The sequence below is a fragment of the Danio rerio genome, chromosome 18 (genome assembly GCF_052040795.2).
Source record: "Danio rerio strain M-AB ecotype USA chromosome 18, GRCz13ab, whole genome shotgun sequence".
Classification (NCBI taxonomy): domain Eukaryota; kingdom Metazoa; phylum Chordata; class Actinopteri; order Cypriniformes; family Danionidae; genus Danio; species Danio rerio.
Window position 1 is genome coordinate 1,841,899 of NC_141038.1, and position 72,089 is coordinate 1,913,987.

General features: G+C 35.4%; 4 protein-coding genes and 3 long non-coding RNA genes across 10 annotated transcripts in view; 1 reads left to right on the plus strand and 6 right to left on the minus strand.

The window, feature by feature from the left end:
* Nucleotides 1–7,945, minus strand: part of nptnb (neuroplastin b) — a 78,209-nt gene extending 70,264 nt beyond the window's left edge. The window contains 1 exon segment of the mRNA NM_205705.1: nucleotides 7,582–7,945. Within this exon segment, the coding sequence (NP_991268.1) occupies nucleotides 7,582–7,663 (82 nt within the window). The 5' untranslated portion in view covers nucleotides 7,664–7,945.
* Nucleotides 7,946–14,475: 6,530 nt separating this feature from the next.
* On the plus strand, nucleotides 14,476–20,167 carry LOC110438076 (uncharacterized). The gene is made up of 2 exons (XM_087292957.1): nucleotides 14,476–14,998; nucleotides 19,659–20,167. Exons 1-2 carry the CDS (start codon nucleotides 14,534–14,536, stop codon nucleotides 19,788–19,790), a joined length of 597 nt encoding a protein of 198 aa, XP_087149083.1. The 5' UTR covers nucleotides 14,476–14,533; the 3' UTR covers nucleotides 19,791–20,167.
* A 5,898-nt stretch (nucleotides 20,168–26,065) lies between these two features.
* On the minus strand, nucleotides 26,066–36,126 carry ugt5f1 (UDP glucuronosyltransferase 5 family, polypeptide F1). 4 transcript variants are annotated; one of them, XM_087291415.1, is made up of 3 exons: nucleotides 36,066–36,126; nucleotides 27,584–29,206; nucleotides 26,066–26,852 (listed from the first exon to the last, which is right to left on the minus strand). In XM_087291415.1, exon 2 carries the CDS (start codon nucleotides 29,191–29,193, stop codon nucleotides 27,616–27,618), a length of 1,578 nt encoding a protein of 525 aa, XP_087147541.1. In that variant the 5' UTR covers nucleotides 29,194–29,206; nucleotides 36,066–36,126; the 3' UTR covers nucleotides 26,066–26,852; nucleotides 27,584–27,615.
* Nucleotides 36,127–36,815: 689 nt separating this feature from the next.
* LOC147832705 (uncharacterized) lies at nucleotides 36,816–38,484 on the minus strand. Its single transcript, XR_015514650.1, has 2 exons — nucleotides 37,927–38,484; nucleotides 36,816–37,291 (listed from the first exon to the last, which is right to left on the minus strand). It is a non-coding gene; the product is annotated as an uncharacterized LOC147832705 (long non-coding RNA).
* An 8,087-nt stretch (nucleotides 38,485–46,571) lies between these two features.
* LOC147832706 (uncharacterized) lies at nucleotides 46,572–54,971 on the minus strand. Its single transcript, XR_015514643.1, has 3 exons — nucleotides 54,911–54,971; nucleotides 47,634–48,356; nucleotides 46,572–47,001 (listed from the first exon to the last, which is right to left on the minus strand). It is a non-coding gene; the product is annotated as an uncharacterized LOC147832706 (long non-coding RNA).
* Nucleotides 54,972–55,689: 718 nt separating this feature from the next.
* On the minus strand, nucleotides 55,690–57,314 carry LOC147839620 (uncharacterized). The gene is made up of 2 exons (XM_087292959.1): nucleotides 56,748–57,314; nucleotides 55,690–56,115 (listed from the first exon to the last, which is right to left on the minus strand). The coding sequence occupies exons 1-2, from the start codon at nucleotides 57,237–57,239 to the stop codon at nucleotides 56,074–56,076; spliced, it is 534 nt and encodes a 177-aa protein (XP_087149085.1). The 5' UTR covers nucleotides 57,240–57,314; the 3' UTR covers nucleotides 55,690–56,073.
* Nucleotides 57,315–64,789: 7,475 nt separating this feature from the next.
* Nucleotides 64,790–66,219, minus strand: LOC147832707 (uncharacterized). The gene is made up of 2 exons (XR_015514641.1): nucleotides 65,652–66,219; nucleotides 64,790–65,229 (listed from the first exon to the last, which is right to left on the minus strand). It is a non-coding gene; the product is annotated as an uncharacterized LOC147832707 (long non-coding RNA).
* Between the last annotated feature and the right edge of the window lie 5,870 nt (nucleotides 66,220–72,089).

Here is a 72,089-nt window from a genome sequence, read left to right on the forward strand (position 1 = left end):
TTTACTTTAAAAAAAAAAAAAAATATATATATATATATATATTAAATTAAAAATTAAATATTTTGTCTCATATAATGCATAAAAACTAACATTTGAATTTAAGTCATGCTGCATATCATATAAATTTACATTCATGCATTTTCATCCAATGTGTCTCGCATTATGTCAGAGCAGTGTGATCAGTTCATGCATTTCCTTGAGAGCTTAAAGACGTGACCTTGAGGATATTACAGCGCTGCTTACAGTGCAGTGCTCAACTGTTCAACAAATGCTGAGATATCGGTACTAAAAACAGGACAAACACAGAGAAGAAGAAAACCCCGTTGTGCAATGCAATTATTTTAAAAACAGATGCTCACCACCCAAACCTGGTGCTTACAAGAGTGCAACAAATATAGGATGATTTCTTCAATCAGAAACTCAACCAACCCTTCAGTCTAATCAGTTCTGCACTGCAAAATATGCATAATATATCATGTAAATGTGCATTTTTTGTCATGTTTCTAGCCCAGATATCTAAAACCTGCAAAAATCACCAGACAAGAAAAAAAAAATACTGTTTTGTTTCCCCTTCAAAACAAAAAAAATAATCTTGTTTGTGGCTTAAATAAGATTATTTTACTATTATTAAATTATTTAAGTAGCTATTTTTATACTAGTATTATTTAAGTATCTTGACAATACCATAGATCATGATAAAAGCTTCAGCAATTAAACGCAACAAGAAAAAACCCCTGTCTTATAGACTGAAACTGATTTGTCTCCCTTCGTTGAGACTGTTTATATATTAAATAAAGTGCAAAAGGGATACCATCAACAGTATTAACCACAAAACATGCCCACTAAACAGCTCTGCGTCTAATAAAGTGCTTGTTCCTCTAGGGTTCTGAATGATTGCTTTTAGAGCGTCTCGGGGAACGCTGATTTAATTCGGTCTATATTTTAGTAATCAGGTTTGAATATGAAGTGTTGAGTGGGCCGCAATTCCACAGTTCAATGCTGAGAGGTCTGGAATCTGTACGCTCAGGCTTTACCAAACAATAGCTGGATTACTGAGGAGAGCCACTGACCTTATGTCTGGACGAATCAAAGGAGACCCACACACACATACACACGCACACACCCACACTCCATACTGTACATCAAAAACCTCCCCAAATGTCCTCTCTGCAACCACTGGCTAGACTAGACTGGGGTAAATGTGCAAGCATAGCTTTTAATAGGTTGTAATAATGCACACATTTACTACTGAACTATTGAACAGATTAGGCCTGTCACAATAATCAATATATGATGAGTTTAGATGCAAAAACCTCTATCATTTAAAGTTTTCCTCTAAAATGAGCATTTTTATCAGGCGCCTGTTTGTAAGTTTAGTAATATCACTTTTTTATGGCAAAGAATAAGTCCTTTTTCTGGTCTTTAAATTGAAATATCTCAAGATAAACAAAGGAGTTTGAGAAAAATGTTCATTTTCTATAGTAATTTGAGACAGCACTTCAGGTTTTTGCATCTGAACTCTTCATATAGACATGAGCTCTATCATTTTTGGTAATGCAATATACAGTTAAAGTCAGAATTATTAGCCCCCCCGAATTATTTGCCCCCCTGTTTATTTTCTTCCTTGTTTTCTGTTTAACAGAGAGCAGATTTTTTAACACATTTCTAATCATAATAGTGTTAATAACTCATCTCTAATAACTGATTTATTTTATCTTTGCCATGAAGACAGTAAATAATATTAGAATAGATATTCTTCAAGACACTTCTATACAGCTTAAAGTGACAATTAAAGGCTTCACTAGGTTCATTAGATTAACTAGACAAGTTAGGGTAATTAGGCAAGTTATTGTATACCGCTGGTTTGTAGACTATCGAATTAAAAATTAGCCCAAAGGGGCTAATAATTTTGTCCTTAAAATGGTGATTAAAAAATTAAAAACTGCTTTAATTCTAGCCGAAATAAAACAAACAAGACTTTTTCCAGAAGAAAAAATATTATCAGACACACTGTGAAAATATCTTTGCTCTGCTAAACATAATTTGGGAAATATTTAAAAAAGAAAAAGAAATTCAAAGGGAGGCTAATAATTCTGACTTCAACTGTATATATCGCTCATACATAAACACCAATTCAAGTCAACAATTTAGCCTGTGCAACATCTCTATCTCTATTAGAGGTGTCAGCGTGGTTAAAAACACTCTAGTATTGACTATAAATTACTATAGTATATTCTCATGTGGGTGTCTGACGACTGAAAATCGATCTGGCAGCAGATATCACAGCCTCTGTTACTTTTAACCTTGCACTTTTGTGTTAACATTTATTATCATTTACTTAGGATATGCATTTCACATTCTGAATCCAATTCTATATTAATAAAACTATAATTAAATGAAATATTAAGAATAAAATATGATGTGTTCGCTGGAAGAGTGTACTCGCATTGTGATGATATTATATTGTCATTCTGGCATTATGTAATGAGTGGCATGAAATGGTCTTAAAATGACAATAATATTGTTTCTCGTGATATATTTTGGTGCATTATATCATAAAAAAATATAGATATGGTGACAGGCCTAGAATAGATTGATAGATAGATTTACTTAAAAATATTACAGTAAGAAAATAATAATAATAATAACAATAATAATTATAATAATAAAAATAATAACAATAATAAATAAGTAAATAAAAAATAATATTAATAATAAATAAGTAAAAATAAAAAAGAGATAATATTGAGTATATTTATTTACATACAATATCAAAAGTAATTTACTGTTTAACCTTTATGTTTTATTTAAATTATATTGTGCTGTTTGGTCCACTTGGTTGCAAAAGTGTAGAAAGGGATGGAGATAATATTTTTAAAACACATTCCTTAACATATTAACTATTTTTTAAAAATCTTTGCCATGATGACAGCACGTAATATTAGACTAGATATTCTTCAAGATACTAGTATTCAGCTGAAAGTGACATTTAAAGGCTTCACTAGATTAATTAGGTTAGGATAGGCATGCTATTGAACAACAGTGTTTGTTTTGGAGCCAATAGAAAAAATTAATTCTTAAAAGGACTAATAATAGCAGTTTTTACTAAGGATTTTTATTTTATTTTTTAATAATTGTATTTTTTCAGTCATAATAAAAGAAACTGCAGGGGAAATAAATCTTTGAACTGTTTAACCTCAATTAAGATATATGCGAAAAAAGCATACGAATTTGACAGGAGCTGATAATGATTGTCTTCAACTGTACATAAACTATTTAAATAATCTAATATATGTGGCATTCATTCCTTTTAAGAATTGGAATTATATATTTTGCTTACATTTGTAAAAACAATCATCTATACATTTTGTTATATTGTATATAAACTGTATATAATGTCATAAAGCTCAATCATCTCAGACTGGTTTCTTGAACATGACGATGAGTTCACTGTGCTTAAATGGCCTCCACAGTCACCAGAGCCCAATCCAATAGAGCACCTTTGGGATGTGGTGGAACGGGAGATTGGCATCATGGATGTGCAGCTGACAAATCTGCAGCAACTGTGTGATGCTATCATGTCAATATGGAGCAAAATCTCTGAGGAATATTTCCAGTAGCAGAAACTCTGCCATGAATGATTAAGGCAGCTCTGAAGGCAAAAGGGGGTCCAACCAGGTACTAATAAGGTGTACCTAATAAAGTGGCCAGCGAGTGTATACAGTATTTACATGCATTTGTGATTATTAAAGGTAATTCTTCTACATTCACTATTAAAAAAAAGGTAGTGCCAGAACTAAACATTTATAATGGCATTATCAAACAGGTTTCCCAAAATCTCATCATGTTTATAAACTGTTTACATGCATTTGTGGTCATTACCTCTATTTATGGTCATAATCATAAGCTGATTCTTCTACATTCACTATTAAATGTTGTGGCAAGTTTATTTCTAGATGACGGTTTCTTTTTTCACTCTGACATCTGTGCTGTCAGAATCTGCTTCATATTTGCATTCAGCAGATGCTTTTCTGTGACGCGCTGCACAAAACCAGGCTCTCGGACACCAAACTGACGTATGCTTTCTCTGTGTGTGTGTGTGTGTTTGCTTTTTTTGCAGTCTGAGGAGGGAATACCCTGGCCTTGTTTGTCTGCAGGTGATGTATGTGCCCTCTCCTGGTCACAGCTGTGACTCTCCACAATGTAAAGTCAGAGACGAGCCTTCAGGGACACACACTCATTACTTACTGCTCACAAACACACCGCTTTCCACTTCAGCTCAACCTGCTTCTGCACTAGTTACTACACCAACTAACAGATCCAACATAGTCATTTTTTTATTCTTATGTTTATTTATATTCTAAATATTAATTATCAGCAAAGATATTAATTAATATTAATTAAGTCAGCAAATGTGCGATTAGGCAACATATCTGAAATAAAGGTACATGAGCTGTCACTGGGCTGGCACCTTTTCAAAAGGCACAAATTTGTACCAAAAAGGTCCATATTAATACCTCAAGGGTATATATTGGTACCTAATATGTACAAAAGTGTTCCTCTTGAAAATTGTTAGGTGTAAGCTTACATACACTATAAAAAAAATAAACATTTAAAAAAAAATTCTGCTGGTAAATTGTACTAAACATTTACTCCTTTAGGTTTACCTAAATTATTTACATTTGCTAAATGCCAAAATAACGAGAGAATTTTTTTTTTTTTGAGAATTTTTTATTCATTTCTAGACAGGCAAAAGTTTTCATCTATTTCCTTTGTATTTTTTAGCTTTGCTTTTAAACTGAATAACTTTGGTCAAATGTTTTGAGTCTGAAACATATTATTAGTAGTTTAGGTAATCAGACGGAATCTGACATTACTTGCTATTTCTGTGCAGAATTTTGTTAAAAATCTGCAGATTTATGCGGAATGATTTTGGACTAAAACCTTAATATATTAAATAAAAAATAATAAATAAAAAAATCCAATTAGATCCACTTTATTTGGTAAACAAAGCAAGTCTCTCATTTAATATTACTTTACAAAGTATATTGTAAACAAATCATATGAATATTTTCATATTAGATGATAATATTACTGAAATTAATTTAAAAACTGAATAAATATAAATTTAGACACATTTACAGAAGTAAATAAACAGAATCAATGATGGGCTGAAAATCTGCAGGATTCTGCATGCGCAAATTTCGTGTGGGCCTAGTAATAACCAATATATCAGAGTAAACCAAGTGAAATTGGCTACCAAACAGACTCAAATATCAGATTCAATGACATAAGTATAGTCACAAGACACATACACACAGATTTTAGTCAAAACATACAATATTTGGTCAATATTCATTTTCTTTTTGGCTGAGTCCCTTTATTATCAAGGGTCGCCACAGTGGAATGAACCGCCAACTTATCCAGCATATGTTTTACGCAGCGGATGCCCTTCCAGCCGCAACCCAACTCTGGGAAACACCCATTCATTCATTTTCTTTTCGGCTTTGTCCCTTTATTATCTGGGGTCGCCACAGTGGAATGAACCGCCAACTTATCCAGCATATGTTTTAAGCAGTGGATGCCCTTCAAGCCGCAACCCAACACTGGGAAACACCCACTCATTCATTTCCTTTTCGGCTTAGTCCCTTTATTATCAGGGGTTGCCACAGTGGAATGAACTGTCAACTTATCCAGCATATGTTTTACGCAGCGGATGCCCTCCCAGCTGCAACCCAACACTGGGAAACACCCATATTTTCATTCATTTTCTTTTTGGATTAGTCCCTTTATTATCAGGGGTCGCCACAGTGGAATAAACCGCTAACTTATCCAGCATATTCAATTCAATTCAGCTTTATTTGTATAGCGCTTTTACAATGTAGATTGTGTCAAAGCAGCTTCACATAAATGGTCATAGAAACTGGAACAGTGTGGTTCAGTAACTTATGTAGCATATGTAGCACTTATGTAACTTATGTTCAGTAGCATATGTTTTACGCAGTGGATGCCCTTCAAGCCGCAACCCAACACTGGGAAACACCCACTCATTAATTTCCTTTTCGGCTTAGTCTCTTTATTATCAGGGGTCGCCACAGTGGAATGAACCGCCAACTTATCCAGCATATGTTTTACGCAGCGGATGCCCTTCAATCTGCAACCCAGTACAGGGAAACACCCATACACACTGATTCACTCATAAACTACGGACAATTTAGCTTACCCAATTCCCCTATATCACATGTCTTTGGACTTGTCTTGGCACCCGCAGGAAACCCACACGAACACAGGGAGAACATGCAAACTCCACACAGAAATGCCAACTGGCCCAGCTGAGACTCGAACCAGCGACTTTCTTGCTTTTTACGCCACATTGGTTATACACAAGATGAATGTTTATATACCATGTTTAGCACTAATCAAGTGATGGGATCCAGTGGCAGATCTGAGATGGATTGGCCGACTTAAAGCTGCTCTCGGTCGGGGTAGGTGAGCGCGAAGCTCCCGCTGACTGCCTGGAGCATTGATGCACAATGCAAATTTCGAAAGACACGCTATCTTCACGCTAAATGAACTGCAGATTTAAGATTAAGATGACTACATTCTAGCATGAAATCTCTTCAAATTGAATTTTGTAAAAATAGTGAGGGTCACGGTGGCACAGGGGGTAGCACGATCGCCTCACAGCAGGAAGGTCGCTGGTTCGAGTCCTGGCTAGGTCAGTTGGCATTTCTGTGTGGAGTTTGCACGTTCTCCCCACGTTGGTGTGGGTTTCACCCGGGTGCTCCGGTTTCCCCAACAGTCCAAACACATGCGCTATAGGGGAATTGATTAAGCTAAACTGGCTGTAGAGTATGAGTGTGAATGAAAGAGTGGCTGGAAGGGCATCAGCTACATAAAACATGTGCTGGATAAGTTGGTGGTTCATTCCGCTGTGGCAACCCCTGATTAATAAAGGGACTAAGCCAAAAAAGAAAATGAATGAATAAGGATTTCTCCACCCCATGGGGATGGGTTACTTCATACATTATATGGATTAAATAGTCCAAACTTGGACCCGTGTACACACTTAAATGAATACCCTAAGGTGCTATAATCAATTGAATGCACAAACACTATTTGTACCAACAGAAGTGTTCACAAACGGACTCATAAAAAAGTATTTTTGTCTGTCAGTGTGTTCACTACATCCACATCAGGCCATTATGTAATGCTCGGGGTTTCTGCTCAAACGCGGGAGGTGTAAGGATGTGAATGTCAGAAGGATGAGTGTAAACAACACGGATTACTCTGGAGACTCTGAGCTGAAGGAAAACACTCCTCGCAAACAGCACTCATGAAGGTGCAATATTCAAACATGCGCTGATTTATACAGCAGAGAAACACGATCAAATAATCCCCCAATTCCTGTCGCGATCACGCGCAAAATCCGCGCTCCACGCATCCGACGGGACTGGAATGCAGCGGGGTGTCTGTCATCATAAAGATGGCATCGACCTCTAAAGCAGATTACACACACACACACACACACGTACACACACACACACATACACACACAGAGATCCCGTCCCGTCATCTTACCGTTCTGAGAGGAGACGTACGGGAGCATCACGTTCCCGTGGACCAGAAACAGCGCGAGTATCCCGCTGTAGGACAGCATCATCACCCCGCGGGAGGAGAGCCGGTGCTCTGCGGGCGGAGGGTGGACGCGGAGCGGCTTCAGCGGCGGAGGATGGCGGAGGAGGAGCGCTGGCGCACGGCGAGAAACGCGATAGGAGATGCGCGGTTCTGCTGCATGGAGGACGGATGAGGAGAGGATGCTGCTGCCGCCGGCGCTCAGGGATGCTGATGCTGCTGCTGCTGATGATGATGCTGATGCTGCTGGGCCATCCGAGTGTCCGTCATCGCGGAAAACCTTCAGCTGTCAGTGCGCGAAACCCGCGGCTCTTACGCGCGCATCATCAGCTGTCGGTGCCTGCGGCGCATCGGCTCTGCGCAGCGCCTGCGCACTGGAGCTGAGCGCCATTCAGCCTGCATGTGAAATAAAAAAGGTCACATTAAACACGCAACATTCAAGGGCTTTTGATATAGCTGGCGATCTCATTTTTTAACATGAGTTTTCTCTGTAGAGGAATGAATGCAGACTTCTGGAAAAGGAACACTGAAAAAAATGCAAACAGTTTGAATGGTTTGAAATAAAATAAACAAATTAAATTCAGTAATTAATTTATTTTAGTTTCAGCTTAGTCCCTTTATTAATCAGGGGTCGCCACAGTGGAATGAACCGCCAACTTATGCAGCTTATGTTTTTACGCAGCAGATGCCCTTCCAGCTGCAACCCATTAATGGGAAACACCCACCCACACACACACTCATACACTACGGCCAATTTTCTTTATCAATCCCCCTATAGCGCATGTGTTTGGACTGTGGGGGAAACCGGAGCACCCGGAGGAAACCCACGCCAACACGGGGAGAACATGCGAACTCCACACAGAAACGCCAACTGACCCAGCCTAAATAAATTGTTTGCTATTGTTTACTAAAAAATGAGCAAATCCAATGAAAATCCTATTTTTAGTGCACTTAAAAATGGTACATTGGATTTACTCTCTTTCTTTCTTTCTTTCTTTCTTTCTGTCCTTCTTCCTTCCTTCCTTTCTTTGTTCTTTTCTTTCTTTTATTCTTTCTTTCTTCCTTTCTTCTTTTCTTTCTCTCTTCCTTCCTTTCTTCTTTTCATCCTTTTTTCCTTCCTTCCTTCTTTCTTTCTTTTTCTTCCTTTCTTTCTGTCCTTCTTACTTCCTTCCTTTCTTCCTTCCTTTCTTTCTCTTTCTTCCTTTCTTTGTTCTTTTCTTTCTTTTATTCTTCCTTTCTTCTTTCTTTCTCTCTTCCTTCCTTTCATCATTTTTCCTTTCTTTCTTTCTCTTTCTTCCTTCTTTTCTTTCTTTTATTCTTTCTTCCTTCCTTCTTTTCTTTCTCTTTCTTTCTTCCTGCCTTCCTTTCTTCCTTCCTCTTTTATTCTTTCTTTCATCCTTCCATTCTTCCTTCTTTTCTTTCTCTCTTCCTGATTTTCTTTCTTTCTGTCTTCTTTTCTTTCTGTCCTTCTTACTTTCTTCCTTTCTTTCTCTCTTCCTGCCTTCCTGCCTTCCTTTCTTTATTTTATTCTTTATTTCTTCCTTCCATCCTTCCTTTCTTCTTTTTTCTCTCTTCCTGATTTTCTTTCTTTCTTTCTTTCTTCCTACCTGCCTTCTTTTCTTTCTTTTATTCTTTCTTCCTTCCATCCTTCCTTTCTTTCCTTTCTCTCTTCCTGATTTTCTTTCTTTCTTTCTTTCTTTCTTTCTTTCTTTCTTTCTTTCTTTCTTTCTTTCTTTCTTTCTTTCTTTCTTTCTTTCTTTCTTTCTTTCTTTCTTCCTACCTGCCTTCTTTTCTTTCTTTTATTCTTTCTTCCTTCCATCCATCCTTCCTTTCTTCTTTTCTTTCTCTTTTCCTGATTTTCTTTCTTTCTTTCTTTGATTTCCAAATAGAGTAGTGACTGCAGGTTGAAGGAAAGTAGTGGAGTAAAAGTACAGATACGGCTCTAAAAGTGTACTCAAGGGGAAGCCAAAGTACTCATTTTTTATAATCCCTGAGAAAAAAACTACTCAACTACAGTAATTTGAGTATTGTAATGTGTTACTTTACATCCCTGTTGCTAACTCTACACCCTTGCGCAGAATAATGGAAACATATATTAATCTGAGATATAATATATAAAACTTTTCCCATTCAAATTTGTCATTAAACGTACCAATACACTTGCAGACAGTGCAGATACTGTTCATCAAATCCTTCATGCACCTCGGACAATAGGTTACGATAAGTACTGTCATTTAAAATAAACATTAAAAAAGACAACTGATGTTCGTAATGAGTCTTGAATTGTTCATAAAAGAAATTCAACATGAACTCATAAGAAAGCTGATGAGGAGAATGAGTCCAGTGCTGGAGAATAATAACTGCATTCAGATCACTTGTATACATTAGTGTACAGCACAATGCTCAACGACTGTAGCTATATTCACATAGCAATGCATGCTGCTAGTAGTTTTTATATACAATATGTAATTTTTAATGTTTGTGTTTTTATAACAGTGAATCAAAAACAAAATGTGACAACATGCATGTATTCTTACCACAGTTTTATAACATATGATTAACCTGAGCAGTTATGTAAAATAGCCAATAAAAACACTGTGTGATGAGTGTGCTAACATGCCCAAGCTTTGACATTTACAAAGAACATTTCTGTCCGGAAACAGTTCAAGTCTACTACTGTTATATAACCACTCATGCCCAAATGTCAGTGTGGCTGTAGTGCATTTCGTCAAAGATATTACAAAACAAATAAGAATAACACATAAAAAATAAATAATAATAACAATAATAAACATTTTATATATATATTTATCTATATATATATATATATATATATATATATATATAGAGAGAGAGAGAGAGAGAGAGATATTTATATATATATATATATATATATATATATATATATATATATATATATATATATATATATATATATATATATATTAGTGGTGGGCCGTCATCGACGTTAACGCAAAATTATTATCACACGAAAAAATAAATATCGCTGTTAATCTATTCTCAAAGTTGAGTTGGGAGCTGGGTCTATTCTACGCAAGCTATGGTGACTTTAGCAAGGATGTACATCATCGCAACATCATCACCGGTGAGCCGTCTGACAAAAAGTGCCCTTCTGAATCAAATTAGCATGATGCCCTTCTGGATCTTTTACTTACTTCGAAGACATGACTGACTACACTAACATGGACATCTGTAATTTAGTTATTTCCTTAATAGACAATAATATAATGAAGGTGTTTACGTGAAGTGCTTTCATGTAAGATTTTCCTGTAACTTTGGCTGACTTTAACTGCAGTTCGGCAGTTTCACATTCACTCATGAACATTTAATGCATGCCCCCTTGACAAACTGGGGTATTAGACGCAAATAAGGAGTAAGGACTGGTGAAAGTTTAATGGAATTTAATAACGCACACCAAATGGAAAGAAAAAAACCTTCTGCATTTCACAATGTGTGTGTGTGTGTGTGTGTGTGTGCGCGGTCCTTTACTGACAGCTACGTGTGTAGATCTTGTCGGAAAATATGACGGTAATAGTTTGATTGTGGTGTTTACTTCAATAATGCCACTAATATCTGCATACTCAAAGCAAACTCACGGCGATTCATAACTTTTTGATTTAGTGGCTCATTCCGATGAATACGTACGATCTAATTCACACAATTTACTACGATTTGCTCATCACCCAATGACGGTTGGGGTTAGGGGTGGGGTTGGGTGCCACGCCTCCTTTTTAAAATTGTAAATTTTCACACGACTGAACTTCTACAAATTTGTATGAATCAGCCACTAAACTGACAAAGAGTAAAATACTTACGTTTCCTCATGAGCTTGGGCTGGCATTCTCCACATGTCTTAATTCCATTTCTGTTCAGTGATGACTTTAGTCAGATTAAGGTGATCAAAAATGGTTGTTTGTAGCTTATGTAGGAATACAATTCAACATTCATGTTTACCTGAATAAACAGTGAGTAAACACTACAAGTACATCTTATTGAACATCACCAATTATCACAGTAGAACAGTTTCTCCAGCAGTTTGTGATGCATTTTGAAAACAGGAGATGAGCCCCTGGTCTAATGCGCCACCTGGCTTGAGAAACCCATTCTCAAAGACTTATATATATATATATATATATAGTCATTATTTGGGTAGCACACATACTCTGAATGCCTTCGACAGAATTCAAATGAGCCATTTTAATCTAGATTAATTCCAAGATTACAGTGAGATTAATGTAGATTAAAAAATGTATCTATGCCCACCTATGCACACACACACACACACACACACACACACACACACACACACACACACACACACACACACACACACACACGCACACACACACACACACACACACACACACACATATATATATATATATATATATATATATATATATATATATATATATATATATATGATATTTGAATACTAAAACAATACAGTAATATAATAAAACTAAATATATATCATTATATATCATACAATAAAATAGCCCTCGCTTTTATTTTAGGCAATAAACTGATTTATTTATTGTTTTAAAACAAACAAAAGAACTCATTTAAAAAGCTTTATGCTTCAATGTTCTATTTTTATTATAAGTATAACAATGCCTTTCTGTTAACTATCCCTGATCTCACTCTATTATTATTATTATTACCATATACATGATCAACTAGACTCCATAGCAGAGTATGCAGAAGAACAAAACCTTAGGAGGTTAAAAAACAAGGACAACTTTAAATAAAAACGTGTCTGTATGTGGTGTGAAGTTATGGAACAGTCTGGAACAGATTCTCAATGTCAGGATATTAATTAATTTAAATAGTTGCATAAATGTCTATCATTAAACGAATATAATGATGAATAGCGGTGACTGAAAAAGGAGAACGAGTGTGTGTATTTTTTTTGGATCTATGTTATAAAATGTAAATGTACAAATGGAATCAAACATATAATATGACAAAGATCCCAAAAGGATGTCTCATGTAAAACGAAGAGATGAGTAAAAGAATAAGTTCAAGTAATAGACGAATGATGCGTGTGGTGCTTCATCAGGCTTTCGGCCATGTTGAAATGTATTTTTGTTAAAATATATTTTATGTATGACATTTCTGTTTGAAATAAATCAAATCAAGAGTATTAACACTTATTTTCACTGTGGTAGGCATAGAAATGTGGTACATTTTTGTTAGTATCTTCCAGCATAACACAGGATATTTCAGTGCGTGTTATCGTCATTCACATGCAGTCAGTCAGGATTAAGAGAAGACAGTATGAGATGAACACAATCATATCATGACCTCTGTCTGCACTCTACTACATTCACACAGCGCCACCTGCTGGACAAACTAATAGACTGCAGATTTCAGCTCCAACCCTGATCAAACACACCTGAACTAATTAAATAGCACCTGAACGGTACTTGATAATTACAGGCAGGTGTGTTTGATCAGGGTTGGAGCTGAATTTGCAGGAAGGTAGATCTCCAGGAACAGGGTTGAGCACCCCTGGCTTAAGCAATATTTGTTTTGGATTGTCTATAGCAGGGGGTTCCCAACCATTTCAGCTCAAAATAACAATGCCAGTGACTTGCGACCCCCAATTTTATTTGAGGTGCTCATAAATAAATAAACCTTGCACACAACGGCACACACATACCAAAAGGCCCAGGTCTATTCATCGTTTAAATTTGGAGAATGTCAATCCTCCATGTTCATTCGTGGCTTGTATTTATTTTTATTGTACATGAGGTGTCAGAAAGTTTATTCTGGTGCCATTAAAATCAAAGTGTTTGCATCTGACGCTATTGCTGTGTCTTTAATATAACGTAATCACTCCAGAAGGTGCACATAAACCAAAAGGCTGATGGCTTTTCCTTTGCATAGTGGTTTTGTAATTGTTATTATTAACATGTTAGCAATGTTACTATTAACTACTATTTTGTTCTTCAGTAGGTTATGGATAAAATATGGTCATTCTAGTAGTTTAATAAAATAAATTCGATTTTTTGGAAATCCGCCCCTTGTTGTCCCAAGACCACCATTTTTGGGAACCACAGGTCTACAGAACAAACCACTGTTATACAATAACTTGCCTAATTACCCTAACTTTACCCTAATTAACCTAGTTAAGCCTTTAAATGTCACTTTAAGCTGAATACTAGTGTCTTGAAGAATATCTAGTCTAATATTATGTGCTGTCATCATGACAAAGAGAAAATAAACCAGTTATTAGAATTGAGTTATGTGTTGAAAAAAATCTTCATTCCTACTAACAGAAATTGGCTAATAATTCTTCAACTGTATATAAGTTTGTATATTAATAATAAGTATACTACCAGTAACAACTTAAAATATACTAGCAATTTGATTGCACGCACAATTATATTAGGTCAGACTGAAATGCTTCAGGCGTTTTCAAGCAAAAGGTTTCAGGGGTCATAAGGAACACAAGGGCGGTCTGTTGTGTCTAAAGCTTGGAGCGGCAGTGTTTACATACCTAATGATTCTTTTAGAAAAGCTCCCAGGAGTAAAGGCCACCCTAAACAATGCCCGTGAGTTTAGAATGATTCTGATGACACAGCACGTTGAGATCTGCAGTCAACGCCGATTTTCCCTCCACTTTACTCAAGCATGTCTATGAGAGAAACATTTAAATGGAAGCCACACCTGCAGGCCTCCAGGAGCCAATCAGACGCTGGAGAGGGCTGACGGATGACACACCCACCTCCGTTTTGAGCCAATAGGAATGCGAAGGTCAGGACGGGGGGCAAAAAAAAAAAAACTTGCCCTGGGATCAATTCGTCTCGCATCAGTGACCTCCTGGGAGGAATTTTACCAGCTCTCTTCTGACTTTTCAGGTGTTGTTAGCATGGGAAGTCGACAACAATGGCTGACGAGACTGAAGAATGAGCTGAGCAACAGTCCTCTGGTGTCCAATGTGGCCTTCGGCTTCATCCTGATGGGTCTGGAGAAGCTGGTGGAGCTGGAGTTTGAGTGTCCCTGTAATCCGGCCTGGAACGGGCTGTTTTCCTCTGCGTTCTTCATCATTCCCGGAGTCATGGCCTTCGCTCTGATGATGATCGTTCAGGGATGCAGGTGCGGCGTGTGGTGCAGGAGGACTGTGTCTCTGTCCAGTTTCGTTCCTGCTGTGGTCTGGCTGATCCTGCTCTTCCTGGACGGTCAGTATTTCGCCTGTGCCATGACAGACTGGCACGGCCGCTTCGTGATTGTGGACAAAGCCGCTCCGCAGAAGTGGTGCGAGCCCACTCAAGAGGAGAGCGTCACCCCTCAGGAACTCATGCTGCGCTCTCAGCGGCTCTTTGTGGAGTCTCAGGTGAGATCCGGAGCTCTGCTAGGACACTTCCTGAGGGTTTATGCACCAGAAGGTCTTGTGATAACTCTGTGTGGCTTTCTAGATCTCTCAGATGCATTTTTAGAACTCCACAGATAAAGGGATACATTTGTGGAGCTCTACTAAAACCTTTAAAACTCTCAGATAAACTGATACATTTATAGAACTCTCTGAAAACTGATACTTTATAGAACTCTACAGATAAAGTGATACATTTATGGAACTTCAAAGCCATTGATACATTTTTAGAAGTTTGCAGATGCACCGATACATTTTTAGAACGCTACATGTAAAGTGATACATTTATGGAAATCTGCAGATATTGATACATTTGTAGAGCTCTAGGAAAACTGAGATACTTTTTTCAGAACCTTCAGATAAAGTGATGTGATTGCAGAGCTCTGCAGGTTTACTGATACATTGTTAGAACTCTCAGATAAATTGATACATTTTTAGAGGTATGAAGATAAAGGGACACATTTGTGTAATTTCAGAGCCGCTGATACATTTGTAGAACTCATACATGTATACATGTCAATACATGTCAAGTGAAACATTTGTGGACATTTACAGATATTGATACAATTTAGTTTTTCTCAGACGCTTTGGTGCGTTTCTCACAACACTATTTACATTTGCACAACAGTTAATGCAAACTGCAAAACTTAGCTGATAACCTGCAAAAGCGCGTCACTTGCTCAAAATAGATAGCTCATTCCTCAAAAGCAAGTATTGACGTCAATCAAAGTGTCAGTATCATTAAAATGAAAAGTCCTGACAGCATTGTTTATGAACAAGATAGTCAAATGGCTTAGTCATGTTTTCATAATGGCACTTTACTCTAAACATTTTTTCAATGCAAAAAAAGTCAGAGTTTGGTGACACTTGCTGAAAATGTTTAGGACAGCACTATATACTATTTGCACAGCCATTTGAACACAACAGTAAAGTTAGACATCACTGCGTTTAGTGAGGTATCTGAGTACAAGACACTGAATATGTATGTTTCTCATGTTTACTGCATTTGCTCTTTACAATTCTAATTTATTCACAGCACTGTACAAAAGAATAAACACAGCCTTATTTACAACAAACATAAACTCCCTTTTGGTTGAACTGTGCACAACTGAAGGCAATATTGCAGTACATATCGGAACTGAACCTACAACACACACAGGTCTGTAAATCCTTCATCAAATTGTTCAATTTTTAAGACATTTTCAGGAAAATAAAGATTTACATTTTTTTTTATAAAATTGCTGACAGATTTTGACAACTAGTTCAACATTTTGGTATGTAATGACTCAAGTAATAAAACAAGGACTATTAGTTTTATTTGCAATGACTATTCAGCATTTACAGGTTTAGTTCATTTTGACTGACATGACATAAGCAAATGATGATGTTCTAAATAGCAGAGAGTTGTATGAAAGCAATTGATGCATGTCCAAAAGCAATTGCAATGTGTTTGAAGGAATGACAAACTGCTATAGGATGTGCACAAATGACTAATTGTTTTGAGAAAGGCATTAACTGTTGTGCAAATGTAAATAGTGTTGTGAGAAATGCACCAAAGAGACTGAGAAAAACTGTAAGAGCTCTAAGAATACTGGGATACGTTTTTTAAACCCCTCAGATAAAGTGATACGATTTACTTTGCATTTGCGGAACTTTGCATTTGCATTTTTAGAACTCTATTAAAACTGTGCTACATCTTTAGAATTCTCAGATAAATGGATACATTTGTAGAACATGTAAGTGAAACATTTGTGGGAATATACAAATATTGATACATTATTAGAGCTCTACGAATAGGGAGATACATTTATAGAACCTTCAGATAAAGGGCCCTATCATACACCCGGCGCAATGCGGCGCAAGGCGCGATGCAATTGTTGTTTGCTAGTTTCAGCTTGGAGCAAGAATCGTTTTGACGTCTTGCAGCACGCTGTTTAAATAGCAAATGCATTTGCGCTCATATGTGCGCCCATAGGCGTTCTGGTCTAAAAAAGGAGGCGTGTTGAGGCGCATTGCTGGCGCGCTGCTATTTTGAGAAACTATAATTGACTGTTCAATAGACCAGATCAAAGCAGGTCTATTGTCCAGCGCAGAGCGCGTCAGTTGTGCGCCTCGCTTACACACTGCTTAATACACACAGGATGTACAACAATACAGAAATATCTTTACATATGAAAAAGAATTAAAGGATTAAAATATTAAAAAAAAAAAAATTTCTAGCCAACATCAACATAAAAACCATACTTTCATTCCTTCTTCATCACAGGAGGCTTTTGCAGTTCATTCATAACAATTTGCTTTTGTATAATGTTATTATTATTAGCAGTATTTATTATATCCATATTTATATTTGTTTTATAAAAACAAGCCTGTCAGGTTTTAGACCATATGGGGCACAGCATGTGTGTTTGAATATAACTCATTTTTATTGCTCATTTATTAGTTTCCTGGAAATTAGAACTGAATTTAGAAATACTTTTGACGCAAATCTTTGCGCTTAACAAACAAAATTAATTATGTATAGGCTAATTGATGTCTGTGCGTACAACACGTTTCCCTATGAAAGTGAAAGTAAAGAATGAGGAGGCTCATCTCTCATTCTCGCGCTGCAGATGCTCTGTTTAATTGTTTTCTCACTAGTGAATCGTTCCGTTTTTACACTTACAAAGTCCAACATGTAAACAGCAAATGCGCTTATGGTGCGACGCAACTGACTCTTAAAGGGAATGGGAGATGAGACTCTGATTATTTTTGGAACTCTACGATACGTTTGTGGAAATCTTAAGTGATCTCAAGTGATACAATTAAAGAGCTCTGCAGGTATAATGATACATTAGCCCCTTTCATACAGTGATACCGGTAAATATCCAGAAAATTTCCCGAACGTCTTTTCCTGTGTGAACATTGCTTTAAAAAAAAAAAAAAAAAGCGGTAAAGTTGTTCCGGATATGTTTTTAGAATGCTACAGACAAAATGATACATTTGTGGAAATCTACAGATATTGATACATTTCTAGAGTTCTACGTATACTGAGATTCTTTTTCATAGGAACAATATTTAGAACTCTATGACAACTGTTATACTTCTTTACAAGACTCTGATAAATTGATAAGATTTTTGGAACTTTACTAAAACTGATACATTTTTTTTAGAACTCTCCAATAAATTTGATACATTTGGAGAAATCTACAGATACTGATAAATTTGTAGAGTTCTACCAATAGAGATCCTTTTTAGGACCCTCAGATAAAGTGATACAACTGTAAAGCTCTGCAGGTATAATGATACATTTTTTGAATTCCACGAAAACTGTAATACATTTTAAAAACTCTCAGATAAATTGATACATTTTTAAAACTCTAAATGTAGTGATACATTTATGGGAATCTACAGATATTGATACAATTTTAGAGCTCTAGGAAATCTGAAAGATGTATTTTAGAACCCTCAGATAAAGTGATACAAGTGTAGAGCTCTGCAGGTATACTGATACATTTGTAGAACTCTACATGTAAAGTGATACATTTGTAAAAAAAAGATCTACAGATAAATACTTTTGTAGAGCTCTACAAATGCTGGGATACATTTTTAGAATGCTCAGATAAAGTGATACAACTAGAGCTCTACAGCTATACTGATACATTTTTAGAAATCTGCAGATAAAGTGAAACATTTGTGGACATATACAGATATTGATACATACAGTAGAGTTATACGAGTAGTGTTATACAGTTTTAGAATGCTCAGATGAAGAGCTCTAATGTTACATTTTTAGAACTCTCAGAATGATTGAAACATTTTTAGAATTCTACAAAAACTGTAATACATTTTAGAACTCTCAGATAAAGTGATACATTTTTAGAACTCTACACAAAGTGATACATCTGTGGAACTTCACAGACATCGATTCATTTTTAGAGCTCTAAAAATAATGAGATATATGTTTGGAACCCTTTAATAAATACTGAAGTAGTACAATTGTAGAATTTCAAAAGGCAGAGCATTTGCAGAACTTTGATACAAACTGTAAAACAGTAATAGCTTTGTTACAGGCTTGACTAGTCTCATTAACAAATTGTTTATATATTGAATTGACATCTTCTTCATTTTAGTTGATGTCCATATTTTTATTTATTTATCTGTTTATTTATTTATTTGTCTATTTATTTATTTATATTATATATATATATATATATATATATATATATATATATATATATATATATATATATATATATATATATATATTTTTTTTTTTTTTTTTTTTTAAATCATATCTATGATAATGTTATGAGTGAATCACACAAAAAATATATCCAGGTTCAATTTAATCTCAAAATAAAATTATTATATTGTATTATTTTAGAACAAAAGATTCAATTTTATAAAAATGTTTAGTTTATTTTTATCATTTAAGTCTTTTATTATTATTATTATTATTTATTATGTATTGTTTAGTTGTAAAAAAAACCCCACAAATAAACTTTTTATTTATATGGAAAGAAATGAAATCTGGACATGTTCAAGATGTATTTTGTATGATTTACTCCTGTCACAAATACAATGCACTGCAATTGCGTATTACCTGTCCCAGACATCCACACTGTTGATCTCTCTTTCCCAGGTGATCGGCATCGTGCTGCTGATATTTATCTGTTTTGGACTGGTGGTGTATGTGATCAGAGAAAGCTGTCAGCAGGATCTGGAGACTCCAGATGCCAATGTTGCAGAGATGACCCTCTACAGCTCCAGCTGATACACACCACTGCTCACCTGACCACACAAACACATCATCATACACACAACAAAAGCATGTCCTTACAGGAATAGTACATTTAAAACAGACGATGAATCATTTACTCACCCTCATGTTGACTTGCGTACTATTAGTCCTTCAGATTTTCAGTGAGATTGAATGAACGAGGACTGAAACTGCCTCAGAAAGTGATCTAAAGAGTCTGATCAGGAGAAGAAAATGATCAGTGATGGTAAAACTTTCAATATAGCATGTCCTTGATTGTTTTATGACACATTAATAGTGCTTTCACTGTATCTGTGCATGATTTTTCCATTTGAAGTAGTTGGAAATGAGCAAGCACACTTTCTCTTAAGAATAAATAGTCAAACATTTAAGTCAGCAAGTGGGTGGTTTAATGATGACAGAATGCTTATTTTATGCTGGGAAATGACACTAAAAATGAACATTCTAGGGTCAACACATGTTAAGCTCTATTGCAGCATCTGTCAATGATAAACACAGATGTTATTTTGATCCTGAATGCCTGCATTTACACTGTAGGGTGATAAAAAAAACGTTAAGTAGTTTATGTAAAGTAAGATTCAATGTTATAATCCCTGTCCTGAGCATGTTAAGACAATAAACACTGCAATATTTACATAATAAATACAATGGCACCAGAAACAGGCTTTTTACGACAACTAAAAAATAGCAGAATTAATGCTAAACTTATATTTTTTTTGCATTAAGACTTTCAGTATTCATATATTGTGTTACTTAATTTTACAAATGTATAAAAACAAAAGTTTTTTTTCTTATTAGACATGTATTTAAATCTAAATGTTGTTTTATATTATAGTAATAAGAAGTAAAAGTATTCATTACTGTCACAAAGTAATAACTAAAGCCAATAAACACTAATATTTATGTGATACATATAGAAACAAAACAAAATGGATATTTTACATGATTAACACTAATACATGCTGGTTCCACACAATTGATTTTAGCTGAATTAAGTGAACTTATTAGTGCTTACAAATTTAGGTGGATTGGACATAAAACAATTAAGTTGTCCCAAAAAAAAAAACTCAAGAATTGTTTCAACTCATTATAAATAAGTAGCTTGAACAAACAGCAAACATCATTTCTTAGAGTGAACACAGGTCAAAAGACACATTTTTATGACTATAAGTGTTTACAATGATGTCTTTAAGCCCTCATAGAAAGAAAAAAATCATATATTCCCAAAGGAAGTGCATTAACTTTACATGACTTTGAAATACAGGTCATTTTCAGTGTTAATCAACAACACATTACAGATATCACTTCACTTACTGTGAATTATGCAAGTGTGATTTCATTATATTTACTTTCATTATATTTACAGTTATGGAAATGAGCAAATATGCACTCTGATATTGGTGCACACCAAAGAAACCCATTCATTTATTTTCTTTCAGCTTAGTCCATTATTTATCAAAGCTCGCCACAGCGGAATGAACTAACAACTATTCCAGCATATGTTTTACACAGCGGATACCCTTCCAGCGGCAACCCAGTACTAGAAAACACCTATACACAGTCATTCTCACACACACTCAAGCCCTACGACCAATTTACTTCATCAATTCCCCTATAGCGCAGGTCTTTGGACTGTGGGGGAAACCGGAGCACCCGGAGGAAACCCACACCAACTCGGGGAGAACATGCAAACTCCACACAGAAATGCCAACTGACTCAGCCGTGACTCAAACTAGCGACCTTCTAGCTGTGAGGCAACAGTGCTGACCACTGAGCCACTTTACTGCTCTAATGAGAATACAATTGTTTCATATTTTGTCTGAGATCATCTGTGTAATAAGATAAAAGTCATTTAAAGTGTTTTCCGTCAAAAAAGTTTTATGTAAATAAAGTAATTTACACTAGTCAGGACGGAGGAGTATCGCAGTGATTAATAGACATTTTGCCTAAACTTTGTCAATGAAAAGACATTATATATATATATATATATATATATATATATATATATATATATATATATATATATATATATATATATATAATTTTTTTTTATTTTTACTTAATAAACTTCAGTTTGTAAAAACGATTAAGTTTACTTAATCCATTTGTGTTGGGAAAACATGAAGGAATTAAGCTTAAACGTAATTTTTAAAAAATAATAAATAAATAAATAAATAAACAAATAAATAAAAACAACTTAAGTGGTTTGAACATAAAACAATTAAGCTGCCCCAAAACAAAAAAAAATTAAGATTTGAGTTGCTTCGACTCATTTTAAACAAGTAGCTTGAGCAAACAACAAACGGGATTCTTAGTGTAATTGTGTGATTATTACAAAAACAGTTTATATTACATAATTTAATTTAAATTTGACCAAACTTTCTTTACGATTGAATATTAACGCTCTGCACCGTCTAATTGACATTCAGATTAAACAGAAAAAAGGGTTTTATTCTATAAACACAAACACAACTGACATGATTATTGTAGTTTACATTGCAGTACATCATTAAAAAATGACTTTTGCTGCTTGTTCTAACTACTGATTTAAAATGAGTTGAAACAACATAGTTCTAAAGTTTTTTTGGGACAACTTAATTGTTTTATGTTCAATCTACTTTAAGTCGTAAAAACGATTAAGGTTACTTGATCTATTTGTGTCAACATGAATGAATTAAGTTAACTTATTAGCGTTTACAAATTTAAGTTGAGTGAACATAAAATAATTCAGTTGTCCCCAAAACAAAAAAACTCACAAATTGTGTTGCTTCAACTCATTTTAAATAAGTAGTTTGAGAAAACAAAAAAATTACATATTTTACATAAACCGTTTGAAAAAACTTAATATAAATTTGCCCAAAATGACTCCAAGCAAGGATGTTAATGCCCTGCAATCACTGTCTAATTGACATTCAGATACAACAGCATACAGGGAAACACAAGCACAACTGACATGATTATTGTAGTTTACATTGCAATACATCATTAAAAAAAGACTTTTGCTGTTTGTTCAGTGTACTTATTTAAAATGAGCTGAAACAACAATTCTTGATTTGTTTTGTTGAAAACTTAATTGTTTATGTTCAATCCACTTAAATTTGTAAAAACAATTAGGTTAGCTTAACCTATCGGTGTTGGGTCAACATGAAGGAATTAAGTTAACTTATTAGTTTTTACAAATTTAAGTGGATTGAACGTAACATTGTTCAAACTACTTATTTAAAATGAGCTGTTTTTTTGGAACAACTTAATTTTTTTTGTTCAATCCACTTAAATTTGTAAAAACGATTAAGTTAACTTAAGTTTGTAATGGGACATCATGAAGGAATTGTGTAGAACCCAGCATTAATAATAATTGCAAGTGTTTTATATCAACAATGATGAGACAGCAGTGTTCAAACAGTTTGGAGATTCCGGAATCTAAATGTTCGTTACTGAACAAATCATTTCACCTGCATTTGTAACTTTACTGTCAGCAGAGAAACCACAAGTGTTTTATTTTACACTGTAAAAACTGTGATCAATTAGTCCTGACAGCACATAATTAGGTCATTGTAACTTATTAAACTAAGTTAATCAGATTCATACTAACTTTATAAGCTACGCAAGCTGTTTTAAGCCAGAATAACATAATATAAGTACAATGGACTCTTAAAATGTATTTGATTCAGCTTAAAAATGTAAGGCAAGCAGGATTTTTTTACAGTACACTGAAAAAAATGCTGTCAGCAAAGTTGTTGCAAACAATTTATTTGTGTTGAATTTAAAAAAACAAATTTAATTAAGTAATGTTCAACTTAATTTGTTTGTTTAAAATCAGCCCAAATCAATTGTTTACAACCCCTTAACTTAATTTTTTAGTAAATCTAAGAAATCCTTAAATATTCAGTGTATGCAAGTGCTTTTAATTTGTGTGTGTGTGTGTGCATGTTTTATTTTTATACTGCATATCTATGTGACTTCTGCATTTGAATATTACACTATTGTATAAATGTGTAGCCATTTTATCAGATCTTTTGTATCGGGAGTGTTCTGCAATAATAAAAATAAATAAATAAAAATTTTATATATATACACACAGCTTAAATCTAAATTATTTGCCCTCCTGTGAATTTATTTTTCAAATATTTCCCAAATGATGTTGAACAGAATCAGGAAATTTTCACAGTATGTCTGATAATATTTTTTCTTCTGGAGAAAGTCTTATTTGTTTTATTTCAGCTAGAATAAAAGCAGTTTTGAAATTTTTAAAAGCCATTTTAAGGTAAATATTATTAGCCCTCTTCAGGCATATTAGTTTTGGATTGTTTCTAGCCAAAATAAATAAATAAAACTTTCTCCAGAAGAAATAATATTACCTAGTTAAGGTACCTAGTTAAGCCTTTAAATGTCACTGTAAGCTGAATATTTAGAGAAATATCTAGTATCAAATATTATGTGCTGTCATCATGACAAAGAGAAATCAATTATTAAAACGATTATCATCATAAATGCATTGAAGAACATCTCTCTGGAAAAAATATACAGGGGCTGCTTATAATTCTGACTTCAACTGTATATATAAAAATATACAGTTAAATTGAGTGTTGTATTGCATTAAGGTTTGCGTTACGGCTGTGAGGGTGTGTAATTGCTGTGCTGACGTGCAGCAGTGATTAAACACTGTTGGATTAGAGCGTTTTCAGTCATTACAGGCTGTAAGAGCAGCAGAAGAGGGTTTGAGTGTCACCTCTATTAGACTGCAGTCCCGCAGGTCACTGTAATACATCACTGTAATTACACACACTCACACACACACGCCACAAAACCACTTCACTGATGCGCTAATGCTTTCTGGAGGGGATAATAGCAGAAGAGATCACTTCAACCTTAAAGTCTGTAGGAAATCTAATTGACTATTTACTTACTTAATTAGGGCTTCAGATTCATGTGATTCATTATTTTTTTATTAATGCAATCACTGTGATATTGATATACTTGAGCCTTTTGCATATTTTATACACGCCATATTTTGAATGCTGCTCATTTGTAATAGAGAAATAGGTTGTTTTAATGTAGTTGTGTGATCAATACATAAACATTTCATAATAAAAATTTTATATATTTTTTTCAACCGATAAATAAACATCTTTCATGGAAATTTCATCTTGATTTTATCTCTCCATGTTAAATTAAACATAAAAGCTTTTTAAATCCAGTTGTTCTTTCTTTGTCTGCATTTAATTTAATGAATTATTTTTTATATCATTCCCCAAAATACTTCATAATTTAAATCGTAAATCATTATAGTTCACATCACTAGGTTTTAATACATTTTTTTAGCAAATTATTCATCAATTCAAACAGTATGATTTTTAGTATGGTCAATTATTTTCTGATATGTTTTAATAAGCATCAAGAATGATGGCTCATCACTTTCAATTAAATATGTACATAAATAACACTGAATTCAATCATTTTTAATTCAGAAACATTATCAAACTGAAAAATAGATAAATAATATACACACGCACACACACACACACACACACACACACACACACAGTTGAAGTCAGAATTATTAGCCCCTTTTTGAATTTTTTTTCTTTTTTAAATATTTTCCAAATGATGTTTAACAGATTCAGGAAATGTTCACAGTATGTCTGATAATATTTTCTCTTCTAGAGAAAGTCTGATTTGTTTTATTTCGGCTACAATAGAAGCACTTTTTAATTTTTCAAACACCATTTTAAGGTCAATATTATTAGCCCCTTTAAGCTATATATTTCTGATAGTCTACAGAACAAACCATCATTATACAATAACTTGCCTAATTACCCTAACCTGCCTAGTTAACCCTAATTACCCTAGTGAAGCCTTTAAATGCCACTTAAATTTGTATAGAAGTGTCTTGAAGAATATCTAGTCTAATATTATTTACTGTCATCATGACAAAGATAAAATGAATCAGTTATTAGAGATGAGTTATTAACACTATTATGATTAGAAATGTGCTGAAGAAATCTGCTCTCTGTTAAACAGAAATTGGGGGAAAAATAAACAGAGGGGGCGAATAATTCTGACTTAATGTATGTATACACACACGCACGCACACACAATGTCATGATAACAAATGTTTTGGTTACATTATGAAACTATTTTAATCTGTTGATCAGGGTAATTATTTATTGTAATTACACAAAGTTTATCTTAATTTTAGCAAGTTGGATGCATGCTACCATGACATTATTTGTAGTTTGATACAACAAAAATGCTTAAGGCAACAACAATTTTTAAACAGTGCAAATTTTTATTTTTATGCAATTCAATATTTAATGTTTTATCTGATCTTTGACCTATATACAGTACACACACACATACAGTTTTACATATCAGTATGCAGCATAAAGCAACTCAACACTGCCACACTGCGTCCACAACCATCATTACATTCAACTCAACTCAAGTCTTTCTTTCTTTCTTTTTCGAGAGTTGAGCTCAATTTCTTTTTGCCTGCAACATAAATATCTAACAAAGCTTAAATACAATTTGTACAAACAATTAAAGTTACATTGTGCAACTTTAACTGTTTTAATCAGCTGATCAGGTTTCAACTTAATTTTTAAATTCTTGATTAAATATTTTTAGCAAGTTTGATGTAAGTTGAGAGGACTAGAAAAAGCTTATTTCACTCAACTACAGCATTTAAGGCAGCAAGATTTTTTTTTAGAGTTTATTTTCTCAACCGTATACAAATTAAATAATCTAATTTTTACACACATGCACGCACAGTAATTATTGTTACATATATAAAACACAAAAAAGACAACAAATGTTCTTATTTCAAGTTTTCAAACTTAATTTTTCAAGTTATAAAAATTTTACCTTAACATTTTAGCAAGTTTAACTGATTCAAGTTGAGATGACGAGTTAATTTTATTCAACTTAATTTAAGGCAGCACAATTTTTTACAGTGCACTTTTAATGTTTGTACAAATAAAACTTCAGTAAACTGAATGTTTCATCTAATTTTAACCTTCGGAGGAAACCCACGCCAACACAGGGAGAACATGCCAACTCCACACAGAAACGGCAACTGACAATAATAACAAATAATAACAATAGCGGTGGCGCAGTGGGTAGCGCTGTCACCTCACAGCAAGAAGGTCACTGGTTCGAGCCTCGGCTGGGCCAGTTGGTGTTTCTGTGTGGAGTTTGCATGTTCTCCCTGTGTTGTTGTGGGTTTCCTCCGGGGAACTACTGAACTAAATTAGTGTGTGTGTGTGTGTGTGAATGACTGTGTATGGATGCTTCCCAGTACTGGGTTGCAGCTGGAAGGGCATCCACTGCGTAAAACATATGCTGGATAAATTGGCAGTTCATTTCTGATAAATAAAGGGACAAAGTTGAAAAAAAAACAAACAACTGAATAATAATAATAAAACTAGAAAAACAACAACAAAAAAATCTACATTACATGTTTTGGTTTATGTTTTACAACTTTATTTTAAATCAATTAATCAGGTTTAAACAATTTTTTTTTCAAGTTATACATATAGTTTAACTTTTTAAATTTTTTTTAGCAAATCAGATGTATGCAAGTTGAGATGACTAGAAAAAAAAATGATGTCCTTACACAAAAATGTACGGCAGCAAGACTTTTTTTACAGTACACATTTGTAATTTCTGTACAAACAAAACGTCTGTACATGTAATGTTTCATCTCATTTTTAACCCCCCCCCCTCCCCACACACACACCCACACACACTTTTACAAGTCAGTATGCAGCATTGGCACTAAAGGCAACTCTCCTTCACTTTTCCACAACAATATTTACACCTAATCCTGTTTTGCTCGATTTCTTTGTGCACAAAACCTGCAACACAAACATCGAACAATTTTAAACAAAACAAAAACTATAAAACACAAAACTGACACCAGGAACACTCCAACATCAACACTGTGATACGAATACCAGGGCATTTTATAAGAGTCCGTGCGCAGGTGAGCAGCGCCTTGGTGTCTCATGACAAACTCTGTCCAGAAGAGGGCGCTGTCTAACGGCTTTAGCGGAGTGTCCTTATGCAGACTGGACAGTTTCTGCATGTTACTCCTGTAGGATGGATCAATAAGCACTTCCTGTAATGCATCTTTGAATATATTCCGGTTTATGGTTGCGATGTCTAAAACTTTAGCCACGCCTTTATGCTTCATTTTTAATAGGTTGTAATCCTGATCAAACACAAGCGGTAGGCCGACTATAGGAACGCCATGATAGATGGCTTCAAAAACGCCATTGGTTCCTCCGTGAGACACGAACACTCTAGTTTTGGGATGTCCCAGGAGATCATTCTGCGGGAGCCAGTTAACCAGTAGTGTATTGTTGCCCACATTGGCAGGTCTGTCTCCAGTGTATCTCCAGATTACTTTCTGGGGAAGTTCAGCAAAAGCAGCGACTATTTCATCAGCGATATCCATTGGAAGTTGAGCAACTAACGTTCCTAAGGACATAACGATGACGCCGTGCTCTTCAGAACTTTGTAGGAAATCCTCCAGATCCTTTGGAAGTGCTTTAGCAGGGCTGCAATGAAATCCGCCAATGTAGATGACGTTAGGCATAGTCGGCCGAGGAAAGTCAAAAACAAAATCGGCTCTCATAAGCCAAATATCGGCAGCCTGAAATAGCTCAAAGTAGTCCAAACCAGGACCGAATAATCGGTTGCACAAAGCACTATAATGAGGACCAACTGTTCGCCTGTAAAGGAAAAGCCGAACGGCGGAAAACAGCACGTTATATATTCTCTGCGGGAAACTCATGCTATCGGTTAGCTGCGAAAGCGGGAAGGGAACGTAAGACGGAGGAGATGGCGCTATCGCGAAATGCGCTTCTCCATGCACAGTCCACTGGACGTTAAAAACCAAAGGTAGATGTAAATAATGTGCGAGGACCACACCTCCTCCGTTCGCCGGATCCGTCAGCATTATATCGAAGTTCGCCTCTTTGATCTGTTTCATGATCGCGGGCTCCTTCTCAACAATATGGATCACCATCTCACAAATCTTTCTGTGCATTTCTGAAAACTTCTCCTTGAGCTCCATGTCCAGCTTGAAGCGGGTCCAGCGCTGCTCTCGCCTGATCTGCAGCTGTCTAAATATGAAGCTGTGGTAAAACTGGTCATCTCCACCTAGTAAAAACGGTACATTTATTGAGTCATAATGAGGTGATGTTTCTGGGATGTACCAGCTGTCGAGGGCCCGGATCACGGAGATCTGATGACCCCTATGGTGAAGCTCCCCGATCAAAGTGTTCAGGTTCAGCCAGTGACTGCCTTCATGAGGAAACACCAGGATTTTCCCACAATGCACCGGGAGGGTCAGGCTTAGAACGACGATTTGGACCACAAAGATAATATCCATCACAAACACATTTCTGAAAGACATAAACAAACAAATCGTTAATGTTCGTTTATCAGAGAAGCACGTCTCTAATGCAAGTCTGTGGAGTCCAGTGTGTTTTAAGGAAACTGCCCACTGATATGGTAACTTATTACCAGGTCAAACTACAGTTTCCTAATAATTAACATTTTGACAAGTGTGTTTTTGTGCTGGTTATGGCCTGTAGCAAATAAATCAATGACAACAAAACCAACAGCATTTGGGCAGGTCCTCGTATTGCAGAGAGCAGGACTGCACAATATGGTTTCAGCATTGATATCGCAATGTGTGCATCCACAATAGGCACATTGCAGGATATGAACTACATTGCAGGATATGAACTACATTGCAGGATATGCAATGTAGTTCAAAACGGAATAAAAGTAGGATTCTGTAGCGATTTACCCTGCTGTTTCTCCCTTCCTCTGCATGTATCTTTCCTCTAATGTTACCATCGCTAAACTCTAATGTTGTTTTTTTTTTTTTTTTTGCTTTTTTTAGGCGCTTAGGGTGCTTTCACACCGGTGAATTGATTCAGTTGTTCCGAAACAGAGATTACAATTGTTACATTGTTGCTCTTTGCTCTTGGAGCGGTTCGCTTTCACACTGCAAAGTTTCTAAAAGGACCAAAAGAGCTAAAACAAGTCACGTGCGAGTAAACTCTCCTCACATTGGTCAGAGTGTCAGGGTTTACTTTGCAGTGTCTCGCTCAGCTGTCAGGAGAGGTGGTGGTTTGGTGGTGATTGACAGGGTGCACACGCGACGTGTCTGAGGAGAGATGCGGTGGGGAGGGGTGAGAAGGGTGCGTGACGATGCCTATTTGAGGACCGGGAGGGAGACGTGAGATTACCGGGAGATCATCACTCGTTTGCGGGCATCCGGAGACTCGCGAAACTTCCTGCCCTACTCATAATTCTATTACATAATTCTATAATAAATCCTATTACATATCCATAAAACACTGTGATATAACCGCACTCGGATCGGATCGCTTTCTCACTGCAATCCAACTGCTCCAGGGTTCGTTTCAATCTAGCCGAGACCACCTCATTCAAGCGATCTCGGAGCGATTACTTTGGCGCAGAACAGAGCGCGATTGCCCTGTTCACATATGCCAAACGAACCGCGCTAACTGGGCAAACGAGACACGTTCCGAAACAAGTGTAGGTGTAAAAGCACCCTAAAACTCTGCTGGCATCAGTGCTTGAGAGAGGCAGAGTGCATTCACAAGTTCCACAAGATTTGAATTGCGATATTTGACAGTTTCTAGGGAGCCTCTCAGTGTTCAAGTACGGAAATGGAACAACCACAATGCAAATACATGCTTTTCTTGCTTTGCTTTATCTCATTTATAGTCCAAATATCAACAAATTAATTGTACTTGATTTAAGATTGATCAAAATTAAGAGTTTTTCCTTAAAACAAATCAAATTATCTGCCAATGTGGTAAGTAAAATAATGGTTTTCACTTTGAAACATAGATATTTGGACAAGGGACAAGACAAAAATGGAGAAAAAACTTTTCCCCCCCCATAAATTGTATATAAATTTCATATAATACAGCAGTTAAATACAATTCTCTAGCTCCAGGTAAACTATAATTCAGGCTTATTGCATATCCTGGAATGTGACTATTGCTAATGCAAATATTGCAATATTGATGCCAATATGGTGCAGCCTACCTGCTAATGTACTTTCAACCAGATCTAAGAACAAATGCATTAACCTTGTCTTGACAATTAAACTTTAACATGTTATAAAATAAATCAGTTACACATAAAATACGTCAGAGCTAGAGCCACTTCTGTTAAACTTCATCTAGACTGCAGTCAAAACACACAGGCTTAGGTCTAGAAAACCACAACCTCATTTCACAATTACTTTTGCAATCTGACTTCCAGAAAAGAAAAAAACACCCTGTCCCTTCCTGATAAACACATTTTAGCCCACAATCTCCAGCCTGCATGAAAATCTGCTCATAAAAAACACACTACTAATGGATTGTGGAAAGCAGAGAGAGAATTAAGCAGGAAGTCAAAGCTCTGCACCCTGAATTATCCTGTTTCAGATGTGTGTTTGGTCCTGAAGTACTTGATTAACTCTCCCATGAAGGATTGCAAAACAGAACAAGATGTTCCTGACAGTGAATCTCTGTCAGACTAAATGTCTTCTTTAAAATGGCCTTTCATAGGTCACAATGAACTTGACAATAAACTCTTTTTAAGGTCATTGCAAACCCAGGATTGTGTCAGACTTGAAAGCATGCATACTTTAATTACTATGCTAAGTATGCAATATATGGCAGTAAAACAGTCATTACTTGATATAAGAGGCCTACTCTACCACAATGGAATTCATGTAATAAAAGAAAAACTAAAATGAAATCAATTTATATAAATAAAATATGATTTAATACAAACGTTTAATAAAATATCATATTTTATTCTTACATAAAGATTATTAAATGAAATTAAACTAAAAAATTGGCAAAAATAGAAGTTTAAAAAAACAATAATAAAAGAATAAATAATAACAAAAACCTATAAATAATGAAATGCATAGTCATTTAATATAATTCATTAATTATAATAAAGATAATATTACACTAGACCACTTATCAGGGCTGCCAATATTGAGAGGACAAATTACTGTAAATTGCAATGTTATTATGCCGGCAACTAGTTTCTGCAACTCTCACATAGACTTTATACTGCTCAGTGAGCACCGTCATTCAGAAGAGATATCCCAGGATGTCCTTCGAAAATGAGTAGGGGTTTAACCCCGGCATCCTGGCCAAATTTGGCCAATGGCCAATCCTGCCCTGCTAACCATACCCATATCATAACTGGTCTCATCATTATGTCTCTCGACCACTCAGCTGTTGCAATATGCCGTCGTGTCATCCAGGTAGATGCTGCACACTGGTGGTGGATGAGGATATCCCCCCCATTGTGTAAAAGTGCTTTGAGTGTCTAGAAAAGTGCTATAGAAATGTAAGGAATTATTATTATTTTTATTATTATTATTATATTGCAATAGGCGACGCAGTGGCGCAGTAGGTAGTGCTGTCGCCTCACAGCAAGAAGGTCACTGGATCGAGCCTCGGCTCAGTTGGCGTTTCAGTGTGGAGTTTGCATGTTCTCCCTGCATTCGCGTGGGTTTCCTCCGGGTGCTCCGGTTTCCCCCACAGTCCAAACACATGCGGTACAGGTGAATTGGGTAGGCTAAATTGCCCGTAGAGTATGAGTGTGTGTGTGTGTAAAAACGTGCCGGATAAGTTGGCGGTTCATTCCGCTGTGGTGACCCCGGATTAATAAGGGGACTAAGCTGACAAGAAAATGAATGAATGAATGATATTGCAATATGAAATCCATGTCACCAGATGGCTTGAATAACCTGAATATATGCAAAGAATTATGCAATGTTTTAGAAAAATTGCTGTGATTTTGTAGGGGAGAGCATCTGTGAAAAACATAATTGACCAGACAAACACAAAAAAAGATACAACAATTTAATGAAATGTGCACATTTTAATCGGTTTTTAATCATTTTTAGTATTATTACCTTCTGGTCGATGCTACAGAGCACTGTGCACCAAAACAGCCTGAAACAGAAACTTCCCTCAGGGAATCCATCTCATGAACACTTGATGATAGTATTTGTGAAACTATGTGCACCTTTTTGACTGTGTATTAGTCCATCTGTGCCTTCATGTGTGTAATGTGTATTTCCTTGCGTATTTAATGCCTTTCACATATTTATTGTCTTTTTTATATTTGTCTTCAACACTGCTTTCACGTTTTCACTTTTCACGTTTTCACATCAACAGTGTTGTTTTGTTTCATTGTATTTTGCACTGTCTGGAGCCAGCAGCTAAGATTTTTACTCATCATAGTACACATGCTGCTGCTGATGCAAGAATAAAAGTGATTTGAACAAACATCACTACTTTTTATACACATATACACTTATTTAACAGGATACTTCATATGCCAATTTGCACATGACAGATGCATACATACCGTTGCATTAATATACCTGCACATACACTAGTCAGTTTGTATATTTGCATTCAGTATTTACTTCTGTTTTTAAAATGTATTTATTATCTGTTTTCTGTCCCATCTCTGCACTGTAGAAGCTGTCACCAAAACACATTCTTTGCATATGTGAACATATCTGGCAATAAAGCTCTTTCTGATTTCTTATACTTGTTTCTTTTATTTTTGTTTATGTGCAGCACTTTGAATAACCATCGTTTACGAAATGTGCAACAGAAATAAACTTGCCTTGCCTTTCTATATCTCTGGGAAGTCATAATGGTAGTCAGACACGACAAGGATAATTGAATAATCAAATAAATTAAAATTAATACTCCACAGTAAATTAACACTTTACGGTTTTAACCATAAAAAATCAATTGCAATCTTATATACTTTCTTGTGCACATTTTTTCTTACAAAAAAGCTTTATAATTTTACCGGCCACTTTATTAGGTACACCTGTTTAACTGTTTATTAACGCAAATTTCTAATCAGCCAATCACATGGCAGCAGCTCAATGCATTTAGGCATGTAGAATGAGCATCAGAATGGGAAAGAAAGGGGATTTAAGTGACTTTGATCGTGGCATGGTTGTTGCTGCCAGACGGGCTGCTCTGAGTATTTCAGAAACTGCTGATCTACTGGGATTTTCACTCACAACCATCTCTAGGGTTTATAGAGAATGCTCCGACAAAGGAAATATCCAGTGAGTGGCAGTTCTGTGGGCGCAAATGAGGTCAGAGGAGAATGGCCAGACTGGTTCCAGCTGATATAAAAGGCAAGAGTAACTCAAATAAGCACTCGCTACAACCGAGGTCTGCAGAAGAGCATCTCTGAACACACAACACGTCCAACCTTGAGGCGGATGGGCTACAGCAGCAGAAGACCACACCGGGTGCCGCTCCTGTCAGCTAAGAACTTTCTGCTGACACATTCGGATGCTCGGCTCAGAATTTGGCATCAACAACATGAAAGCATGGATCCATCCTGCCTTGTATCAGTGGTTCAGGCTGGTGGTGGTGGTGTAATAGTGTGGGGGAGATTCTTGGCACAGTTTGGGTTCATTCAAACCAATGGAACACTGTGTCAATGACACAGCCTACCTGAGTACTGATGCTGACCTTGTCCATCCCTATATGAGCACAGTATCTCCATCTTCTGATGGCTACTTCCAGCAGGATAACACCATGTCATAAAGCTCAATCATCTCAGACTGGTTTCTTGAACATGACGATGAGTTCACTGTACTCAAATGGCCTCCACAGTCACCAGAGCTCAATCCAATAGAGCAGCTCTGGGATGTGGTGGAACGGGAGGTTGGCATCATGGATGTGCAGCTGACAAATCTGCAGCAACTGTGTGATGCTATCATGTCAATATGGAGCAAAATCTCTGAGGAATATTTGCAGTACCATGTTAAATCTATGCCATGAAGGATTAAGGCAGTTCTGGTGGCAAAAGGGGGTCCAACCCGGTACAAGTAAGGTGTACCTAATAAAGTGGCCAGTGAGCGTATATTTCTAGTAAGCCTTAATGGCAGGACAGATATTGAACAATCAAATTGAAAAGCAACCTTTGACAAACCTAAGCTATATATGTATATATATATATATGAGCAATTCCAGCGTTATGGATGTGACATTTGCAGTGAAAACTCAAAACATGAATTCATATAGAAAGTATACGTTAACATTATATCGAAAAATCTGTTTATATTTTTCAAAACAACTCGCCACAGAGTTATGGGATCAGAAAAATATCAATCTGTAAACCCTTTTTATATTTTAAATGAGAAAAATGTACATGCGTTATGGATGTGACAAAAAAAGTCTGCGAGTTTACTGTCTACAACAGACTTTGTAGAAATTCTTTCAGTTAAACTGCACAACACAAAAGAAACAATGCTAATCAACATATATAAGTCGCCTCACTATATAATTAAAATTATTGATTTTATTTTATTTGACATTTTTGCAGGTATGTGGAAAAAGTGTCGTTATGGATGTGACACTTTTCTGTTATGGATGTGACAGCTGTGAAATTGCCACTTGTGTGATTTTGGCAAATTAAATATAATAGTTTGAAACACTGACAGATACATTTATGAGTATTTTTAGAGTGCTGTAAAACACTTGCTTACACAAAAAATGTAGAAATGGTTACTCTATTTTGGTGAAAACTTAATAATTTTTCATGGCAAAGTTGACATTTGCATGGAATTGCTCATATATATATATATATATATATATATATATATATATATATATATATATATATATATATATATATATATATATACACACACACACACACACACACATACACACTGTTTTATGTACCTTTAAACTCATAAAAACCATGCGATTTTCAAACGTTAGCGCAACAGTGGTTAACATTTGAAATGCTGAATCGACATATTGTATAGCCATAACACTTATTTGTCTAGGGTTTGCATGGTGTTTTTGCTCGAGGTAAACAACTATACACGAGGGTGACAGTTCAGTTCTGTTCAGAGAAAAGTGTAATGTACTTCCGGAAGCGAAGAAATACTCATCTCACTTTCAGTGAAACAAAAGTCTTTCTTCCTGGAGGAAAAACACGGAACAGAGTGTTCAACTGTACACAGCTAATAAATATACACTGACATTAACAGTCCACACAAACAAACAAACGACTGGTTAGCTAACAAAGCGGAGCTCATTTCTGACGACACGATAAACGTTTGACGAATTTTAACTGCATGTGCATGTCCACAATTGAATGTGTGTCATAGCTGTTGTGATTTCTAATAAATGAAATAAAAAGACTTACATGTATTCGAGCAAGGGGACGGTGTAGCAGCGAGCTCGTGAAACGCGCTTCTTGTTTGGGTGGGAGGGGGCGTCGCTCATGAATATTAATTACTGTAAATTCAAGATGATTGGACACTTTCTTGAAGCGTCAACGCCAGCGTCGTTACTATTCATAGGGGTTTATTATTATTATTATTTTTGAACAAATAAGTACTTTTTTTTCAGTAGCCTAACTTAAGCCACTGTCCAAAATATCTAGTTACTATCATCATCATCATTATTATTAATTAGAACAATTACAGTCATGTTGAGATACAAAAGTCTGCCATGTCAGCTTTAAAACGTGAATATGTTTGTTTATACATTAGTTTCAACTGATTTAACTTTTTATGATGAGTTCTAATCCGCATGATTTGACCAGGAACACACTAGCCATATCCTACTACTAGACCATTTTTGCAGTAAGCGCAGTGGGATGAATTTTTTTATTTTTTTCACAAAAACAATACAAATGTATACATATTTGTATTAAACAACATCAAAATTTTTCTGAAAAAAATTTCAAACAAGATCAACTTATATATGTGTATAAACATGGTGTATATGTACTAAGAGAGCAAGAGATGATTCTCTTACACAGTTAGATTAAACTGTTTTGCTTCACTGTTGCTTCATAATCGTGTCAGAAAACATACATTTATTGTTTAAAATAGAGTAATAAAAAGTGTGACAGCTGTGTGTGTGTAGAGAGAGAGAGACAGAGGGAGAATTGAATTTTCAACACGCCTTTAATACAATTTTAAAAAATATCATACAATCAAATGTTACACATAAAAATCAACTTGTACTTTTCTAGTGTCATAAATTGCTTATGGATTTTTTGCTTAACCCAAAGGTTTAATCTGAAAATTTAATCACTGACAAAAAAAACACAAATTAAAGTTCCCAAACAGAGAGAGAGAGACAGAGAGAGAGAGAGAGAGAGAGAGAGAGAGAGAGAGAGAGAGAGAGAGAGAGAGAGAGAGAGAGAGAGAGAGAGAGAGATGTTATATTATAATGTTAACATTCAATGAATCAGCTTGATTTTGTACATTCATGGCTGTTTAGTTAACTGTTCTTTATTAATTCTCAACAATAAGAGGACTGATGATTAAACTTAATGCAGTATAATTCCCGACAGTTTCACAGAATCACTAGGATGGATCACTCGGAATCATCAGGAGGTCTTTGTAGGTTTTCATCTCTCTGTGCAAAAAGGCAAAAATAAAGATGTGATGTTACTGTATAGTCATTGCACATGTGTTTTCATTTTAGAAAAACAATAAATCAGTTGTTGGAAAAACAGGACAGATATTTTTAGATGATGAAAAAAACATGCACACAATCAGCATAGTCATACAGAGAGCTTTTGACTCATGTTACAGATTTACAACAAGAGTAATGTTCTCTGTGAATGTCACTGACATTATTTTAATTAGGTCAGGTGTGTAAACTCTAATGGCTAACGGACAGACGGCTGCTTCTCACTCAGGGCTGTTTATGCTAATGAGGGAGAGATGGGCACTAGTGGGCGGGGCTTTTCCCCTCTGATGACACGTACAAAGGGAGAATGTCAATCAAAGTGTTTCTGTTTTAACCAAGTCTTATTAGAACAAATACAATTCATTCATGTTTACCATTAGAGGCTGGATATATTCACACACTGACTGCTGACACACAACTGTGTTTAAACCCCTTATAAAACGGATTAAAATCTGCCTTAAAATAAACAAACAGGAAAACAGATATGCCAAAGATTTGATAATGACATTTTGAACCACTTTAATACACAAGATATGGGGGTTTGAAAGAAAGTGATTGTAATAAATGTTTTGCTGTACCTGTTGTCAAAGTTGTAGGTTTTCTAATTGAAGATCCTGTATCCCTTGTTGCAGTTCTTCAATTTCATTATCATGGTTATTATTATTAGCATTCTCCAGATTGGCATCCTCCAGATTGTTCCCTACCATTTCATTTCCAGTATTATTAGCAAGCTGCAGATTGTTCCAAAAGTCGTCACAGAATCTTTCTAATACCTTCCTATTACCAGAGAGATTCATTGCATGCCGAGCGGGAAGTTTAACAGCGTGTTTGAAGGTCCACTGAGAAGAGATGCCATGATAGTCCTCTTTAAGTAGTCTGATCCACCAGTAGTCATTCTTGGGTCGGAAGAGCAGGACATGGAGTAAATTGTTACAATAAATTTTGAAAAGAACATCTTGGTTTTGGATCAGCTGTGCTTCTCTGTGGGCTTTTGTCCTTTGTACACCTTCACCATACATGTCTATGACCATACCTGCAGGGACTACTGCTGGTCCTGCCATTTCTAGTCAGTACTGCTCTGTGATAGTTGGAAAGTTTCTAGGGTTTGTAAGGATGAGATTTCACCACGAGGTGTTAACCTGCTCGTAGCAGCACCTCATCCTTATATACCCTGGTGATTGTGCAAGCCAAATACTAAAACGATGGAAACTATTGTTCAGTCGGCACATATTTGATTCAGTGCCAAGATGAAAACCTCCAAACTGGTTTGTCCACTAGATCATACAAACTACCTTAACACAAGCCAAATCAAATTCATTTAGCATACATATCGTGTAAACTACAGTATCCGCATTTCAGAGTATTTTAAATTGTGCCTTGAACTGCAGCTCATCAAATACATTAGTTTATTCTGGAGTCAAATAAAACAAAACCCGTAAAGCATGTAGCCGCCGGTCCTACGCCACCCAACCCGCTCCGAGCTGGTATCGAACCGGCGACCTTCCGCATGGGAGTCAGGTGCTCTACCCTTTTTTTTTTCTTTTTTTTTTATTGAAATAATTTCAATTACAATCTTGTACAGTAAATCATAATAAAACAGACATTAAAAGATCATTTCATATTCAAAACATTAAAACTGTGGTATTTTCCAGTTCATTTCTTTAAAAACTTGACATGCTTTGTCCGTTAGAAATTTGTGCAGTTCACTCAAAATGTTCTCATTTTTATACATCATTTTTATTATACATAGGTTTACTATTTTCTTATTTTCATGTTTCCTATTCCATCCCAACATCACTACTCTGCTCCATTCTGTTTCATTACCAAGGAGGCTAGACCATGGCCTCTAGTGTCTGTCGCTAGAGCACCTTTAGAGGTCAGAGGAGTGAGGTTTACCTGCACAGCACTTACTAGCTGGCCTCCGTTACACATGTGTGGAATGAAATGTCACGTCTCCAAGAACCAAGAACACAAAACTGGATGTAAAAGCTAGTATAATCTAATCTACACATTTTCTATAGATACTTAACTATACGCATAACCTAAGACAGACTATACAAGTGCTTTTACATGAGACTGAACAATAGTGTGCAAGATATTGCGCAAAAGAGGTATTTAAGGGTGAAGAAAACAAGTAGTACAACATGACTTGTGGTGCATTCACAAGTAAACACTGACATAGCGTACATAGGAGTGTCTGCACACAAGATTTCAGAGAAGAGCAGAATCACATCTGAACTGCGGGAAATGATGAGGTGTGTATGTACAGCGTAAAACAAAACCTAAAGCTCATGGCCAAATGACTGCAGGTACAAGTCATTCACTGAGCACACACTTTATACAATCTGAACTACTATTGAGCAGGGCCAGACAGAATCTGCAGACATTGTTTCGCAAATTTTATGGAGAATTTTGTTTGAAAAATATATGCAGAGTGATTTTGGGAGTACAGTAACTATAAGAACGTGAAACATGAAACATTCATTTATTAATTTTCTTGTCAGCTTAGTCCCTTTAATAATTCGCGGTCGCCACAGCGGAATGAACCGCCAACTTATCCAGTAAGTTTTTAAGTAGCAGATGCCCTTCCAGCCGCAACCCATCTCTGGGAAACACACACATTCACACACACAATTTAGCCTACCCAATTCACCTGTACCGCATGTCTTTGGGCTGTGGGGGAAACCGGAGCACCCGGAGGAAACCCACGCCAACAAGAACAGAGGTTGTTTGAGGAATGAACAAAAATGAAAGTACAATTTAAATACAACATGTTCAGCACAAACCCTTACTTAACGTTCTTTGAAAGCAATGTTTAAACTATTTTAACATGATCTCGTGATTATTGAGTATTACCCGAAGCAGACAGGAATCGGGGATGAAGTTTAAAGAGAATTTTAAAAGAGAATTGCTCATTGTTCATTCATTTTCCTTCAGCTTAGTCTCTATTGCAGTGGTCGCCACAGCGGAATGAACCAACAATTATTCCAGCATATGTTTTACACAGCGGATGCTCTTCCAGCTGCAATCCAGTACTGGGAAACACCCATACAAACTCATTCACACTCACTATTGCCAATTTAGTTAATCAATTCCCCTATACCACATTGAAGGATTCGGATTTCTGCCTTCCAGTCCATCTTATCATGGACCAACATTTATCCTTTTCATCATCCTGTTTCTCAGTATTTAACTGTGAATTGATTTTAATGAATGAATAAGTTAACACATTGCTTAATATAAGAATGTTCAGTGCATTTGCCTGTCTCTTTATACCTTTTTTTCAGGAGCCAGCAAACTAGGTCAGAGGTCATGGAGACCTTGAGTGGAACTGATGGCTGAGGACTGGAAGCAGCTGTTTCTATTGTTATTTCTAGGAGTTAATACTGTCTAAAATGTCTAAAGTGATTTTGCTATAGTTTTACGGTTAAATCTTTTAAAGTGATTCGACTTTTTATTCAAGATAGACTTTGTGTAGTAAGAATATAACTGCCTGAATGTAGATTATATCAGTTTTTAACCAGTTTCGATAAAGACGGCTGACAGTACACTCAGCCTTGGATAAGAAACAGATTATACTTTAAGTGTGTGTGTTCTATCGGATTGTTGATCCGTTTCACAGGTCTGGAGTCAGCTCTAATCAGTCTAAGGGATGTCTGACGTTTATGCTTAAGATATTGTTCAGAATATACGCACAAACCCCACGTGGAAATGTTCCTAGTCTATCTGTGTTTTAACCAATCAGGTTAGGACTGGTTAATGCTAGCTACTCATCATTTAAAGTTACCATAACGTCTTCTTCTGTACCCTCATTCTCCTGATCACGGGTCTGTTTAAAGATGGTGTGTATGGAAAATGCCTCAATAAAGATGCCTCCTCTCCTCTTTCTCTCGCGTTTGCTAAATCCACTTGTCCACTTTTTGATCTATGACAGATATATTGTTACACTAAAGTCCGCTCAGTTTAGTGCGGGTTATTACAAAACTGACGTTTCCGCACTTGACCAATTACAGCATTCTGTTTAGTTAAAGAAAGAAAGGCAATTTAAATATAATAATAAAATTAATATGTGATCGCGATTTTTTTGCTCAGAGGAAATACAGTTGTCTGAGCAATATAGTTTTTGAAGAGAGGGAGGCGCGGTAGGCGCCTATAATAAGGCTAAACTTTATTAAATACCCACGAGACACTTGTGACTTTATATCACATTTGCATTATTTAAAAAAAATGTTTTTCCTGTTAAATATAAATATATTTCCAATCTGATATGTAATGGGGAGAAAAAAAAGTAGCACGAGTTCAACTGATGGTGGATTCAAACCGATGTTATGATTAATCGCGTCAAAAGATGATGCCGTGTGCCTAACAAGGTGCGCCACTGCAGCTGTATTATTTCACTGCTCTTTACTCATCTTGTCTCTATCAATCAGGCATCGATGGGCGTAAAGCCTGAATAGCTTAGTCCAACTAGATGCGCTATTTGCAATTAGCCTAAAAAGACACTCCGAAATTGTCTTTTTTTCTCCCCCCTCGCAGGGGCCCCTAGTGCGCACGGGCCCCTGGGCCTGTGCCCATAAGGCCCATTGGTTAATCCGGCCCTGCATATCGTGTAAACTACAGTATCCGCATTTCAGAGTATTTTAAATTGTGCCTTGAACTGCAGCTCATCAAATACATTAGTTTATTCTGGAGTCAAATAAAACATATATATATATATATATATATATATATATATATATATATATATATATATATATATATATATATATATACATATACATATATATACATATATATATATATATATATATATATATATATATATATATATATATATATATATATATATATACATATATACATATATATATATATATATATATATATATATATTTTTTTTTTTTTTTTTTTTTAATTTTTAACAAAATTGCCCTTTTTATTTTTATTATTATTTTATCTTATTTTAGTTAATCTTTATTGTCTATTTATTTGTTTATGTATTTCTTTCCTCGCATGAGAATGCATTTTTTTATTCTATTCTTTTTAAAATATATATATTTATTTGAACGTCGGGATGGGGCGGGAGTTCTTTGATTGGTATTTGGTTACTAATACAGTATGAATGTATCACATTTTTCTGAAACAATAAAAATGTTAAAAAAAACCAAACAAACAAAAAAAAAAAACATCAACTGCACATTGTTACTTTTGACACAGTCAATAGGGACAAAAGTAACACGCCTGGGTCAAAAGTAACAATGTTAGATACATTTACTACCTCACTCTTGTTTATGTTAAACATATCTGACTATGACCTTGTTAATAATCACTGCATGTCACGACATATTAATATTGTTTCTTCTGGAGAAAGTCTTATTGGTTTTATTTCGGCAAGAATAAAAGCAGTTTTTAATTTTTTTATAAGCCATTTTAAGGACATGATTATTAGCCCCTTTAAGCTGTATATTTTTTCTCGATTGTCTACTGAGCAAACCACTGTTATGCAATGACTTAACTAATTAGCCTAACCTGCCTTAACCTAATAAACCTGGTTAAGCATTTAAATGTCACTTTAAGCTGTATAGAAGGTCTTGAAGAATATCTAGTCTGATATTATTTACTGTCATCATGGCAAAGATAAAATAAATTAGTTATTAGAGATGAGTTATTAACACTAATTTGATTAGAATTGTGTTGAAAACATCTCTTCATTAGACAGAAATATACAGGGGGCTAATAATTCAGGAGGGCTAATAATTCTGACTTCAACTGTATTCCTAAAGCACTAAACGCCCTTCAGGCGATGCAGTGGTGCAGTAGGTAGTGCTGTCACCTCACAACAAGAAGGTCGCTGGTTCGAGCCTCAGTTGGGTTAGTTGGTGTTTCTGTGTGGAGTTTGCAGGTTCTCCCTGCCTTCGCGTGGGTTTCCTCCGGGTGCTCCGGTTTCCCCCACAGTCCAAACACATGCGGTACAGATGAATTGGATATAGGCTAAATTGTCCGTAGTGTTTGAAAGTGAATGAGTGTGTGTGGATGTTTCCCAGAGATGGGTTGCGGCTGAAAGAGCATCCGCTGTATAAAAATGTGCTGAATAAGTTGGTGGTTCATTCCGGTGTGGCGACCTTGGATTAATAAAGGGACTAAGCTGAAAAGAAAATAAACGTATGAATGAATGACTAAACACCCTTCACTGTTGACTAGAAAACGAAAGCTGTTTATGGAAAGTAAAACTGATCACACCCTGAAAATGCTGTTTTACATGTTTACAGTAGACTATGCAAACAGGAACAGCGAGAATCTGAAGAATGAGGAGAGTTAATTCTGTTCTCTTAATTTTATATTGTAATGGTTGAGGTTTATTTCTGAATATGATCAAGTAAGTATAAGTATTGTTCATTATCAGTAAATACATTAATGAAACCTTATTGTAAAGTGACCAAATATACAGTTGAAATCAGAATTGTTCGCCCCCTATTAATTTTCTTTTCTTTTTTAAATATTTCCCAAATGATGTTTAACAGAGCGAGGAAATTTTCACAGTATGTCTGCTAATATTTTTTTCCACTGAAAAAAGCATTATTTGTTTTATTTCGGCTAGAGTAAAAGCAGCTTTTGATTTTTAAAAAGCATTTTAAGGTCAATTTTATTAGTCCCTTTAAACAATATTTTTCCCGATAGTCTACAAAACAAACCATCATTATTTAATAACTTGCCTAATTACTTTAACCTGCCTAGTTAACCTAATTAGCCTAGTTAAGCCTTTAAATGTCACTTTAAGCTGTATAGAAGTGTCTTGAAGAATTTTTTGTTTTATTTTGGCTAGAATAAAAGCAGTTTTTACATTTTTTAAACAGCATTTTAGGGACAATATTATTAGCCCCTTTAAGCTGTATATTTTTTCAATAGTCTACAGAACAAACCATCATTATACAATAACTTGCCTAATTACCCTAACCTGCCTAGTTAACCTAATTAACATAGTGAAGCCTTTAAATGTGACTTTAAGCTGTATAGAAGTGTCTTGAAGAATATCTAGTAAAATATTATTTACAGTCATGATGGTAAAGGTAAAATAAATCCATTATTAGAGATGAGTTATTAAAACTATTATGTTTAGAAATGTGTTGAAAAAAATCTGCTCTCTGTTAAACAGAAATTGGGGAAAAAATAAACAAGCGGTCTAATAATTCAAGGGGGCTAATAATTCTGACTTCAACTGTATTTCCCAAATGATGTTTAACGGAGCAAGTAAATTTTCACAGTATGTCTGATCATATTTTTTTCCACTGAATAAAGCCTTATTTGTTTTATTTCGGCTAGAGTAAAAGCAGCTTTTGATTTTTTAAAAAGCATTTTAAGGTCAATTTTATTAGTCCCTTTAAACAATATTTTTCCCGATAGTCTACAAAACAAACCATCATTATTTAATAACTTGCCTAATTACTTTAACCTGCCTAGTTAACCTAATTACCCTAGTGAAGCCTTTAAATGTCACTTTAAGCTGAATACTAGTGTCTTGAAGAATATCTAGTCTAATATTATTTACTGTCATCATGACAAAGATAAAATAAATCAGTTATTAGAGATGAGTTATTAAAACTATTATTATTAGAAATGTGCAGGAAAAAAAAATCTCTCCATTTAGGAAGGCTAATAATTCTGACTTCAACTGTATTCCTAAAGCACTAAACACCCTTCACTATAAGAAACAAAAGACAATAAATGAATGAATGACTAAACACCCTTCACTATTAACTAAGAAACGAAAGTTGTTTAAGGAAAGTAAAACTAATCACAACCTGAAAATGCTGTTTTACACGTTTACAGTAGACTATGCAAACAGGAACAGCGAGAATCTGAAGAATGAGGAGAGTTAATTCTGTTCTCTTAATTTTATATCGTAATGGTTGAGGTTTATTTCTGAATATGATCAAGTAAGTATAAGTATTGTTCATTATCAGTAAATACATTAATGAAACCTTATTGTAAAGTGACCAAATATACAGTTGAAATCAGAATTATTCGCCCCCTATTAATTTTCTTTTCTTTTTTAAATATTTCCCAAATGATGTTTAACAGAGCGAGGAAATTTTCACAGTGTGACTGATAATATTTTTTTCCACTGAAGAAAGCATTATTTGTTTTATTTCGGCTAGAGTAAAAGCAGCTTTTGATTTCAGCGAAGAAATACTCATCTCACTTTCAGTGAAACAAAAGTCTTTCTTCCTGGAGGAAAAACACGGAACAGAGTGTTCAACTGTACACAGCTAATAAATACACACTGACATTAACAGTCCACACAAACAAAGCGGAGCTCATTTCTGACGACACGATAAACGTTTGACGAATTTTAACTGCATGTGCATGTCCACAATTGAATGTGTGTCATAGCTGTTGTTTTTCTTATTTTTTAGAATTTCTAATAAATGAAATAAAAAGACTTACATGTATTCGAGCAAGGGGACGGTGTAGCAGCGAGCTCGTGAAACGCGCTTCTTGTTTGGGTGGGAGGGGGCGTCGCTCATGAATATTAATTACTGTAAATTCAAGATGATTGGACACTTTCTTGAAGCGTCGACGCCAGCGTCGTTACTATTCATAGGGGTTTATTATTATTATTATTTTTGAACAAATAAGTACTTTTTTTTCAGAAGCCTAACTTAAGCCACTGTCCAAAATATCTAGTTACTATCATCATCATCATTATTATTATTATTATTATTATTATTATTATTAGAACAATTACAGTCATGTTGACATACAACAGTCTGCCATGTCGGCTTTAAAACGTGAATATGGTTATTTATACATTAGTTTCCACTGATTTAACTTTTTATGATGAGTTCTAATCCGCATGATTTGACCAGGAACACACTAGCCATATCCTACTACTTGACCATTTTCGCAGTAAGCGCATTGGAATGAATTGTTTTATTTATTTCACAAAAACAATATAAATGTATACATATTTGTATTTAACAACATCAAAATTTTCAAAAAAAAATCAAACAAGATCAACTTATATATGTGTATAAATATGGTGTATGTGTACTAAGAGAGTAAGAGATGATTCTCTTACACAGTTAGATTAAAACATTTTTTTCACAAGTATTTTGCTTCACTGTTGCTTCATAATCGTGTCAGAAAACATACATTTATTGTTTAAAATGGAGTAATAAAAAGTGTGACAGCTGTGTGTGTGTAGAGAGAGAGAGAGGGAGAATTGAATTTCCAACAAGCCTTTAATACAATTTTTAAAAATATTATACAATCAAATGTTACACATAAAAATCAACTTGTACTTTTCTAGTGTCACAAATTGCTTATTGATTTTTTGCTTAACCCAAAAGAAAGTTTAATCACTGACAAAAAACCACAAATTAAAGTTCCCAAACTGAGAGAGAGAGACAGAGAGAGAGAGAGACAGAGAGAGAGAGAGAGAGAGAGAGAGATGTTATATTATAATGTTAACATTCAATAAATCAGCTTGATTTTGTACATTCATGGCTGTTTAGTTAACTGTTCTTTATTAATTCTCAACAATAAGAGGACTGATGATTAAACTTAATGCAGTATAATTCCCGACAGTTTCACAGAATCACTAGGATGGATCACTCGGAATCATCAGGAGGTCTTTGTAGGTTTTCATCTCTCTGTGCAAAAAGGCAAAAATAAAGATGTGATGTTACTGTATAGTCATTGCACATGTGTTTTCATTTTAGAAAAACAATAAATCAGTTGTTGGAAAAACAGAACAGATATTTTTAGATGATGATAAAAACATGCACACAATCAGCATAGTCATACAGAGAGCTTTTGACTCATGTTACAGATTTACAACAAGAGTAATGTTCTCTGTGAATGTCACTGACATTATTTTAATTAGGTCAGGTGTATTAACTCTAATGGTTAATGGACAGACGGCTGCTTCTCACTCAGGGCTGTTTATGCTAATGAGGGAGAGATGGGCACTAGTGGGCGGGGCTTTTCCCCTCTGATGACACGTACAAAGGGAGAATGTCAATCAAAGTGTTTCATTCATCAAGTCTGATTAGAACAAATACAATTCATTCATGTTTACCATTAGAGGCTGGATATATTCACACACTGACTGCTGACACACAACTGTGTTTAAACCCCTTATAAAACGGATTAAAATCTGCCTTAAAATAAACAAACAGGAAAACAGATATGCCAAAGATTTGATAATGACAATTTGAACCACTTTAATACACAAGATATGGGGGTTTGAAAGAAAGTGATTGTAATAAATGTTTTGCTGTACCTGCTGTCGAAGTTGTGTGTTTTCTAATTCAAGTTCCCGTATCCTTTGTTGCAGTTCTTCAATTTCATTATCATGGTTATTATTATTAGCATTCTCCAGATTGGCATCCTCCAGATTGTTCCCTACCATTTCATTTTCAGCATTATTAGCACGCTGCAGATTGTTCCTAAAGTTGTCACAGAATCTTTCTAATTCCTCCCTATTACCAGAGAGATTCATCGTATGCCCAATGGGCTCTTCAACAGTGTGTTGGAAGGTGATGTCTTGATATTCCTCTTGAAGTAGTCTTCTCCAAAAGATGTTAGCCGTGGGTCTAAAGAGCAGGATATGCAGTAAACCTTCACGATAAATTCTGAAAAGAACATTTGGGTTGTTGTTGAGCTGCATGTCTCTGTGGGTTTTTGTCTTTGGGTCATTTTCTCCATACATGTCTCTGACCACTTCACCTTCCACTGCTGCAGGGATTTCAACTTCTGTTGCTGGTCTTGCCATTTTAGTCAGTACTGCTCTGTGATAGTTGGAAAGTTTCTTAGGGTTTGTAAGGACGAGATTTCACCACGAGGTGTTAACCTGCTCGTAGCAGCACCTCATCCTTATATACCCTGGTGATTGTGCAAGCCAAATACTGAAACGATGAAAACTATTGTTCAGTCGGCACATATTTGATTCAGCGCCAAGATGAAAACCTCCAGACTGGTTTGTCCACTAGATCATACAAACTACCTTAACACAAGCCAAATCAAATTCATTTAGCATACATATTGTGTAAACTACAGTATCCGCATTTCAGAGTATTTTAAATTGTGCCTTGAACTGCAGCTCATCAAATACATTAGTTTATTCTGGAGTCAAATAAAACAAAACCCGTGAAGCATGTAGAGTTCATCATCTTCAAGTCAAATTGAGCTTTACTGTAATTTCACTACGTGTGTAACCCCGCCGGTCCTACGCCACCCAACCCGCTCCGAGCTGGTATCGAACCGGCGACCTTCCGCATGGGAGTCGGGTGCTCAACCCCTTTTTTTTTCTTTTTTTTTTATTGAAATAATTTCAATTACAATCTTATACAGTAAATCATAACAAAACAGACATTAAAAGATCATTTCGTATTCAAAACATTAAAACTGTGGTATTTTCCAGTTCATTTCTTTAAAAACTTGACATGCTTTGTCCGTTAGAAATTTGTGCAGTTCACTCAAAATGTTCTCATTTTTATACATCATTTTTATTATCCATAGGTTTACTATTTTCTTATTTTCATTTTTCCTATTCCATCCCAACATCACTACTCTGCTCCATTCTGTTTCATTACCAAGGAGGCTAGACCATGGCCTCTAGTGTCTGTCGCTAGAGCACCTTTAGAGGTCAGAGGAGTGAGGTTTACCTGCACAGCACACACTAGCTGGCCTCCGTTACACATGTGTGGAATGAAATGTCACGTCTCCAAGAACCAAGAACACAATACTGGATGTAAAAGCTAGTATAATCTAATCTACACATATACTATAGATACTTAACTATACGCATAACCTAAGACAGACTATACAAGTGCTTTTACATGAGACTGAACAATAGTGTGCAAGATATTGCGCAAAAGAGGTATTTAAGGGTGAAGAAAACAAGTAGTACAACATGACTTGTGGTGCATTCACAAGTAAACACTGACATAGCGTACATAGGAGTGTCTGCACACAAGATTTCAGAGAAGAGCAGAATCACATCTGATCTGCGGGAAATGATGAGGTGTGTATGTACAGCGTAAAACAAAACCTAAAGCTCATGGCCAAATGACTGCAGGTACAAGTCATTCACTGAGCACACACTTTATACAATCTGAACTACTATTGAGCAGGGCCAGACAGAATCTGCAGACATTGTTTCGCAAATTTTATGGAGAATTTTGTTTGAGAAATATATGCAGAGTGATTTTGGGAGTACAGTAACTATAAGAACATGAAACACGAAACATTAATTTATTAATTTTCTTGTCGGCTTAGTCCCTTTATTAATTCGGGGTCGCCACAGCGGAATGAACCGCCAACTTATCCAGCAAGTTTTTAAGCAGCAGATGCCCTTCCAGCCGCAACCCATCTCTGGGAAACACACACATTCACACACAATTTAGCCTACCAAATTCACCTGTACCGCATGTCTTTGGGCTGTGGGGGAAACCGGAGCACCCGGAGGAAACCCACGCCAACAAGAACAGATGTTGTTTGAGGAATGAACAAAAATGAAAGTACAATTTAAATACAACATGTTCAGCACAAACCCTTACTTAACGTTCTTTGAAAGCAATGTTTAAACTATTTTAACATGATCTCGTGATTATTGAGTATTACCCAAAGCAGACAGGAATCGGGGACGAAGTTTAAAGAGAATTTTAAAAGAGAATTGCTCATTGTTCATTCATTTTCCTTCAGCTTAGTCTCTATTTCAGTGGTCGCCACAGCGGAATGAACCAACAATTATTCCAGCATATGTTTTACACAGCGGATGCTCTTCCAGCTGCAATCCAGTACTGGGAAACACCCATACAAACTCATTCACACACACTATTGCCAATTTAGTTAATCAATTCCCCTATACCACATTGAAGGATTCGGATTTCTGCTTTCCAGTCCATCTTATCATGGACCAACGTTTATCCTTTTCATCATCCTGTTTCTCAGTATTTAACTGTGGATTGATTTTAATTAATGAATAAGTTAACACATTGCTTAATATAAGAATGTTCAGTGCATTTGCCTGTCTCTTTATAACTATTTTCAGGAGCCACCAAACTAGGTCAGAGGTCATGGAGACCTTGAGTGGAACTGATGGCTGAGGACTGGAAGCAACTGTTTCTATTGTTATTTCTAGGAGTTAATACTGTCTAAAATGTCTAAAGTGATTTTGCTGTAGTTTTACGGTTAAATCTTTTAAAGCGATTCTACTTTTTATTCAAGATAGACTTTGTGTAGTAAGAATATAACTGCCTGAATGTAGATTATATCAGTTTTTAACCAGTTTCGATAAAGACGGCTGACAGTACACTCAGCCTTGGATAAGAAACAGATTATACTTTAAGTGTGTGTGTTCTATCGGATTGTTGATCCGTTTCACAGGTCTGGAGTCAGCTCTAATCAGTCTAAGGGATGTCTGACGTTTATGCTTAAGATATTGTTCAGAATATACGCACAAACCCCACGTGGAAATGTTCCTAGTCTATCTGTGTTTTAACCAATCAGGTTAGGACTGGTTAATGCTAGCTACTCATCATTTAAAGTTACCATAACGTCTTCTTTTGTACCCTCATTCTCCTGATCACGGGTCTGTTTAAAGATGGTGTGTATGGAAAATGCCTCAATAAAGATGCCTCCTCTCCTCTTTCTCTCGCGTTTGCTAAATCCACTTGTCCACTTTTTGATCTATGACAGATATATTGTTACACTAAAGTCCGCTCAGTTTAGTGCGGGTTATTACAAAACTGACGTTTCCGCACTTGACCAATTACAGCATTCTGTTTAGTTAAAGAAAGAAAGGCAATTTAAATATAATAATAAAATTAATATGTGATCGCGATTTTTTTGCTCAGAGGAAATACAGTTGTCTGAGCAATATAGTTTTTGAAGAGAGGGAGGCGCGGTAGGCGCCTATAATAAGGCTAAACTTTATTAAATACCCACGAGACACTTGTGACTTTATATCACATTTGCATTATTTAAAAAAAATGTTTTTCCTGTTAAATATAAATATATTTCCAATCTGATATGTAATGGGGAGAAAAAAAAGTAGCACGAGTTCAACTGATGGTGGATTCAAACCGATGTTATGATTAATCGCGTCAAAAGATGATGCCGTGTGCCTAACAAGGTGCGCCACTGCAGCTGTATTATTTCACTGCTCTTTACTCATCTTGTCTCTATCAATCAGGCATCGATGGGCGTAAAGCCTGAATAGCTTAGTCCAACTAGATGCGCTATTTGCAATTAGCCTAAAAAGACACTCCGAAATTGTCTTTTTTTCTCCCCCCTCGCAGGGGCCCCTAGTGCGCACGGCCCCTTGTTAATAATCACTGCATGTCACGACATATTAATATTGTTAATATATATTAATATAAGTCTTATTGGTTTTATTTCGGCAAGAATAAAAGCAGTTTTTAATTTTTTTATAAGCCATTTTAGGGTCATGATTATTAGCCCCTTTAAGCTGTATATTTTTTCTCGATTGTCTACTGAGCAAACCACTGTTATGCAATGACTTAACTAATTACCCTAACCTGCCTTAACCTAATAAACCTGGTTAAGCATTTAAATGTCACTTTAAGCTGTATAGAAGGTCTTGAAGAATATCTAGTCTAATATTATTTACTGTCATCATGGCAAAGATAAAATAAATTAGTTATTAGAGATGAGTTATTAACACTAATTTGATTAGAATTGTGTTGAAAACATCTCTTCATTAGACAGAAATATACAGGGGGCTAATAATTCAGGAGGGCTAATAATTCTGACTTCAACTGTATTCCTAAAGCACTAAACGCCCTTCAGGCGATGCAGTGGTGCAGTAGGTAGTGCTGTCACCTCACAACAAGAAGGTCGCTGGTTCGAGCCTCAGTTGGGTTAGTTGGTGTTTCTGTGTGGAGTTTGCAGGTTCTCCCTGCCTTCGCGTGGGTTTCCTCCGGGTGCTCCGGTTTCCCCCACAGTCCAAACACATGCGGTACAGGTGAATTGGATATAGGCTAAATTGTCCGTAGTGTTTGAAAGTGAATGAGTGTGTGTGGATGTTTCCCAGAGATGGGTTGCGGCTGAAAGAGCATCCGCTGTATAAAAATGTGCTGAATAAGTTGGCGGTTCATTCCGGTGTGGCGACCTTGGATTAATAAAGGGACTAAGCTGAAAAGAAAATAAATGTATGAATGAATGACTAAACACCCTTCACTGTTGACTAAGAAACGAAAGACAATAAATGAATGAATGACTAAACACCCTTCACTGTTGACTAAGAAACGAAAGACAATAAATAATGAATGACTAAACACCCTTCACTGTTGACTAGAAAACGAAAGTTGTTTATGGAAATAAAAACTGATCACACCCTGAAAATGCTGTTTTACACGTTTACAGTAGACTATGCAAACAGGAACAGCGAGAATCTGAAGAATGATGGAAGTTAATTCTGGTCTCTTAATTTTATATCGTAATGGTTGAGGTTTATTTCTGAATATGATCAAGTAAGTATAAGTATTGTTCATTATCAGTAAATACATTAATGAAACCTTATTGTAAAGTGACCAAATATACAGTTGAAGTCAGAATTATTCGCCCCCTATTAATTTTCTTTTCTTTTTTAAATATTTCCCAAATGATGTTTAACAGAGCGAGGAAATTTTCACAGTATGTCTGATAATATTTTTTTCCACTGAAGAAAGCATTATTTGTTTTATTTCGGCTAGAGTAAAAGCAGCTTTTGATTTTTAAAAAGCATTTTAAGGTCAATTTTATTAGTCCCTTTAAACAATATTTTTCCCGGTCTACAAAACAAACCATCATTATTTAATAACTTGCCTAATTACTTTAACCTGCCTAGTTAACCTAATTAGCCTAGTTAAGCCTTTAAATGTCACTTTAAGCTGTATAGAAGTGTCTTGAAGATTTTTTTGTTTTATTTTGGCTAGAATAAAAGCAGTTTTTACATTTTTAAACAGCATTTTAGGGACAATATTATTAGCCCCTTTAAGCTGTATATTTTTTCAATAGTCTACAGAACAAACCATCATTATACAATAACTTGCCTAATTACCCTAACCTGCCTAGTTACCCTAATTAACCTAGTGAAGCCTTTAAATGACACTTTAAGCTGTATAGAAGTGTCTTGAAGAATATCTATTAAAATATTATTTACAGTAATGATGGTAAAGGTAAAATAAATCCATTATTAGAGATGAGTTATTAAAACTATTATGTTTAGAAATGTGTTGAAAAAATCTGCTCTCTGTTAAACAGAAATTGGGGAAAAAATAAACAAGCGGTCTAATAATTCAAGGGGGCTAATAATTCTGACTTCAACTGTATTTCCCAAATGATGTTTAACAGAGCAAGGACATTTTCACATTATGTCTGATCATATTTTTTTCCACTGAAGAAAGCATTATTTGTTTTATTTCGGCTAGAGTAAAAGCAGCTTTTGATTTTTTAAAAAGCATTTTAAGGTCAATTTTATTAGTCCCTTTAAGTAATATTTTTCCCGATAGTCTACAGAACAAACCATCATTATTTAATAACTTGCCTAATTACTTTAACCTGCCTAGTTAACCTAATTACCCTAGTTAAGCCTTTAAATGTCACTTTAAGCTGAATACTAGTGTCTTGAAGAATATCTAGTCTAATATTATTTACTGTCATCATGACAAAGATAAAATAAATCAGTTATTAGAGATGAGTTATTAACACTATTGTGTTTAGAAATGTGCTGGAAAAAAAAATCTCTCCATTTAGGAGGGCTAATAATTCTGACTTCAACTGTATTCCTAAAGCACTAAACACCCTTCACTATAAGAAACAAAAGACAATAAATGAATGAATGACTAAACACCCTTCGCTGTTAACTAAGAAACGAAAGTTGTTTAAGGAAAGTAAAACTAATCACAACCTGAAAATGCTGTTTTACACGTTTACAGTAGACTATGCAAACAGGAACAGCGAGAATCTGAAGAATGAGGAGAGTTAATTCTGGTCTCTTAATTTTATATCGTAATGGTTGAGGTTTATTTCTGAATATGATCAAGTAAGTATAAGTATTGTTCATTATCAGTAAATACATTAATGAAACCTTATTGTAAAGTGACCAAATATACAGTTGAAATCAGAATTATTCGCCCCCTATTAATTTTCTTTTCTTTTTTAAATAGTTCCCAAATTATGTTTAACAGAGCGAGGAAATTTTCACAGTATGTCTGATAATATTTTTTTCCACTGAAGAAAGCATTATTTGTTTTATTTCGGCTAGAGTAAAAGCAGCTTTTGATTTCAGCGAAGAAATACTCATCTCACTTTCAGTGAAACAAAAGTCTTTCTTCCTGGAGGAAAAACACGGAACAGAGTGTTCAACTGTACACAGCTAATAAATATACACTGACATTAACAGTCCACACAAACAAAGCGGAGCTCATTTCTGACGACACGATAAACGTTTGACGAATTTTAACTGCATGTGCATGTCCACAATTGAATGTGTGTCATAGCTGTTGTTTCTAATTTTTTAGAATTTCTAATAAATGAAATAAAAAGACTTACATGTATTCGAGCAAGGGGACGGTGTAGCAGCGAGCTCGTGAAACGCGCTTCTTGTTTGGGTGGGAGGGGGCGTCGCTCATGAATATTAATTACTGTAAATTCAAGATGATTGGACACTTTCTTGAAGCGTCGACGCCAGCGTCGTTACTATTCATAGGGGTTTATTATTATTATTATTTTTGAACAAATAAGTACTTTTTTTTCAGAAGCCTAACTTAAGCCACTGTCCAAACTATCTAGTTACTATCATCATCATCATTATTATTATTATTATTATTATTATTATTATTAGAACAATTACAGTCATGTTGACATACAACAGTCTGCCATGTCGGCTTTAAAACGTGAATATGGTTATTTATACATTAGTTTCCACTGATTTAACTTTTTATGATGAGTTCTAATCCGCAAGATTTGACCAGGAACACACTAGCCATATCCTACTACTTGACCATTTTCGCAGTAAGCGCATTGGAATGAATTGTTTTATTTATTTCACAAAAACAATATAAATGTATACATATTTGTATTTAACAACATCAATATTTTCAAAAAAAAAAATCAAACAAGATCAACTTATATATGTGTATAAATATGGTGTATGTGTACTAAGAGAGCAAGAGATGATTCTCTTACACAGTTAGATTAAAACATTTTTTCACAAGTATTTTGCTTCACTGTTGCTTCATAATCGTGTCAGAAAACATACATTTATTGTTTAAAATGGAGTAATAAAAAGTGTGACAGCTGTGTGTGTGTAGAGAGAGACAGAGGGAGAATTGAATTTCCAACAAGCCTTTAATACAATTTTTAAAAATATTATACAATCAAATGTTACACATAAAAATCAACTTGTACTTTTCTAGTGGCATAAATTGCTTATTGATTTTTTGCTTAACCCAAAAGAAAGTTTAATCACTGACAAAAAACCACAAATTAAAGTTCCCAAACTAAGAGAGAGAGAGACAGAGAGAGAGAGAGAGAGAGACAGAGAGAGAGAGAGATGTTATATTATAATGTTAACATTCAATAAATCAGCTTAAATTTGTACAATTATGGCTGTTTAGTTAACTGTTCTTTATTAATTCTCAACAATAAGAGGACTGATGATTAAACTTAATGCAGTATAATTCCCGACAGTTTCACAGAATCACTAGGATGGATCACTCGGAATCATCAGGAGGTCTTTGTAGGTTTTCATCTCTCTGTGCAAAAAGGCAAAAATAAAGATGTGATGTTACTGTATAGTCATTGTACATGTGTTTTCATTTTAGAAAAACAATAAATCAGTTGTTGGAAAAACAGAACAGATATTTTTAGATGATGATAAAAACATGCACACAATCAGCATAGTCATACAGAGAGCTTTTGACTCATGTTACAGATTTACAACAAGAGTAATGTTCTCTGTGAATGTCACTGACATTATTTTAATTAGGTCAGGTGTATTAACTCTAATGGCTAACGGACAGACGGCTGCTTCTCACTCAGGGCTGTTTATGCTAATGAGGGAGAGATGGGCACTAGTGGGCGGGGCTTTTCCCCTCTGATGACACGTACAAAGGGAGAATGTCAATCAAAGTGTTTCATTCATCAAGTCTGATTAGAACAAATACAATTCATTCATGTTTACCATTAGAGGCTGGATATATTCACACACTGACTGCTGACACACAACTGTGTTTAAACCCCTTATAAAACGGATTTAAATCTGCCTTAAAATAAACAAACAGGAAAACAGATATGCCAAAGATTTGATAATGACATTTTGAACCACTTTAATACACAAGATATGGGGGTTTGAAAGAAAGTGATTGTAATAAATGTTTTGCTGTACCTGCTGTCGAAGTTGTGTGTTTTCTAATTCAAGTTCCCGTATCCTTTGTTGCAGTTCTTCAATTTCATTATCATGGTTATTATTATTAGCATTCTCCAGATTGGCATCCTCCAGATTGTTCCCTACCATTTCATTTTCAGCATTATTAGCACGCTGCAGATTGTTCCTAAAGTTGTCACAGAATCTTTCTAATTCCTCCCTATTACCAGAGAGATTCATCGTATGCCCAATGGGCTCTTCAACAGTGTGTTGGAAGGTGATGTCTTGATATTCCTCTTGAAGTAGTCTTCTCCAAAAGATGTTAGCCGTGGGTCTAAAGAGCAGGATATGCAGTGAATCTTCACGATAAATTCTGAAAAGAACATTTGGGTTGTTGTTGAGCTGCATGTCTCTGTGGGTTTTTGTCTTTGGGTCATCTTCTCCATACATGTCTCTGACCACTTCACCTTCTGCTGCTGCAGGGATTTCAACTTCTGTTGCTGGTCCTGCCATTTTAGTCAGTACTGCTCTGTGATAGTTGGAAAGTTTCTTAGGGTTTGTAAGGATGAGATTTCACCACGAGGTGTTAACCTGCTCGTAGCAGCACCTCATCCTTATATACCCTGGTGATTGTGCAAGCCAAATACTGAACTGATGGAAACTATTGTTCAGTCGGCACATATTTGATTCAGTGCCAAGATGAAAACCTCCAGACTGGTTTGTCCACTAGATCATACAAACTACCTTAACACAAGCCAAATCAAATTCAATTAGCATACATATCGTGTAAACTACAGTATCCGCATTTCAGAGTATTTTAAATTGTGCCTTGAACTGCAGCTCATCAAATACTATAGTTTATTCTGGAGTCAAATAAATCAAAACTCATGAAGCATGTAGAGTTCATGATCTTCAATTCAAGAGCTTTACTGTAATTTCACTACATGTGTAACCCCGCCGGTCCTACGCCACCCAACCCGCTCCGAGCTGGTATCGAACCGGCGACCTTCCGCATGGGAGTCAGGTGCTCTACCCTTTTTTTTTTCTTTTTTTTTTATTGAAATAATTTCAATTACAATCTTATACAGTAAATCATAATAAAACAGACATTAAAAGATCATTTCATATTCAAAACATTAAAACTGTGGTATTTTCCAGTTCATTTCTTTAAAAACTTGACATGCTTTGTCCGTTAGAAATTTGTGCAGTTCACTCAAAATGTTCTCATTTTTATACATCATTTTTATTATACATAGGTTTACTATTTTCTTATTTTCATTTTTCCTATTCCATCCCAACATCACTACTCTGCTCCATTCTGTTTCATTACCAAGGAGGCTAGACCATGGCCTCTAGTGTCTGTCGCTAGAGCACCTTTAGAGGTCAGAGGAGTGAGGTTTACCTGCACAGCACACACTAGCTGGCCTCCGTTACACATGTGTGGAATGAAATGTCACGTCTCCAAGAACCAAGAACACAATACTGGATGTAAAAGCTAGTATAATCTAATCTACACATATACTATAGATACTTAACTATACGCATAACCTAAGACAGACTATACAAGTGCTTTTACATGAGACTGAACAAAAGTGTGCAAGATATTGCGCAAAAGAGGTATTTAAGGGTGAAGAAAACAAGTTGTACAACATGACTTGTGGTGCATTCACAAGTAAACACTGACATAGCGTACATAGGAGTGTCTGCACACAAGATTTCAGAGAAGAGCAGAATCACATCTGATCTGCGGGAAATGATGAGGTGTGTGTGTACAGCGTAAAACAAAACCTAAAGCTCATGGCCAAATGACTGCAGGTACAAGTCATTCACTGAGCACACACTTTATACAATCTGAATTACTATTGAGCAGGGCCAGACAGAATCTGCAGACATTGTTTCGCAAATTTTATGGAGAATTTTGTTTGAAAAATATATGCAGAGTGATTTTGGTAGTACAGTAACTATAAGAACGTGAAACATGAAACATTCATTTATTAATTTTCTTGTCAGCTTAGTCCCTTTAATAATTCGCGGTCGCCACAGCGGAATGAACCGCCAACTTATCCAGCAAGTTTTTAAGCAGCAGATGCCCTTCCAGCCGCAACCCATCTCTGGAAAACACACACATTCACACACACAATTTAGCCTACCCAATACACCTGTACCGCATGTCTTTGGGCTGTGGGGGAAACCGGAGCACCCGGAGGAAACCCACGCCAACAAGAACAGATGTTGTTTGAGGAATGAACAAAAATGAAAGTACAATTTAAATACAACATGTTCAGCACAAACCCTTACTTAACGTTCTTTGAAAGCAATGTTTAAACTATTTTAACATGATCTCGTGATTATTGAGTATTACCTGAAGCAGACAGGAATCGGGGATGAAGTTTAAAGAGAATTTTAAAAGAGAATTGCTCATTGTTCAATCATTTTCCTTCAGCTTAGTCTCTATTGCAGTGGTCGCCACAGCGGAATGAACCACCAATTATTCCAGCATATGTTTTACACAGCGGATGCTCTTCCAGCTGCAATCCAGTACTGGGAAACACCCATACAAACTCATTCACACACACTATTGCCAATTTAGTTAATCAATTCCCCTATACCACATTGAAGGATTCGGATTTCTGCTTTCCAGTCCATCTTATCATGGACCAACGTTTATCCTTTTCATCATCCTGTTTCTCAGTATTTAACTGTGGATTGATTTTAATTAATGAATAAGTTAACACATTGCTTAATATAAGAATGTTCAGTGCATTTGCCTGTCTCTTTATAACTATTTTCAGGAGCCACCAAACTAGGTCAGAGGTCATGGAGACCTTGAGTGGAACTGATGGCTGAGGACTGGAAGCAACTGTTTCTATTGTTATTTCTAGGAGTTGATACTGTCTAAAATGTCTAAAGTGATTTTGCTGTAGTTTTACGGTTAAATCTTTTAAAGTGATTCTACTTTTTATTCAAGATAGACTTTGTGTAGTAAGAATATTACTGCCTGAATGTAGATTATACCAGTTTTTAACCAGTTTTGATAAAGACGGCTGACAGTACACTCAGCCTTGGATAAGAAACAGATTATACTTTAAGTGTGTGTGTTCTATCGGATTGTTGATCCGTTTCACAGGTCTGGAGTCAGCTCTAATCAGTCTAAGGGATGTCTGACGTTTATGCTTAAGATATTGTTCAGAATATACGCACAAACCCCACGTGGAAATGTTCCTAGTCTATCTGTGTTTTAACCAATCAGGTTAGGACTGGTTAATGCTAGCTACTCATCATTTAAAGTTACCATAACGTCTTCTTTTGTACCCTCATTCTCCTGATCACGGGTCTGTTTAAAGATGGTGTGTATGGAAAATGCCTCAATAAAGATGCCTCCTCTCTTCTTTCTCTCGCGTTTGCTAAATCCACTTGTCCATTTTTTGATCTATGACAGATATATTGTTACACTAAAGTCCGCTCAGTTTAGTGCGGGTTATTACAAAACTGACGTTTCCGCACTTGACCAATTACAGCATTCTGTTTAGTTAAAGAAAGAAAGGCAATTTAAATATAATAATAAAATTAATATGTGATCGCGATTTTTTTGCTCAGAGGAAATACAGTTGTCTGAGCAATATAGTTTTTGAAGAGAGGGAGGCGCGGTAGGCGCCTATAATAAGGCTAAACTTTATTAAATACCCACGAGACACTTGTGACTTTATATCACATTTGCATTATTTAAAAAAAATGTTTTTCCTGTTAAATATAAATATATTTCCAATCTGATATGTAATGGGGAGAAAAAAAAGTAGCACGAGTTCAACTGATGGTGGATTCAAACCGATGTTATGATTAATCGCGTCAAAAGATGATGCCGTGTGCCTAACAAGGTGCGCCACTGCAGCTGTATTATTTCACTGCTCTTTACTCATCTTGTCTCTATCAATCAGGCATCGATGGGCGTAAAGCCTGAATAGCTTAGTCCAACTAGATGCGCTATTTGCAATTAGCCTAAAAAGACACTCCGAAATTGTCTTTTTTTCTCCCCCCTCGCAGGGGCCCCTAGTGCGCACGGCCCCTTGTTAATAATCACTGCATGTCACGACATATTAATATTGTTAATATATATTAATATAAGTCTTATTGGTTTTATTTCGGCAAGAATAAAAGCAGTTTTTAATTTTTTTATAAGCCATTTTAGGGTCATGATTATTAGCCCCTTTAAGCTGTATATTTTTTCTCGATTGTCTACTGAGCAAACCACTGTTATGCAATGACTTAACTAATTACCCTAACCTGCCTTAACCTAATAAACCTGGTTAAGCATTTAAATGTCACTTTAAGCTGTATAGAAGGTCTTGAAGAATATCTAGTCTAATATTATTTACTGTCATCATGGCAAAGATAAAATAAATTAGTTATTAGAGATGAGTTATTAACACTAATTTGATTAGAATTGTGTTGAAAACATCTCTTCATTAGACAGAAATATACAGGGGGCTAATAATTCAGGAGGGCTAATAATTCTGACTTCAACTGTATTCCTAAAGCACTAAACGCCCTTCAGGCGATGCAGTGGTGCAGTAGGTAGTGCTGTCACCTCACAACAAGAAGGTCGCTGGTTCGAGCCTCAGTTGGGTTAGTTGGTGTTTCTGTGTGGAGTTTGCAGGTTCTCCCTGCCTTCGCGTGGGTTTCCTCCGGGTGCTCCGGTTTCCCCCACAGTCCAAACACATGCGGTACAGGTGAATTGGATATAGGCTAAATTGTCCGTAGTGTTTGAAAGTGAATGAGTGTGTGTGGATGTTTCCCAGAGATGGGTTGCGGCTGAAAGAGCATCCGCTGTATAAAAATGTGCTGAATAAGTTGGCGGTTCATTCCGGTGTGGCGACCTTGGATTAATAAAGGGACTAAGCTGAAAAGAAAATAAATGTATGAATGAATGACTAAACACCCTTCACTGTTGACTAAGAAACGAAAGACAATAAATGAATGAATGACTAAACACCCTTCACTGTTGACTAAGAAACGAAAGACAATAAATAATGAATGACTAAACACCCTTCACTGTTGACTAGAAAACGAAAGTTGTTTATGGAAATAAAAACTGATCACACCCTGAAAATGCTGTTTTACACGTTTACAGTAGACTATGCAAACAGGAACAGCGAGAATCTGAAGAATGATGGAAGTTAATTCTGGTCTCTTAATTTTATATCGTAATGGTTGAGGTTTATTTCTGAATATGATCAAGTAAGTATAAGTATTGTTCATTATCAGTAAATACATTAATGAAACCTTATTGTAAAGTGACCAAATATACAGTTGAAGTCAGAATTATTCGCCCCCTATTAATTTTCTTTTCTTTTTTAAATATTTCCCAAATGATGTTTAACAGAGCGAGGAAATTTTCACAGTATGTCTGATAATATTTTTTTCCACTGAAGAAAGCATTATTTGTTTTATTTCGGCTAGAGTAAAAGCAGCTTTTGATTTTTAAAAAGCATTTTAAGGTCAATTTTATTAGTCCCTTTAAACAATATTTTTCCCGGTCTACAAAACAAACCATCATTATTTAATAACTTGCCTAATTACTTTAACCTGCCTAGTTAACCTAATTAGCCTAGTTAAGCCTTTAAATGTCACTTTAAGCTGTATAGAAGTGTCTTGAAGATTTTTTTGTTTTATTTTGGCTAGAATAAAAGCAGTTTTTACATTTTTAAACAGCATTTTAGGGACAATATTATTAGCCCCTTTAAGCTGTATATTTTTTCAATAGTCTACAGAACAAACCATCATTATACAATAACTTGCCTAATTACCCTAACCTGCCTAGTTACCCTAATTAACCTAGTGAAGCCTTTAAATGACACTTTAAGCTGTATAGAAGTGTCTTGAATAATATCTATTAAAATATTATTTACAGTAATGATGGTAAAGGTAAAATAAATCCATTATTAGAGATGAGTTATTAAAACTATTATGTTTAGAAATGTGTTGAAAAAATCTGCTCTCTGTTAAACAGAAATTGGGGAAAAAATAAACAAGCGGTCTAATAATTCAAGGGGGCTAATAATTCTGACTTCAACTGTATTTCCCAAATGATGTTTAACAGAGCAAGGACATTTTCACATTATGTCTGATCATATTTTTTTCCACTGAAGAAAGCATTATTTGTTTTATTTCGGCTAGAGTAAAAGCAGCTTTTGATTTTTTAAAAAGCATTTTAAGGTCAATTTTATTAGTCCCTTTAAGTAATATTTTTCCCGATAGTCTACAGAACAAACCATCATTATTTAATAACTTGCCTAATTACTTTAACCTGCCTAGTTAACCTAATTACCCTAGTTAAGCCTTTAAATGTCACTTTAAGCTGAATACTAGTGTCTTGAAGAATATCTAGTCTAATATTATTTACTGTCATCATGACAAAGATAAAATAAATCAGTTATTAGAGATGAGTTATTAACACTATTGTGTTTAGAAATGTGCTGGAAAAAAAAATCTCTCCATTTAGGAGGGCTAATAATTCTGACTTCAACTGTATTCCTAAAGCACTAAACACCCTTCACTATAAGAAACAAAAGACAATAAATGAATGAATGACTAAACACCCTTCACTATTAACTAAGAAACGAAAGTTGTTTAAGGAAAGTAAAACTAATCACAACCTGAAAATGCTGTTTTGCATGTTTACAGTAGACTATGCAAACAGGAACAGCGAGAATCTGAAGAATGAGGAGAGTTAATTCTGGTCTCTTAATTTTATATTGTAATGTTTGAGGTTTATTTCTGAATATGATCAAGTAAGTATAAGTATTGTTCATTATCAGTAAATACATTAATGAAACCTTATTGTAAAGTGACCAAATATACAGTTGAAGTCAGAATTATTATTTTAAATATTTCCCAAATGATGTTTAACAGAGCGAGGACATTTTCACAGTATGTCTGATAATATTTTTTTCCACTGAAGAAAGCATTATTTGTTTTATTTCGGCTAGAGTAAAAGCAGCTTTTGATTTCAGCGAAGAAATACTCATCTCACTTTCAGTGAAACAAAAGTCTCTCTTCCTGGAGGAAAAACACGGAACAGAGTGTTCAACTGTACACAACTAATAAATATACACTGACATTAACAGTCCACACAAACAAAGCGGAGCTCATTTCTGACGACACGATAAACGTTTGACGAATTTTAACTGCATGTGCATGTCCACAATTGAATGTGTGTCATAGCTGTTGTTTCTAATTTTTTAGAATTTCTAATAAATGAAATAAAAAGACTTACATGTATTCGAGCAAGGGGACGGTGTAGCAGCGAGCTCGTGAAACGCGCTTCTTGTTTGGGTGGGAGGGGGCGTCGCTCATGAATATTAATTACTGTAAATTCAAGATGATTGGACACTTTCTTGAAGCGTCGACGCCAGCGTCGTTACTATTCATAGGGGTTTATTATTATTATTATTTTTGAACAAATAAGTACTTTTTTTTCAGAAGCCTAACTTAAGCCACTGTCCAAACTATCTAGTTACTATCATCATCATCATTATTATTATTATTATTATTATTATTATTATTATTATTATTAGAACAATTACAGTCATGTTGACATACAACAGTCTGCCATGTCGGCTTTAAAACGTGAATATGGTTATTTATACATTAGTTTCCACTGATTTAACTTTTTATGATGAGTTCTAATCCGCACGATTTGACCAGGAACACACTAGCCATATCCTACTACTTGACCATTTTCGCAGTAAGCGCATTGGAATTAATTATTTTATTTTTTTCACAAAAACAATACAAATGTATACATATTTGTATTAAACAACATCAATATTTTTCTGAAAAAAAATTCAAACAAGATCAACTTATATATGTGTAGAAATATGGTGTATGTGTACTAAGAGAGTAAGAGATGATTCTCTTACACAGTTAGATTAAAACATTTTTTTCACAAGTATTTTGCTTCACTGTTGCTTCATAATCGTGTCAGAAAACATACATTTATTGTTTAAAATGGAGTAATAAAAAGTGTGACAGCTGTGTGTGTGTAGAGAGAGAGAGAGGGAGAATTGAATTTCCAACAAGGCTTTAATACAATTTTTAAAAATATTATACAATCAAATGTTACACATAAAAATCAACTTGTACTTTTCTAGTGGCATAAATTGCTTATTGATTTTTTGCTTAACCCAAAAGAAAGTTTAATCACTGACAAAAAACCACAAATTAAAGTTCCCAAACTGAGAGAGAGAGACAGAGAGAGAGAGAGAGAGAGAGAGAGAGAGAGAGAGAGAGAGAGAGAGAGAGATGTTATATTATAATGTTAACATTCAATAAATCAGCTTGATTTTGTACATTCATGGCTGTTTAGTTAACTGTTCTTTATTAATTCTCAACAATAAGAGGACTGATGATTAAACTTAATGCAGTATAATTCCCGACAGTTTCACAGAATCACTAGGATGGATCACTCGGAATCATCAGGAGGTCTTTGTAGGTTTTCATCTCTCTGTGCAAAAAGGGAAAAATAAAGATGTGATGTTACTGTATAGTCATTGCACATGTGTTTTCATTTTAGAAAAACAATAAATCAGTTGTTGGAAAAACAGGACAGATATTTTTAGATGATGAAAAAAACATGCACACAATCAGCATAGTCATACAGAGAGCTTTTGACTCATGTTACAGATTTACAACAAGAGTAATGTTCTCTGTGAATGTCACTGACATTATTTTAATTAGGTCAGGTGTATTAACTCTAATGGCTAATGGACCCCTTAAACCCCTTATAAAACGGATTTAAATCTGCCTTAAAATAAACAAACAGGAAAACAGATATGCCAATGATTTGATAATGACATTTTGAACCACTTTAATACACAAGATATGGGGGTTTGAAAGAAAGTGATTGTAATAAATGTTTTGCTGTACCTGTTGTCGAAGTTGTGTGTTTTCTAATTCAAGTTCCCGTATCCTTTGTTGCAGTTCTTCAATTTCATTATCATGGTTATTATTATTAGCATTCTCCAGATTGGCATCCTCCAGATTGTTCCCTACCATTTCATTTTCAGCATTATTAGCACGCTGCAGATTGTTCCTAAAGTTGTCACAGAATCTTTCTAATTCCTCCCTATTACCAGAGAGATTCATCGTATGCCCAATGGGCTCTTCAACAGTGTGTTGGAAGGTGATGTCTTGATATTCCTCTTGAAGTAGTCTTCTCCAAAAGATGTTAGCCGTGGGTCTAAAGAGCAGGATATGCAGTAAACCTTCACGATAAATTCTGAAAAGAACATTTGGGTTGTTGTTGAGCTGCATGTCTCTGTGGGCTTTTGTCCTTGGGTCATTTTCTCCATACATGTCTCTGACCACTTCACCTTCCACTGCTGCAGGGATTTCAACTTCTGTTGCTGGTCTTGCCATTTCTAGTCAGTACTGCTCTGTGATAGTTGGAAAGTTTCTTAGGGTTTGTAAGGATGAGATTTCACCACGAGGTGTTAACCTGCTCGTAGCAGCACCTCATCCTTATATACCCTGGTGATTGTGCAAGCCAAATACTGAAACGATGGAAACTATTGTTCAGTCGGCACATATTTGATTCAGCGCCAAGATGAAAACCTCCAGACTGGTTTGTCCACTAGATCATACAAACTACCCTAACAAAAGCCAAATCAAATTCAATTAGCATACATATCGTGTAAACTACAGTATCCGCATTTCAGAGTATTTTAAATTGTGCCTTGAACTGCAGCTCATCAAATACATTAGTTTATTCTGGAGTCAAATAAATCAAAACTCATGAAGCATGTAGAGTTCATCATCTTCAAGTCAAACTGAGCTTTACTGTAATTTCACTACGTGTGTAACCCCGCCGGTCCTACGCCACCCAACCCGCTCCGAGCTGGAATCGAACCGGCGACCTTCCGCATGGGAGTCGGGTGCTCAACCCTTTTTTTTTCTTTTTTTTTTTATTGAAATCATTTCAATTACAATCTTGTACAGTAAATCATGATAAAACAGACATTAAAAGATCATTTCGTATTCAAAACATTAAAACTGTGGTATTTTCCAGTTCATTTCTTTAAAAACTTGACATGCTTTGTCCGTTAGAAATTTGTGCAGTTCACTCAAAATGTTCTCATTTTTATACATCATTTTTATTATACATAGGTTTACTATTTTCTTATTTTCATTTTTCCTATTCCATCCCAACATCACTACTCTGCTCCATTCTGTTTCATTACCAAGGAGGCTAGACCATGGCCTCTAGTGTCTGTCGCTAGAGCACCTTTAGAGGTCAGAGGAGTGAGGTTTACCTGCACAGCACTCACTAGCTGGCCTCCATTACACCTGTGTGGATTGAAATGTCACGTCTCCAAGAACCAAGAACACAATACTGGATGTAAAAGCTAGTATAATCTAATCTACACATATACTATAGATACTTAACTATACGCATAACCTAAGACAGACTATACAAGTGCTTTTACATGAGACTGAACAATAGTGTGCAAGATATTGCGCAAAAGAGGTATTTAAGGGTGAAGAAAACAAGTAGTACAACATGACTTGTGGTGCATTCACAAGTAAACACTGACATAGCGTACATAGGAGTGTCTGCACACAAGATTTCAGAGAAGAGCAGAATCACATCTGATCTGCGGGAAATGATGAGGTGTGTATGTACAGCGTAAAACAAAACCTAAAGCTCATGACTGCAGGTACAAGTCATTCACTGAGCACACACTTTATACAATCTGAACTACTATTGAGCAGGGCCAGACAGAATCTGCAGACATTGTTTCGCAAATTTTATGGAGAATTTTGTTTGAAAAATATATGCAGAGTGATTTTGGAGTACGGTAACTATAAGAACGTGAAACATGAAACATTCATTTATTAATTTTCTTGTCGGCTTAGTCCCTTTATTAATTCGCGGTCGCCACAGCGGAATGAACCGCCAACTTATCCAGCAAGTTTTTAAGCAGCAGATGCCCTTCCAGCCGCAACCCATCTCTGGAAAACACACACATTCACACACACAATTTAGCCTACCCAATTCACCTGTACCGCATGTCTTTGGGCTGTGGGGGAAACCGGAAGCAATGTTTAAACTATTTTAACATGATCTCGTGATTATTGAGTATTACCCAAAGCAGACAGGAATCGGGGACGAAGTTTAAAGAGAATTTTAAAAGAGAATTGCTCATTGTTCAATCATTTTCCTTCAGCTTAGTCTCTATTTCAGTGGTCGTCACAGCGAAATGAACCACCAATTATTCCAGCATATGTTTTACACAGCGGATGCTCTTCCAGCTGCAATCCAGTACTGGGAAACACCCATACAAACTCATTCACACACACTATTGCCAATTTAGTTAATCAATTCCCCTATACCACATTGAAGGATTCGGATTTCTGCTTTCCAGTCCATCTTATCATGGACCAACGTTTATCCTTTTCATCATCCTGTTTCTCAGTATTTAACTGTGGATTGATTTTAATTAATGAATAAGTTAACACATTGCTTAATATAAGAATGTTCAGTGCATTTGCCTGTCTCTTTATAACTATTTTCAGGAGCCACCAAACTAGGTCAGAGGTCATGGAGACCTTGAGTGGAACTGATGGCTGAGGACTGGAAGCAACTGTTTCTATTGTTATTTCTAGGAGTTGATACTGTCTAAAATGTCTAAAGTGATTTTGCTGTAGTTTTACGGTTAAATCTTTTAAAGTGATTCTACTTTTTATTCAAGATAGACTTTGTGTAGTAAGAATATTACTGCCTGAATGTAGATTATACCAGTTTTTAACCAGTTTTGATAAAGACGGCTGACAGTACACTCAGCCTTGGATAAGAAACAGATTATACTTTAAGTGTGTGTGTTCTATTGGATTGTTGATCCGTTTCACAGGTCTGGAGTCAGCTCTAATCAGTCTAAGGGATGTCTGATGTTTATGCTTAAGATATTGTTCAGAATATACGCACAAACCCCACGTGGAAATGTTCCTAGTCTATCTGTGTTTTAACCAATCAGGTTAGGACACCTGTATGTGTGACGCAGTTAATGACGTGATGTGACAGTATAATTGTTACTGACTGGTGATTTGTAAGCAGAGCGGCCTAGGAACTCATGCGAGTGTTGAAGCTGGCTGCTGCTGATTTAACAGCAAACTATCTTCAGTAAACTTGATTTATTTATTTACATCTCTGACTCCGGCTCTTCTTCATCTACCAGACTGCTCATTCTTTGGGTCAAACTGTAAACTATCCCTACAACATCTGTTTGGACTGTGGGGGAAAACGGAGCACCCAGAGGAAACCCATGCACGCCAACTCAGGGAGAACATGCAAACTCCACACAGAAGCGCCAACTGAGCCAGCCGAGGCTCGAAACGGCAACCTTCTGGCTGTGAAGCCACAGTGCTAACCACTGAGACACTGCACCACCCTAAATAGAGAATGTTTTGTTTTTGCTGTGGTCACTAACTCACTAGCGTGTCTATCAATATCAAGTGGTGCTTTGTACAAATGTACAACTTAAAAATAATTTTACATCACACATCAACTGCAAGATCCCAGTGCCACATACAAAATTTCTACACTATATAGCAAATTTGTTTGTTCTACAAATCATAAAAGACTGGCTTGGATTGAAGACTTTTAAATAGATATTACAGAAAATGAATGGGAAGAAAGTTGTCTTCGAGCGCAAACATTATCAATCCATACCCGTTTTAAACTAATCCAATATAATTGGATAATGAGAACATATATAACACCAGAAATGTTAAATAAATTTAATAGAAATATTCTGGACATTTGTGGAAAATGTTTGACTCACATGTTGTAATGGCAATGTGTGCACTTGCAATTCTTTTGGAAAGAAAAAATTGGTGTAATCTCTAAAACTATTGGTAAAGAAATCCCTGTTTGCCCTAAAATCTGTTTCCTTGGTCTTTTCCCACCTTCCCTATCGCTGAAGTCATATGAACAGAAGTTTATAAATCTGTGTCTATTACATGCGAAGCGCCTGATTGCCATTCACTGGAAAAGTACTCATGCTCCATCCTTGTCACTCTGGATTAAGGGAAATGTCTTAGTGTATAGCAATGGAAAAGTTGACATTCAATCAAACAAAAAATGCACATATTCTACAAGATTTGGGAATGCTTCCTTCATTTTTTAAATAAGAGTGGACTGACCGTTTAGTAATCCCAAACAATGTGAGTGTTAATATAGACTGTGTTTGTAATGACTAACTTTAATATACTTTTCACTTTCACTGGAATGTATATGCTGAAATGTCAATGTTTTAATGGTAAATATATATATATATATATATATATATATATATATATATATATATATATATATATATATATATATATATATATATATATATATATATATATATATATATTTTTTTTTTTATTTATTTATTTATTTATTTTTAATTTTTAACAAAATTGCCCTTTTTATTTTTATTTTTATTATTATTTTATCTTATTTTAGTTCATCTTTATTTTCTATTTATTTGTTTATGTATTACTTTCCTCGCATGAGAATGCATTTTTTTATTCCATTCTTTAAAAAAAAAATTTATTTGAACGTCGGGATGGGGCGGGAGTTCTTTGATTGGTATTTGGTTACTAATACAGTATGAATGTATCACATTTTTTCTGAAACAATAAAAATGTAAACAAAAACAAACAAACAAACAAAAAAAAAAAACATCAACTGCACATTGTTACTTTTGACACAGTCAGTAGGGACAAAAGTAACACGCCTGGGTCAAAAGTAACAATGTTAGATAAATTTACTACCTTAATCTTGTTTATGTTAAACATATCTGACTATGACCTTGTTAATAATCACTGCATGTCACGACATATTAATATTGTTTCTTCTGGAGAAAGTCTGATTTGTTTTATTTCGGCTAGAATAAAAGCAGTTTTTAATTTTTAAAAAAGCCATTTTAAGGACATGATTATTAGCCCCTTTAAGCTATATATTTTTTCACGATAGTCTACTGAGCAAACCACTGTTATGCAATGACTTAACTAATTACCCTAACCTGCCTTAACCTAATAAACCTGGTTATGCATTTAAATGTCACTTTAAGCTGTATAGAAGGTCTTGAAGAATATCTAGTCTGATATCATTTATTGTCATCATGGCAAAGATAAAATAAATTAGTTATTAGAGATGAGTTATTAAAACTAATTTGATTAGAATTGTGTTGAAAACATCTCTTCATTAGACAGAAATATACAGGGGGCTAATAATTCAGGAGGGCTAATAATTCTGACTTCAACTGTATTCCTAAAGCACTAAATGCCCTTCAGGCTACGCAGTGGTGCAGTAGGTAGTGCTGTCACCTCACAGCAAGAAGGTCGCTGGTTCGAGCCTCAGCTGGGTCAGTTGGCGTTTCTTTGTAGAGTTTGCATGTTCTCCATGTGTTCGCGTGGGTTTCCTCCGGGTGCTCCGGTTTCCCCCACAGTCCAAACACATGCGGTACAGGTGAATTGGATATAGGCTAAATTGTCCGTAGTGTTTGAGTGTGAATGAACGTGTGTGGATGTTTCCCAGAGATGGGTTGCGGCTGAAAGAGCATCCGCTGTATAAAAATGTGCTGGATAAGTTGGCGGTTCATTCCGGTGTGGCGACCTTGGATTAATAAAGGGACTAAGCTGAAAAGAAAATAAATGTATGAATGAATGACTAAACACCCTTCACTGTTGACTAGAAAACGAAAGACAATAAATAATGAATGACTAAACACCCTTCACTGTTGACTAGAAAACGAAAGAAAATAAATAATGAATGACTAAACACCCTTCACTGTTGACTAGAAAACGAAAGTTGTTTAAGGAAAGTAAAACTGATCACACCCTGAAAATGCTGTTTTACATGTTTACAGTAGACTATGCAAACAGGAACAGCGAGAATCTGAAGAATGAGGAGAGTTAATTCTGGTCTCTTAATTTTATATCGTAATGGTTGAGGTTTATTTCTGAATATGATCAAGTAAGTATAAGTATTGTTCATTATCAGTAAATACATTAATGAAACCTTATTGTAAAGTGACCAAATATACAGTTGAAGTCAGAATTATTCGCCCCCTATTAATTTTCTTTTCTTTTTTAAATATTTCCCAAATTATGTTTAACAGAGCGAGGAAATTTTCACAGTGTGACTGATAATATTTTTTTCCACTGAAGAAAGCATTATTTGTTTTATTTTGGCTAGAATAAAAGCAGTTTTTACATTTTTTAAACAGCATTTTAGGGACAATATTATTAGCCCCTTTAAGCTGTATATTTTTTCAATAGTCTACAGAACAAACCATCGGTATACAATAACTT

Bases quoted from the DNA above. Each gene is read 5' to 3' on its own strand.
- LOC110438076 (XM_087292957.1), top strand. From the start codon at position 14,534: ATGGGAAGTCGACAACAATGGCTGACGAGACTGAAGAATGAGCTGAGC. The intron at 14,999-19,658 runs GTGAGATCCGGA...TCTCTTTCCCAG, and splicing joins GGCTCTTTGTGGAGTCTCAG to GTGATCGGCATCGTGCTGCT.
- LOC147839620 (XM_087292959.1), bottom strand. From the start codon at position 57,239: ATGGCAGGACCAGCAACAGAAGTTGAAATCCCTGCAGCAGCAGAAGGT. The intron at 56,116-56,747 runs GTACAGCAAAAC...CTTTTTGCACAG, and splicing joins ACACACAACTTCGACAGCAG to AGAGATGAAAACCTACAAAG.
- ugt5f1 (XM_087291416.1), bottom strand. From the start codon at position 29,217: ATGTCTTTCAGAAATGTGTTTGTGATGGATATTATCTTTGTGGTCCAA.